Genomic DNA, 72,089 nt, shown 5'->3' with positions numbered 1-72,089 from the left:
ATTCAATGTTTTCTTTGTCGTCACATGTCTGAATTCAATCCTGGTCGTTTGTTTTGTAATGTCTTCAATGATTGCTCTGAATTTTTTTTTTAATTTGGTCTTATTGATTTTCTGCTTCGCTCCTTCACTCAAAGTACTCTGGAAGCGTTTACTCATGTTCTATTCCGCGAGATGACGCTAAAGAAACATTGGCGTGCTGTTTTCTACGTATTCCAGCCAACATATGAAAATTTTTAATTTTTTTTTGAAGTTTTGTTAATCCATGTCTAGTAGAGGATTGAATGCTGTTTTTATCTTTGGCCCTAACGATGTCTTGTCCAATTTCCCAACAAAACCGCAATCATAAAACCGTTGTCGAAGAATTAAAATTGTTTTTTCCGAGATCGTGATTTAGAGCTACGATTGATGACTTATCCGCTTAATATTCATCAAAATGCAATGAGTGTGGGTATTTACGATGATACTCAATACTTGCTATGGTTAGAAACTATTGAAGCCAAAATATTGAAACTCTCGCAATTACTGTCTGACTGACAATCCAAGAGTTGAGGCCAGCTGATCTAAAATTAATTAAATTTGCATTTAAATTGTCGATTTATTGGATCGTGTTTTATTAAGAAATTTCATTTTCATTAAGATTAATGATAAAAATCAGAAAATATATTATATTTTGAAGGGTATATTCAGAGGCGTAGTCAGGGGGGTGGCGTTGGGGGTCAGAACCTCTTTTGAAATGTAAAAAAATAAAAGCATCTTTCTGTATCATAGATAGCAATTATTCGTAGCTTGAAATGCTTTTTAGACTCCAAGAATCATGAAAACACGCGTATTCCAGCGTTCGATCGGAGCTGCTAGCAGTTTCGATCTAACTCTGCAAATAGAAATACCAGAACCCCCCGCCCCCACCCTTCAAAAATTTCTCGCTACGCCCCTGGTTATATTTACTGCGTTGGCATCGCATCATAAAAATATTATTCAAATTTCCATGTCCTCCTCACCCAGGTTGTTATACATCGTGTAGGCAATGCCGAACCGGGAAGATTCCGGCCCTTCTATCTTCTTGCGTATCGTTAGATATCAGTAAATGTTTGGATGCTCCCGTAGTATGTGAACCAAGATGACGGACACCGGAACGTAGTATGTGTACCAGGTTAGATTTAGGCCATAATTTCAGGTACACATACTATGGGAGTCACTTGGCTAATCACCGAACTTGTAATACGACTTAAATAAGTAAAATTGGAATAAAATTATGGGCTAACCCTAACCTGGTACACATACTACGTTCCGCTGTCCGCCGTCTTGGTTCATACATACTTCGGGAGTACCAATATTTGAACATAATCATCCCGCGCTACCTAAATTCAATCAAAACGATTAAAATATGTTTTAATCAGTTGTATGAGTTGTTGACGGGCAAGAGACCATTCAAAACTATTCGCGGTTTTAATTTACCCTTGCGAGAGATAAAATATTGAATTGTTTTTACGTCACACTCACATGGCTCGCCAGTCTAGATGGGCAAAGCTTTTGGCCCCCGATACAAAAATCTTGCCCACCACTGCTCTAGAGCAAACTCGTCCACTTACAACAATTGAATTAATATCGATACACTCAATATAGACTTATTAATAATTGCTTTATTTGGAGGAATTCGCACCTATTATCTTTGTGTACAGTTGGCATTTGACAATATAACCTTCTAACGCAGCGTTTCCCAATGAGATAGGAATTCCTTCCCTGGAGGAAATTTTTTGGTTTTGGCGAAAATACAGAATTGTTACTTTATATTAGATGTAGTTACTCGTATCCCTTGGTTATTTGGTGTTATCGGTATACATGTAAATATTATTTAACAGTTGAAATTTTACAAAAGCCAGAGTGCGTATTACCAGCTAATCATCGATTGAAGATTGAAAAGCGAAAGGAAACAAACCGAGTTTTATGTATATGAAATAAGTTGGTAACCACTGGTCTAAGGTTGTCTTCATATTGACTGTAGCAAGCATCAGTAGGTCAAAGGCTGAGTATTGCACACTCAATGTACATATGGGTCGTTTCGCTAAATTCTTGTTGTTGTTGAGAAGAAGCCTATGGGATCAAATTTTCAGTAATTAAACATTGTAGAATTTGTTTGATGACCAATAATTCAAAAAATCTTACTGAGTTTTTTTAGGTCTACGGAAACCCCGAAATAATGCTTTTCATTTTAACAATACACCGGAATATTTTAGCATTTTAGACGTTTTGTACTGAAGGGGAGGTCACGTTGCAGTCTTGGAACTTTAACAACGCTGTCAACTCAGCTATTCCACCGCGCTGTTTATATTTTGTGTAATCTATAGTAAAAAATATATAATTACGGTCAAACGCACTTAAAATGATTGCAAGGTTCGCATTCCATTAAACGTTTCTTCTCGACAACTTGAAATTACTTGAGATCTTTTCATCAAATTAAGTCCGCAAATGCATTTCTGTAACGTTTCGTCTTACCAAAGCCAAATGCTGATGAAACCTCGATCAGAAGAAACGTCACAGAAATTCATTTGTGTTTGTGTCCATGAATTACATAGAATAACTATGTTTATTTCCATTTATTCATTGAACAAGTTCGAGTATATCAGGGCAGGAAAGTTAAGCATTTAGTCTTACGCAACTCGTAATCATCTATTCTAACATGTTCCGGTATTTAAACGACGCGCTAGTTCAGCGTTTCTCAAAGTGTGTTTCGCGAGCTTCCTCGATGTGTTCCGCGGGACAGAATTCAAAATTGAGAATAAACTGGTCGTCATGGCGATCTCGGTCGTACTTCGGCGCCTCTGCGTCGTAAATTCGTCTCCCAACTGGCGACAAACATCCGGACGGGCCTTATGCCAGTTTAAACAGCATGTTTTTTTTTCAACCGTTCGATATTGTTAACCGTCAGTCTAAGCTTTCAATTTTCAAGTTTACAGCACACTTTTTATGTTACCATAGGCTGATTTTTTTGTAAACCACCCTTCTCAGCGGATTGTTGGCTTGAAACCGGAAGTCTCAAAAACTGAAAGATGCCGTGATAAGCCGGCTGTTCGAGTTGATACAAAAAGTCCCCTTTTTATGATTAATTTTATCTTCTAATTTGTCGGTGTTCCCCGAGGCGAGATAAAAACGTAGGTGTTGCGGAGCAAAAACATGAGAAACGCTGCCGAGTTCAATAGTTTTCAACATCACTTGTCCTTGGACTCGAAGTTGCGTCGTTTTGCAAAATTGTTTTTGTTGGGAAAAATCACTTTTCTTTTCAACTAATTACCCAATCGATTTGAAGTCGGAGATAAATTGAGCACAACTAATACAATGCAACGATGTAATTTGCCAACCTTTCAATTTTCTATTCAGAAAAACTTCCTCGGCGCATGATTATTCTATGAATATATTATTCATTCTGAATAGAAATTGGAAACGTGGTCAAATTACATCGTTGCATTGCATTGGTTGTGCTTCATTTATCTTCGACATGAATATACCTAGTTGTAATCATGCGCAATTGATTTGAAGTTTGAAAAGTCGATAGGAGGATAATATGAATTTCAGTAAATGTTATACGATGATTTCCATACAACGGTTTTTACACTATCAATCACAAACATTGTGCTGTCCAATGACATGTAGGAAACTACTATTTTTTTAGTAACCGTTGTGTTTCGGCATTGTCCACCCTGTGTTTTGAAGTTGTCAGTTTCGGAAGTGCAAATGCAAAAGTCTGCATTTCTTTCAATTGATTGTTTTGGCAAAATATATGACGTGTGTCTGGTTTTCAGTTTCTATCATTTGATATGTCTGACGTCTGTCAATCTCAGACTGCAATAATATTTTACAAAATTGTTGTTGTTTGGAAACATCGTTATTCTCCGCAAATAAATGAAAATCAATTTGAAATTTGGAAGAAATTGCAAGAAGGCTCGTCGGAATTTTAGCAAATGACATACGATGATTTTTACACAACGATTTTTGATCTGCTAAGCACGAACAAGCATTTACTGTGGAAAACTACTATTTTTGAGTAACCGTTGTTCTATAGAATTGCCTACCTTGTGTTTTGAAGTTGTCAGTTTCGGAAGTAAAAATGCAAAATTCTGAATTTCCCTCTTAGAATGTTTTGGCAAAATATATGACGTGTGGCTGGTTTTCAGTCTCTATCATTTGTCTGACGTCTGTCAATCTCCGACTGCAATTATTTTTAAAATCAATCAGCAGGCAGAATCACTCGTGTTACAATAGCCATCAAAATGCAACGAGCGTGTCATTATTTTAAATTTATATTGTTCTGTCTAATTCAAATGCGACTTAAGCCGTAATTCTGTTGAAATTACGCTTACACATTATGAATTTAAATTCCGGGTCTTGTAGGGTCTTGATCGGAGCGAAATGTACAAATAAGCGTCATACAAAAATTTTAGAAAAAAAGAAAAAAGGTATTAGGTACTGAACAGGTGAATTATCTCGAGCATGCCTGTCATAGTCCGTTTTTCTTTTTTCGCTCACGTTGTTTTAGTCTGGGCCCGCGTCAATTTCTCTGAATTGTTTTGTCACAATGTCACATTCACGTATTTGTATTTTCATAACGATTAAAAAACGGGTTTTTTAGAAAAATTTCAGCCAAATTCTATGAAAATAAATATATGCAGACAAAATCACTACGCTGTGATTGAATTTACATTATTCTTCCAATTTCAAATTTGCCGATGTCCTAGTAATTAAAACTCAAATCCCATCATCGACAATCTCAACCAAGAGTAATAAATTGGGTCTGCAAAGTCAAATCAAAAAGTATTTTAAAAAATATTAGCTGATTTAATAGCGTTGACTATGAGTGGATTCTTGTAGAAGGCTTTATTCGGAAAGAAAGCTGTTACAGCGCTGGAATTAACCTTGTAGGTATCCCAAGAAAAAAATCCTATTTTCAATTAAAAAATCGCACCACGTTGCGTTTTGGTATCGGCTAGCCATTTTCTCTGAATTATTTTGTCACAATCACGTATTTGTATTTTCATAACGGATATAAAACGATTTTTTCGAATTTTTTTTGTCAAATTCTATGAAAATAAATATACGCAGACAAAATCACCACGCTGTGATTTGATTTAAATATTTATTTTCAATTTCAAATTTGTCGCTGTTCTAGTAATTGAGGACGCCAACAAGGCTGTATTGTGTAATCATTCGGAAAGTTTGTGCATTGCATTTTCACCAGTATATTTCAGTACTTGGGCTGACTGTTAGACTGAACTGCATCACAGGTTAAAAACTCGGGTTTGAATCCCATCCCCGCCACCTCAGTCATGATGTGATACATTGTGTCTGCAAGCCGAACCACAAAAATTCTTGTCCTTTCAAAAATAATCGTCTCCACATAACGTTAACTATGAGTGAATGCTAGTGAGTCATATTTGGAGCGGAACCGGTTACAAACCTGGAATCAACTTTGTTGGTATTTCCAGTAAATAATGAATTTCGTTTTTAAAAATGAAAAATCGCACCATGTTGCATTATTGATCATCAGATAAATCCTCCCGCTACAACGCGTTTTGATCTCGACAATTTCTCTGAATTATTTTGTCACAATGTCATATTCATGTATTTTCGTAACGAATAGAAAATGGAATTTCAGAAAATTTTTCGTCAAATTCTATGAAAACAAATGTACGCAGATTGATTGACGTAAATGACCTTTGTAATATTTAGATTTATTTTCGAGTGTACATAACATAACATTACAAAACATAAGTTTCTATTCCCTTGATTTTATTCTTTATTGAACACATACGCTCCAAACAAGTCACTTTACAAGCAGCAATTGATACCTAACTATATGTGAGCGTGGGGGTGATGGTCATGTGGTTAGCGCTCTGGATTTGTGTTGTTAACGATAAATAAATCAACCACAATTGGGCGCTCTAGGAGTATGTGCACAGAAATGAAGGTAACTAATTTTGTTTGCCTTCTTTACATCAAGTTGTGTAAAGGGACTGAAAGCTTGGCTAACACATACAGACCCCTAATTCGTAATATAACTAAATAAGGAAAATTGGAATATAATTATGGCCCAACCCTAACCTGGTACACATACTACGGGAGTAGATCTTAGCATTTCACTGGTTGCCCGTAACCTTCCTTCAAAAGTAATATTTATTTATTTCTGAGTGATAGCGCATAACTTTGCGATGTAAAAATTTTATTTAAAAATCTCATATAACAGCCAAAATCCGTTGTTCCCAATCATTACGGCTTTCGTTCTTCTTGTGAGTCGGCAGGTTTGAATAACGCTGATGTAAATGTGCAGATAGTGTTACACTGTGTGCGGGTAATTTACATATTTTAATCTGATATTGACCAATTATGTGCAATTTCGATCGGAAAAATCTCGTCAAATCTCTCAAATTATGACACCTTGATATAATCTATAAATAAATTGGGATGGCTTGGCATAATGTAAGGTTTGAAGGTCAAAAACTAATCTGATATTCATGTGCAGAGTTTTCTCCTTTTGGTAAAACCTGCAATTATCCTTACAGTATCATTCGGAAACCTTTAGAAACAGTAACAACAACAGAACAATGTTCGGAGTCAAAGAAATTATCAAGGGGTTGGCAACCTAATAATCCGGCCCGCGACGCTTAACTGAATTATAGTAACAAAACAGCTGTTTTGACGAATATGTTCTTTACGTAACATAATTTGTTCTGAAACACGTGTAGAATAAATTACACGGTGTCCAAAAAGTTCCGCTCGATTTCACAGCATTTGAATTTGAAACAAATTTGAATGAATTTAGTTGTATAATAAAAGAGAACTACAACATTCAACGTCTATAACATTCAATTAGAAACAGGTTGACTATGAATCTTTAAAAAAAAAAATGACATTTGATTATAAAGACTTTAAAGGCTTCTAAAGGGCGAAACTTTTTAGACACCCTGTATATTATAACCTAACAAGCACAAAATTCACAATTACTTGTTTAATGAGCCTATAATTTAATTATAATTAGACAAATGGCAACAAAACGCGAAAAAGTTGATGCTAAGTGCAAAGGGTTCAATGGCGCCCAAAATATTTGCATGAAATTTTTTTGAAATGCAAAGCAATGAAGGAATAAATCTATATTCTATTTGAGAGATTTATCACTGCTTGATTTTTATTATAAAAATTATCATCCGTTCGGTTTCCAACTTTGTAAAAATATGTGCGGCCGCCAATGACTTGCAACTCTTTAATTTTGGCCCGCGAGTGACAAAAGGTTGCCGACCCCTGATATATATTATCTGGTTTGTAGGCTTTCTCCACAATGCATCTGGCAGGTTCAAATTAAATACTTAGTTTCATATGTTTATTACGATCTTTTATACTTTTACTCTGAATATGGCACTAGACAAGCAGCAACTTTGACATGAGCATTCAGTCAAAAACTCGAAGTGATCTTTACTCGAGGAAGTCTTGACTCAGTGGTTCACTTTAGATCAGAGGTTCTCAATCTTTTTTCTTCCGTGGCCCATTTTTGTTGCATAAAGTTCGATGGATCATTAACTTTTTCATGCCATGGAAAACTACAAGAAACTTTCCCCCCAAAAAAGACATTCTCACTTTTATATTTAGAATTAAAATTACCACTCAGTAGCGAAAAAACTGCATAATTATTCATTGCTAGTACAATTAAAATTAGTGACACAAATGAACTTAATTAATCAATAACTCCAGCAATTTTAATGTTTGTGGCCCGCCTGAAAATGTTTTTGTGGCCCGGTAGTGGGCCATGTCCCAGAGGTTGAGAACCCATGCTCTAGACCAGGGGTTCCCAAACCAGGGGTCGCGATTCCAAATTGGGTCGGAGTGATAAGTAGGAAGGGTCGCAAACAGGTCATGAGGTCGGTGGGGTCGCTGAGGTATGGTAGAGGATGGATGTACAAAACATCTAAGATTTGACAAATCATTTTAAATTTAGCAGTTTGTACCATGGCCTACTGTAAAACAGGCCTAGGCATCGCTCTATGATTATGCTATAGAACAGGGATGGCGAACCACTGAACCGCGGGTCACAAAGTGACGCACCGCGTTTTTTCGGTGACCCGCCAAGGCACGAATGAAATAAAAACATACTAACTTGTAAGTGATAAAAATTGATAAAACCGGCTTCAAACAAAGTTAACAGTAAGTAAACTACATAATGTAACGTCAGTTGGGCAGCCAGACCTGCGAACGCTCAAATTCAAATTTCCGGATCGGTATGGTAATTTTCGGAACTCCCAATCTTGGACGCATGTGTTCACACCTGTATACCTTTAAGCAGCTATTGGCTGTGATATGGTTTATGACAAAACAATCACTTTGATTTGTTCATTTCTCGCAACTTCTTGTTGCAGCGTTCATTCACATGAACCAAAAAGGCACTGCAGACTGTTTAGGCCTTTGGGGTATACGAAAACTAGATGCTACTTTGCATTCATTAGTTTCTCGCCTACAATGTCATGGAGAAAACAAAATTTGTTAGTCCCAAAACGAGGACCTAGAAATCTGAAACAACAATGGGGCAGTGTGAAAGTATACCTTAATGTGGAAAGCCAATCGAAAAATATACCTCTATTAGAGTGGAATTCCCTCCAAACTCTTTGGCGAGCAAAATAATTTGCCGCATCATTCTGAACGTTTTTGGGTAATTCATAATATGCGTGTTTTTGTACACGAATTTCATAAAATCGAGTGTCATAAACAGTCCAGTAGTCTCTGGTAGAAGTGCTGCATAAATAAAGCCCAAAACTACACAACACCAACCGAAGTTTATAAGATTTGAAAGATAGGATGCAGCAGCAAGTTTCTTATAGATACTAACATTGATTAAATATTTGTGACCCACACTCTTCTGTTCCGTGAATAAAATATAATTTTTGACCCATTCGTCGAAAAAGGTTCGCCATCCTTGCTATAGAAATGTTTTATTGTGACATCAATGTTTGGTTTCAGCTTATTTTACTTAATACCATCACATGACCAAACTCAAAAGTCCAGTAAAAGAAGCTCTAAAGTTCCATGAAAAATATATATATTGAATTGGGGTCGCACTGGACACTTGAAAGTCCTGAAAAAAGCTTGGGAACCCCTGCTCCAGACTCTGATCAGCCGTGATTTGGGTTCACACGCGGTTCGTGGTCTGTGGACTTCTGCCATACAGTGTTACTTAGTAGGGTTATCTTTTCATATTTATAATTTCGTTGTTGTAAATGCATCAATCACTCTCTCAAGCATTTTTAATTAAGTTTCCGCCTGTTTTGACCTCCGCTTCGTACAACATGATATGGTTTATCTATCATAACGTTTAGATCATGTTTCATTAAAAGTTTAGAATTTATTGTAAAGCGCATCATACTCGGTTGTCAATTCCGCTGGTCTTTGCTAGATCAGGTATCAAGGTGTTTGATCGCAATCTACACCGATTACGACATTTATTTACACAGCGAGAAGCCTGTTTGCGTTCATTTTGTTTTCTAACTTCAACTCCATTGATTGTGATGGCAGAGTGGTTCGAGCTTTGGGTACAACTATAATGTATTTTTTATTATCCCGAATACAAATGGTCTTCAAATATGATAAGTAAGGCTGGGAATGGTTAACCGGTTAATCGTTAGCTGATCTTGGATGGTTACCGGTTACGATATTTTACCGCTAACTGACACATCAGGTAATAATCACCTTTATACTCTACAATTTCTTCAAAAATGATCAATTCAATAACTTTATCCACGCAAATTTATTTCCCGTTGCCATTTATTCATAAAGATATCACTCTATCAATTGGTAAGCACCAGAAAAATGTAAAGGAATAGTTGAAATATTAATCAATGCCGCAACCAAAAGATTTTTTTTTTAAAATAGTAGCATACACATGTCAGAAAATTCTTGTACGGCGTCTTGTTCAGAATGGAAACTGTCAAATAAGCACGGTAAACCGTTAAATAAGCGTGGTAAACTGTCAAATAAGCGTGGTGAACCGTCAAATGAGCGTGATAAACCGTTAAATAAGCGCGGTGTGAAAGTAATCATTTCAACTGTTGAGCAAACTTGATACTTGGGAGAATTGATATTTATTCAGTTATTAGTTTAAATTGCGGAGTTGATCCACCATCCGCCGTCCTGTTTGATAATACAGAACAATCTTCTTATAATCCCGTCTTCCTATAGATATATCCTGATAGTCACGCTTGTCAGGAATGATTTCCTGCTCTAGATATATTCTTTAGGGTCTTCGATTTCTCAAATTGCATTTCAAGCCTCTTTGAAGGTTGATCATTGAAACTCTGCCATAAAGCTTCTGAACGTTAACTGTAATTTTGTAGTAGGGCAATTAAAGAATGGTGATTGGTTCACCTTAAAAAACAATATTCTCCCTAAAATATAGATTTTAAATTCCCACCATTACCAACATTTTGTTTAGTAGACAAATATTTGGTACTCCTGAAGTATGCGCACCAAGATGTCGCATAACCTGAACCCTAACCTGGTACATAACCTGATTTCAAGTTCAGGTTGGGCACCATCTTGGTGCGCATACTTCAGGAGGTCCAAATATTTTTTATCTAGTATGTTTTGTAAGGGCCGGAATTTGTTCGACTGTGCATTGCCTGAATAGAATTATTGGTATTGGTTAAGGATATGTACCACGAGCATCGGCCTTCAATTTCATTCAATTTAAAGTTAATCAACAGTTATTCGTTGAATTCCCCGTACTAGTGCATATATTCTTAACTTGTTAGCGCGCAATGACTCACTATTAATTCATATAGTTTTAGATGCTGTTGATGTTTCAGTGATTCCACGTAACGTCCCTCAGAGACGAGTCTATCTTACCACTGAGTGAGTGTGCTCAAAGCATCACTGTTATTTAGAGCTGGGAATTTCAGGGAAAACACTTTAACCGTTAACCGGGTAAAATTACCCGGTTAACCGCCGCGTGACGTTTGATGTAATAATTTATAATTTCAGCTTGTTACGTCCCAATGCTTATAAAGCAATTTCGCGTGTTCTTACCCCGGTATCGCTTATTAAAATTATTCACGAATCGAGATAGTTTCATAATTGCTCTGCTGCAAGAGATAGGCAGCGTGGTTCGGGCGTGTGGAAGTATTTTAGAAAACCTGATTCCGTTGTTATACGTCATTTATGTGACAAACTATCAGTGTTCGATGTGCAAATTTAATTCGAGATATATATCATATAAAGAAAAACGGCATCAACTGCGCACTTGTTGTATGACATTGAATATCCGATTTTTCAATGAAATCGTGAACAATATATTTCGAAATCGACCGTAAACTGATTCTGAATTCATCATTGTCAAATTTCCATAATCGACAATCTTGCTACTTCCATTATTTTTCACATTTATTGAGTCCTTACCCACACAGTTAGTAATATTCTTTTAAATTAAATGCCACAAGAGATAAATTTGCGATGACGTAATCATATTTGAAGAAATTGTACGGTATAAAGATGATTTGTACCTGAGATGTCAGGTAACGTTTAAAATAAATCGTAACCGTTAACCATCTAAAATCGGTTAACCGGTTAACCATTCCCAGCCCGTCATTGTATATGTTTCCAGTATTTCGAGGCCACCGATTCTCCATGACCCATTGCTTGGCAACAGGAACATTTTCAGGTAACCCACAATTCTATTAAAATTGTTAGACTCCTTGATAAATTAGTTAAATTCGATTGCATTAGAAATAAATCATTATGTTTGTTTTTTTGCTACTAAATGGTAATTTTAATATCAATTACTGAAGCGGAAGTGTCTATGTTTGCAAAACGAAAAATTTCTTGTTGTTTTTCCTTGCACGAGAAAGCTGGTGTCTTTTTTGCGCAACGAAATAAAATAAAAAACGCCGAGAATCCCTGTTTTAGGCATATCACTGGTAACTTTACTCAGAGAGCACTTGGGACTGAGTGCGCGTGACTTCGCTTCGAGCCAATTCTTTTGAAAACATGATATCAACATGTATTAGAATAGATGGAATCTCCGTTAACGTCAAAGTATTGAACGTTACACCATTTGGCACATCATATGAGAGATCTCAGGCTGAAACTCGAAGCCTATATGATGTGAGAATCGATATCCACTGTCTGTTCTATTTTGTTTTCGCACTCATGTTTCTTGTACGACATTTTTCGTGCGAGAAGTCACTGATATTTTAACATTGTTGGGTCACGACCGGTGATACAGGGCCCACACCGTATTTGGCCGGCAATGTTGAATTGACATATTTCACCCACATCACGTCAATGCCTGCTCGCCTAGACAAGTGGTTCCCAATCGAAGGCCCGTGTCTCTCCAAGGGACAGAGCAGTTAAAGGGGGGCGTAGTGCTAAGCGCAAAAAAATTTTCTCCCGTTTTAACAAGTTTCATTCTTTGATAAAATTATTTGATCATGGTTTGTTTGAACATAACGGAATTTGGAATCTGGCCGTGACTGCGAAGGGCCTCCGGAAGAAGGCCACGAGACCTAAACAGTTTGGAACCAATATTCTAGGCATTTGTACGGACTGAATGAGAACCATTTTATTAGTTGGGTTACACATGTTATATAGTTATCGCAAAAGGAACGCGCGCCATATTTTTACAATAATTCAGGATATCCTTGACTTGGCACCGATAAACACGGGTAGCGTCACTTCGTGAGTCGCAGGTCATGCTCTGTCATCCTCGGAATAAAGTACACGGATACACCTATGAATAGATCCCAACTTTATGCCAAATGGTTCTCACGTTTCTCTCTGGTAAGATATCACGTTGCATAAGCAGAGATGATATCGCATGTATATTGGTTATTCAATCAGCTTATAACCTATTTGCGATCATATTAGTTGAAAACTTATTACTTAACACTTTCGATGCCAAGGACGTATATATACGTCATTTGGCGCCAACCGTTCCGTGCCATCAATGCAAAATGACGTATATATACGTCATTCGAAAAGGAAAAAGTTTAATAGATAGAAGAAGGTCGAGTTCAGGTATTTGCCGTCTTTTTTCTTCTCTCTCTCTCTCTCTTGTTGTCAAGTTGGGGGGAAAGAATGACGTCGTCAGCCAATCGCGTCATTCAAGAAATACCAAGATGGAAGGAGGGTCTGCCATGAAGTAAATTATCAACTTATTTAGCATGGCCGAGGTACATATTAGCCGCAAATTATCATCAAAAATTTGTACGAGACCGACTGACGCCAACACACGGTTTCAACTTTATACGGTGAAATGATTGAAAGGTGTGAGGAGAGATGATAATATTATCAATCATGTTACGAAGATGTAGAAAAACATTACTAAACCGGGAAATAATTCGAATATTTTTATATGCATGATCGTCGTCTTATTGGCAGGACGATGAAATGATTCAAAATGTTGGTATTTTTGAACGTTTTTTTAATTTTTTATCATTTTTGGGTAACGGATTGACGGACATCTGCAACGAAAGCAAATTTTATCGTCCTGAGAGGTGAAATGTTACATTTTGAAATAATAAAGTGAGAAATTGATATTATTCGGAACATATATTTTTCTACTTGTCAGTGAGATATGATCCATGATATAGTAATTTAGTGGGAAATATATTACCAATAACACAGAGCCCCTCGTATGCTTTCAGCTCATATTGAATTGCTTCCGTAGCTATTGTATAACCATATTTATAGCAAAATATGCAATCCTACGACTTTGTGTCGGATGAACAAGTTCAATAAGTAGCCATGGCGTACTGATTACGTAGCTACGCAATAGCGATCACGTGTCTGGCGCCACGAAGACGGGATTACGTGCAGTCGAGAAGACTTGCGTAGCAAATTGCGTGAGATGACAATTTCGGAAAATCGTGTTCTTGACAGATCAACTGACGAATTTCGATGAAGCTTTAAACCTTTTTATTATGTCAACTTAGAGACACCGGATGCGTATAATGAATATTGAAATTGCATTTGGAAATACTTCATTTGCACGCCAATATTAGTTCAAATATCCACACAAATAAGTATTTGCTCGCTATAAATACCAGATTGAATGAAATGTTTGCCGAGGCAAGTAAAGACTTCGAATTTCATCGTTTACTGACTGAACCCACCAAATCTGGAAGCGCCCGACGAAAACTCAGGAGCAATACTAAGATACAAACGCACCTGAAATGTATTACGCATGTTTCGGTATTATCCGACACATCAGTCGTAGGTGAAAGAACTCACCTACACATGCGTATCTTGTCGGAATTGCTCTCTCATGCTATTATAACATAAGTTGGAGATAACTTGTCTTGATCTCTCATTGCGATAAAGATTCAATTCGAACATTTTATTCAGCAATCAGAATCATTTTATTATACGAAAATATCAAATTCGAACAAAGAAAACAAAATCGTTTACTAGCATAAAAATATATCCTTCATTCGCTATATATTCCAATAACATTAATAATGGCCAATTATTGTCACTCACAAGGATAACATATTGCAAAATAAACAAAGTAGTCACATTGCATATTCATACAACTGTAACACATATGTACTTGAAACATACGAACATAGTAAATTTATTATCGAGCTTCCATATCGGAATTCATTATAAAAAATTAATGTGCAGTATGGTGGTGCATAAAATAATACATCAATCGAGGAATTTGTCAAAAACGCTATGGAATCACAGACGTAGTCAATATGTTGCCTCATTCGAATTATGGTTTGGTGAAGTTAGCGTCTACCATGCACTAAACTATCAACATATCTAGCTTGGCCGATGAATCGCAAATAGAAATATAAAAAATATGTGCGGAGTCCGATTGGCGCCAACGCACCTGGATTTTAACTTTGCTACAGTTACAGTTGTATGAATATGCAATGTGACTACTTTGTTTATTTTGCAATATGTTATCCTTGTGAGTGACAATAATTGGCCATTATTATTGTTATTGGAATATATAGCGAATGAAGGATATATTTTTATGCTAGTAAACGATTTTGTTTTCTTTGTTCAAATTTGATATTTTCGTATAATAAAATGATTCTGATTGCTGAATAAAATGTTCGAATTGAATCTTTATCGCAATGAGAGATCAAGACAAGTTATCATCAACTTATGTTATAATAGCATGAGAGAGCAATTCCGACAAGATACGCGTGTGTAGGTGAGTTCTTTCACCTACGACTGAAGTGTCGGAATGAACGATAACTGATGACACCGCTGGGTTCGCCCCTTTCCCGATGAATCAAAAACTAAATACGAGAGAGAATGAATAGGAGAGAACTCTCTCGTTTTCACCTTGGCACGGAACGGTAAAATTGAAAAAACTGATCTTGGCATCGAAAGTGTTAATGAACCCCTATTACACGATAAAATCAGCGGGCAACACATAGGGTATGAGTTTATACAAGACGCGAGATTTTACTGCCTTACATTTTGCTTCGTCGAATTTCAGAATGTGCAACAAAGAGATTCTCAAACTTGTTAAATCTCACGGTATACAATACAAATCACGACGCATTGGGGGGACAATTGGACTTTATCAATTTTAGGTCACGACGAGAAAATTTTTACAATGAACGAACATTTAATCGATTCTGCATGTCGGATATCCATGAGTCGTATACTTGAGATTAGTTGAGTATTTTTCAACGTTGATTTTGAAAGATTCGATCATTATCCGAGTTCTAAACGTGAGAAATAATTTTATAGAAAATGCATTGACATTTCGCAATCCACGCAAAATTATTTTATCCAGTTTGGGAACCGATTGTGTAACAAATTTTTTTTCTAATTTTTAAAAATAGAAAAAATAGCTCAAATTGAAATCATGACGCACACTTACTAGAAAGTAAATGAGATTAAAAAGTGAATAAGAGCAAATTTACGGGCGAAGAAAGTCATTTTCCTCTCTTCAAAGGTGTTCCTTGCCACCATCGACGCTCTAGTGAAACTGCCGTTAAAACGTAATAACCTTTGGTCAATTTTAAGTAAAACGTGCTCTAGAACCAACAGCGGTTAACCGGTAATTAGGTTTGTTCATCGTCAAATACTCTAGGCATGGTTTCTTAAACTGGGCCTCGACTTCAATATCGGTCAATGAACGGTTCACCGGGGCCACGAACATCGGTCTTCCCTTCGGCCTTGAAGTAAATTGAATGTGATTTGTTGAATTAATTGATTGTATTGCATTTATTTATTCCTCACTTTCGCAAAATATCTGATGAAAACACGTTAAAGTTGGAACTAGGTATTCTTATATAAGATCAGAAGCCAACAGTGTTGAGAGTTTTTGAAGCGGTCACATATCATAAGAACCGCTGGATAGTGTGGAATTGCCAGATCTATCAAACAACCAGGCCGACGCGGCAACTAAAACGCCTCTATTTTTGCATCGGCGTGAAATATCACTAGTGTTTCAGTTTCAAGTGGTCGCACTAATTCGAGTATTACAACTATCAGAGACAAGTTTCACATGTTGCAATTAATTTAAAATTTGTATACTATTTTAATTTTGTAACTTTCTACTTAGGGACAGGGAAAAAAACGCAGTATGTCTGATTTTATTGCAAGGTTGTGCGTCATTTAAATCAATGCAGTGTCGAACAAGTATGGAACTGTAATAAGATACACAAGTATGGAAAAGAACAAAAATGTTCCTTTTTTATTAAAAGATTAAAATGGTGTGGTGCAGTCTTTCAGCCAAATTTGTGATATGGAACCGCTTACTTTATTTATGTGAGTGGTATCTATTTCATCTCGCGATCCACTTGAAATTATTTTATTCCGTTCAGCAACAACTACTGTAAAAATATTTCTTCCTATTTTGAAAAAAAAGTCAGTTTGAAGTAAAATCTAAACTATATGCTATAAATTATGAGCAAATTGACCTCTCGCCAAAGGTTTTCGTTGTATTTATGAGAGATCTTGTTTCACTGCTAATAATATGGGATAATCTCACGGCACACTCTGCTTCAAAACCGTTCAACCGGTGATTACGCTTGTTTATAGTCAAATACTCTGGACAGGGTTTCCAAACAGTTTTGTCTCTATTTTGCACCGACGTGAAATATCACTGATGTTTCGGTTTCAAAGTGCCAGACTAATTGAGCATTGTTGTTTGAAATGAGTTTCACATTTCACAATCAAATTATGAATAATTCAAATTGTTTCATTCTCTTTTTTTTTAAATATTTATTAACATTGATAAGATAATATCGGGTTGTATTTAGAGGTTGTGCGTCATTTAAATCAATTCAAATTTTAAACAAGTATGAAACTGTGATACACATACACAAGTATGGAAACAAACAAAAACGTTATTTATTGAAGGAATAAAATGGTGCAATGCAGTCCTTTGACCAAATTTCTAAAAGTGTGATCACTCACTATAATATGTGAGTAGTACATATTCATTTACCCAATTGGCATTTCGCGACCCACTCCAAATTATTTTATCCAGTTTGGGAACAACTGCAGTAACAAATATTTTTAGAGAAAAAAGTCAGTTTAAAGTAATATCACGCACAATTACTAAAACTAAAAAGTAAACAAGATTAAACTCTGAGCAAATCTTCGGGCAAACAAACCATTTTTCCTGTCGTCATAGGCGTTCCTTGTCTCTATCAAGACTCTTGTAAAACTGCTAATAATATGTGATAATCTATCGGCAATTTAATGCAACACTGTGCATCAGAACCAACAGCGGTTAACCGTTCAATCGGTAATTAGGTCTGTTTATCGCCAAATGCTCTCTAGGCAGAATTTCTCAAACTGTTTTGTTTCTATTTTGCATCGCGTTACATATCACTGATGTTTCAGTTTCAAAGTGCCAGACTAATTGAGCATTGTTGTTTGAAATGAGTTTCACATTTCACAATCAAATTATGAATAATTCAAATTGTTTCATTCCTTTTTTTTAAAATATTTAATAACATTGATAAGATAATATCGGGTTGTATTTAGAGGTTGTGCGTCATTTAAATCAATTTCAATTTCAAACAAGCATGAAACTGTGATACACATACACAAGTATGGGAACAAAAAAATCTTTATTGAAGGAATAAAATGGTGCAATGCAGTCCTTTGACCAAATTTGTAAAAGTGTGATTGCTCACTATATTTATGTGAATTTTTTCATCATATTTTGAGAGAAAAAAGTCAGTTTAAAGTAAAAGCACGCACACTTACTCAAGAGCAAATATGATTAAACTCTGAGCAAATCAACAAATCAATTTTTTGTTAACTGTCAAACTGTTTTGTTTCTAATTTGCGTGAAATATCACTGATGTTTCGGTTTCAAGTTGCCAGACTGTTTGAACATTGTTGTTTGAGCTAAGTTTCATATTTTATTTAATTAAATTATAAATAATTCAAATTCTTTCATTCATTTTTAAAAATTTAATAACATTGAAAGACAATTAATATACCTGGTTGTATTTAGAGGTGTGCGTCATTTAAATCAATTCAATTTTGAACAAGAATGAGACTGTAATGAGAAATTCGAGTATGGGAAAGAATAAAATGATGCAATGCAGTTCTTTGACCAAATTTGTAATATTGTGATGTGTAACCGTTCTGAATATGTATGCGAGTAGTATCTATTCACCTACCCAAGGTCAATTATAAGGACAGTCTTATCTATTGTCCAACATGAACAGAGTTTTTATTGTTATTTAGTGACTAGATCCGGTACCATGATCCAGTGTATTGAACGCCATGTACCTACCTTCCACCTTGTTTACTCTTCCTACTCAAAATCCGTACGTATCAGTCGTCAAGAGGATGTATGTATGAACGAGATGTTAAAGTCATGAATAAGGTTTACATACACTCTTAAGGGACCTCCTGAAGTATGCGTACCAAGATGGCGCACAACCTGAACTCAGGTTGTGTACCACGTTAGGGTTCAGGTTGTGCGACATCTTGGTGCGCATACTTCAGGAGTATCCTCTTAAGTATATTTCTAAAGTTCTCTTTGATCAAAGTTTATCTTTATCGGAGATAAAAATTAGACTTGATCAAACAGTAAATGAAAATGGCTTGGTTGTGTATAATATAGTATCATGATTGTTTATTCCCATTCATTACTTCATTGAAGTGTTGGCTCAACTTTAGGCCCGACTCCATGCTCACCATCGCAAATATGACGTAATAAATAATGTATGCAGAATCTGAAATATTCTTCCGAAAATAATAGCTGACAATGCACAGTGTTTTTTTCATTCTATTTTTTTTCTATCCCCAGTTAGATCAGCCGTCATTTCATTTTGTATTGACGTGCATATACTTCATTACATGTTCGATTAATTATTTAATCTCCATGGTATTTCTTTCATTAAATACCGATAGTGGTCCCTGCACAGGGGAGGCCAGGGTATTGACAAGGGTGACATTTTTAAATAAAAGTGCCTAAAAGTTTAATAACACGCGCAGAGTATTCGTAGGTGATTTTCTCTTTATGTTCGGTGCCTTGTTTAGAGTGAAAGGTTAATTGAAAAATAACGTGACAAACACTGACCGATATTGCAATATATGACTATATACGTTCATGTGTTTGGCAATAATAAACTATTACGCGGCTATATTTGGATGCATCGGTCATTATTCATGGCTGCTATTGGTCGCGGAACAGGAAATATTTGATCAATGACTTTCTGACCCAGTATCGATGCAAATGTGAATGTCGCGGTAATTAATCTAAATACATCCATTTATGTTGAAACTATGGCTGACTTTTGTGCACTCCCGTAGTATGTGAACCAAGATGACGGATACCAAAACGTAGTATGTGTACCAGGTTAGGGTTAGGCCATAATTTCATTCCTATTATCCTCATTTAAGTTATATTACATGTTCGGGGACAGCCAAGTGACTCCTGTAGTATTTGCACCTGAAATTAGGGCCTAACCTGGTGCCCATACTTCGTTAAGGTGTCCTACTACGAAAGTACCGACTTTCGTTATACAGATATTTTGACAAATTTTAATAAAATCACTATTTATTGATATCCTACCTACAACTAATCTATAGTAAGTTATATTGAGTTAGCAATTCGCACCCTTAACTCTTGACATTTTGGCATAATTTGAAGCATTTTTTGTATAATGTCAATAAATCTGGTTTTTATACATCATGTCAATTAAACCAAAATGGCAACAAACGGAAGTAAAAATAATCATGTATATTGTCAATAAATCTGGTTTAACCCTCTACTGTACACAGAATATCTCAAGGTCAAATTTTTTTTAGAAATCTTTGAAATTATTTCGCATAAAATTTTTTTTTTTGGGTGGGGGTGTTTTAAAGATATATTGCTGAATAGAACTCTAGCAAACGCTTTTAAAAAGTCATGAGTGAAGCTTTAGGGCTTAATGTTTGACAAAAAAAATAATTTTAAAAATACCCATAAAATGGGCAGGGTTTGAGCGGCGAGAAGGTTAAGTGTGTGGTTCCTAAACGGAGCTCTCCTATAACAAATAGCTTTGTTTCTACGGAATTCACCCTGTTTTTATACTAAAAAGCCAACAAACGATAGTAAATGAAGGCATGCATTACGATCAAATATTCAACATGAAAAATTCCCGTCTTTTCAAACTATAGAAGTCTATTACATAGCACAGGATGTGTGTGCAGAGTCGTGTTCAGAGAGAAAAGCGTGTTAAAATGCTGTATGAAAAAGTTGTGTCGACTCTATTCGATGTTAAAAAATTCGCCTCAATAATATGCGCTAATCTTTAGTCTGCCCCATATTTCAAGTTGGAATAATTCCAAATTGCATGAATTTCAACTAAAAGCGAATTTTGATAATTTTAAGCAGGAAAACGGAAATTTGATCGAAGAATGACGTCATGACCAATCTCAGGTTTTCGGGTCAAACGTCAGATCAAACTATGATGTAATATTCACATGTTTTACTATAACGTGACAAATGAAATAGACGTGAATTTTCAAATGAACGTTTTTTTTTGGAACTGGCTTGTTCAGAGCTAACTTGAGCTAACATCAAGAAGTTGGCGTTTTATTGCTTTCCACGGATATTTAATTACTTGGATTCACTGAAAAATGGAAAATCGAATTCGTGAAATATGCAAAATAGGTCAAGTCGAAAATCAGAACAAACAATGAAATAATCTCTTATTGTTCTGGGATGTGAATGAGTGAATTAAACAGAATTTTAACAATGTTAGGGAATTTCCTGGTTTCTTGGGATTCATTAAAATATGAGAATTCAAAAAATTAAAAAATGAATTAAAAAAAAATGAGTTTGTCAGATATGCAATAGTAGCACAATATTACCTTCTGAAATTGAAAATTTGGAACTTTTTGATAGGATAGTGGAATAGTTGATTATTTGCAATAACAACAGTTTATCAAATATCCATGAGTCAACTTTGTGTTGATAAACCAAGTTAGATTATGCATTGGTCAAAATTGCTGTTATAATTAATGACTAAGCATATTTAATCGTGTCACTTGTCGGAGCAATTTATTGACTTCCCTAGACTTCGAACCAAGCCTGCAGAACATGATTGACGATTCAAATAGCAATAAAATTTTAATACAACTAATTTTTACGCATTTTAGTCCGACCGAGTCTCTGTTATCGTTTCGGTACCCAAGATGGCGGACGCCGGAACGTGGTATGTGTATCAGGTTAGGGTTTGGCCATAATTTCAGGTACAAATACTACAGAAGTCAGTTGGCTAGTCCCCGAACTCGTAATAGAACTAATATAAGAAAGAATGGAATAAAATTATAGCCAGACTCTAACCTGGTACACATACCACGTTCAGATGGTAAACACATACCAGGTTCCGGTGTCCGCCATCTTGGTTCACATACTTCAGGGGTACCATCGTTTCAATTTAGCATTTCCTTCCATATTCTTTACACCTTGGGTAAGGTGTAGGTCATGAGATTTGGAATCGTACTTGACTGTAGATTAATTAATCGACTTCATGTGAATTCACGACAGATTGATTTCATGGAAAAGCCTTACTGTAAATATCCAAACATGCAAAGAGTTATGATGATCAATACATCGGATTTCCGCCATAAATCAAACGTGGAATGATATTCCATGAATGACGAAGCATTCTTTTTAAAGGTCGGAGTAATTCAGGGCATTCAGGATGGCTCGGGGTTTCTTTGTAACTTGGAATCAGAGCCGAAGTGCGGGCAATGCTTTTTATATGACGTATTCAAACGCTTTTCCTTTTCGAACAAGGCTGTTTACAAGTAATTACTGACTATATTAGTGATTCACAAACTTTTTAAGCCACGCCTCCATTTTAGAATTTGTCAAGTCTCACGGCCCACCTCAAAATTAACTGGCTAACAATAGGCTACAAATAACAGATAGTAAGGCGAAAGTGTTTTTAATTAAAAAAATACGCGGATGGAACGTAAATAATGAAATAAATGAAAAGTTTTTAAATGTAACATCCAAAATAAGACGGGCAAGATCAAAACAAATATTTTTATTTTAAATTAGCTTCACATCCCTCAAGAAAGTGTCTACGCCCCCCTTGTTGGGCCGCGCCTCACCGTTTGGGAATCGTTTGGTACTATATAGCACCGTTTGGTACTATATAGCAGGGCTACTCAACTGGCGGACCGCGGTCCGAATCCGGACCTTTCGGGTATTCGATTCGGACCGCGCCTAATTCTTTATTTTGAATCGTTTGCCCCACTTTTGGAGTTTCCTTTTTTAAAATCACTTTTATAAATTTAAATATATATGAAAAGATCTATAACGCCATAATAAACAATCTTAATTAGCTAATAATCATTAGCCGGTCGAGGAGGTCCGTGTTTAAAAATGCCGAAATATAATTTCTGGAAAGACCGAACCCAAATATTTTTGAAGTTTTGTGTGTGGATCTTTGGTGAAAATAATTGAGTAGTCCTGCATATAGTTCGGAATCTTCCCGATTCAGTATTGCCTGCTCAATACATTACACAACACATTATCGGTTAGTATATGGTCTGCATTGGCGGGATAGCAAGCATGCCTGTGATTAGTATATCATGCATACAGATTTAATGCATAACAAACTAGAAGAAATATTTATTTTCTCACATATTAACAAAACTTATATTTGAGTTAGGTAACGACACAACAGCATGTCCCATAGCGCAATGACAGTGTTTGAATTGTTCACTCTGCTAATCAATACAAAACCGTCGGATTTCCGAAATAATTTAATTGTCGAATCATATTTCATCTGCAGATTGCCCTGATAGTTTTGACAGGTCTTGGAGTGCAAAACAAATAACTTCGCTTCATTTCAAAGTTGAATCAACAAAATGGCCCATAACCTAAACGTGGAGTAATATGTCATGGATGACGAAGTATGGGGTTCCTTGAGGTGCCGCCGATCGATAATTAGTATCGATTTTGGGCGTTACCCTTTCTCCCAAAATTCGATTTCTTTTTTCAATTTTTTTTAAACTTGTAGTATGTATTTTCAGCATAAGGAAGAAATAATTTTCTAATTACTTATCCTCAGTCATTCAGCATGGCAACATGGTTATTTCAACGAATGAACCAACAACATGTCCATGATCGCTTCCCATACATTTTGACAATGATTGATGTGAAATATGTTGTTTCCACAATATTGCTAGTATTTCAAAGTACTCGTTCTCTAAATAGCTTCAAATTTTTTTTATTTTTTTTCATAATTTGGTTGAAGTTGACACAAATTTAGAATTACGTGATTTACGTAAATTATTTTTTGCTTGTGATCGATGATTCGTGAATAGAAAAATTTTGATGAACTGTTTTCTGGCGTTGGCTCTGAAAAAGTTTGTTTGTCACTGGATTGAATAAATTGAGATGTTAGTTCTGTTCCCCTCCGACTGTAACGTTACCGCAATTGGGGACAGGCTTCGTCAGAACCAATGTCGTATCCACGTAAAATGGCGCTCTTGGCAAAATTTTAAAATGCGCCCCTTAATTAAAATCACGAGTTTCAATTATTTCCAATTTGGAATTATTTTATTAAAACATTATAGGATTTAAACTTTTCGCACTCTCTGTGCCCCTGTCCAAACGGCGCCCTTGGCAGGAGGCATGTCCGAATAAACCCCCAGAAACTATTTTTACTGCCTGCATGGCCAGTCCGCGAAAAAAAAGGAGAAACGCGCGTCAACCAACGTAAGATTGATTCCCTGCAGCTAAATATAGTCCGTATTACGTTATTCGCACACCTGTACGTCATGTTCAGCGTCTGTGCGTCAGATTATGCGTCTGTACGTCGGATTTTGCTGCAAAGATTTATCGGGAAATTTGGATTTTAAATCGAGTTTCATTCACTGTCGATATTTTCGATGTCGCACATTTAAACGGAAAATGATATATTTATCTTGGTACTTTTGAACACTTACATTGGTTTGCACCGGTTTTTATATAAAAATTGAAAATTTTATCGGCTCTTCATCACTATTTGCTATATTTCTAAAATTCCAAGTTTATTTTGAGCAGACAAATTGAATAAATCCAATTATTTTGTTGAATTAATTTTCGATGATGCCGAATCCGAAAAATACTATTCAGCTTTCGATTTCAATTCATTCAAAAATTTTACAACTTTCAACAAGTTGAAGCTTCTTCTGATTCTCAATTTTATAATTTCTCTTGTAATCATTAACTTTTGACATTTTAATGATCGCCTGTAACTTTTCTTATAGTCTCACTTCTGAAAAAGTGTAAATAACTTTGTACTGAGCGGACTTTTTTAAATATTGCTCCATAACATCTACTGTATTTGCTTTACATTGTAATTATTGAAATGAAAGTATTTATTTTTACAAAAACTTTCTTTGTATAAATAAGGTAACGGACCACAGAATTTTGCAAGGAAAATAGGCCACTGAAAAGCTGAGAACGACTGCTCTATCACCAAATTTCCGCCATCTCAGTCCAATCTAGTGGAATAAGCAACAAATTTTGTGAACGCAATGGCCTTGGGGTTAGAGATTCATCGGATAAAACCGTTGACTTCTCAGGTTAAATAAATTGTGTTTGAATCTCACAAGCTCAACCAGACTGTGATAAACAAGAAAATATCCAGTCGTCCCATATTATGGCAGCTCTTTAAGAACTTTGTTCGAAATGATAGCTTGAAATAACGTTCGATGAAAGCCTATGTTGGAGTGGCGCTCCCGTAGTATGCGCAACAAGATGGCGGACACCGGAATGTAGTATGTGTACCAGGTTAGGGTTAGGCCATATTTTTTTCCAATTTCCTTCATTTTAGTTCTATTACAAGTTACGGGGACTAGCCAAGTGACTCCCGTACTATTTGTACCTGAAATTATGGCCTAACCCAAACTACGTTCCGGTGTCCGCCATCTTGTTGCACATACTACGGAAGTACCGTCGGATTTGAATGAATAGCGGAAACACAATTTAATTAAGCAATTCAATTAACATTCTGTCTGACAATTAAATTCAACAAATACATTCTCAAGATGTTAATAACACCGAATGCTATCCCGTACTATCTCAATATCCTGTAACTCAAAATAGAAATAATAATATGCTAACAATCTAGAAGTCAAATGAAGCCTTGGTGATAATTTTTGTGCCACGCAGAAACATATTAAGTTCGAGAAGTTCACTCAAAGCAATGTCAATCGCACTCAATCATAAATAAAGAAGATTAATCACTGAGCGAAACCAATCGCGAAAACCCAATGAGAGCATGAAGAATCAAAACGCAGTGAATTTCACATTTCATAATCCAACATTTTTGCGTCTGGTAGGTGAACTGACAAGAAACGGGTTGTGCGTTATCCGCCAAAAATCCCAGATTAGAAAATCTGTGATTTATCTTAGAAACCATAAGAAATAATTAATGATTTTTTTTTTAAACCGGAGCGACATTTAAGTCAAAAATTTCAAAACCCGTTTTATTATTCATCGTTTCTTACTCCTTAGCAGAAGTATCGGATGGAGATACAAGCTGAAGGTCAAATATTGGGATTTGAAGGTCAAACACTGAGATTTCAAGGTCAAATATTAAAATTTCGATATTTCAGGTTTAACCTGAGCTGAAATTCAAATATTGGGATTTGAAGGTCTTCGAGGTCAAATATAGGGGTTTGAAATTTTGATATTTCAGATTTAACCTAAACTGAAAGTCAAATATTATGATTTGAAGGTCAAACACTGAAATTTCGAGATCAAATATATGGGTTTGAAAATCTGATATTTTAGATTTGACCTGTTTTCAATTATTTCAATATATTCATGAATAAATAGGCTGAAGGTCAAAAATTAGGATTTGAAGGTTAAACAACGAAAATTCAATGTCACATATTGCGGTTTGAAAATTTGATATTTCAGAGTTAACCTGTTTTAACTCTTTCAATTTATTCGATTGTAATTAGTAATTTCATCTTCAAGTCTAGACAAATTCCTGTACCGAGCTCAGAAATTCAATTACTTGGAAATGCAAGTTAATTTTTTTTGAATGCGCAACGTTAGCACTGATTGCACAGAGATGGCGCTGCCTCAAACGCGGATAAAAATCAATGGCTTCCGGCGTTATATATAACAGCGTGAAAGAAATAAAATTCGCATTGTTCTTGCGGAATTAGTTAGAAAAGGTGCGAAAGGTAGATAGGGGATGGCTGCACAGGTAGGAATAGAGGTTGGTAAATGGTTCCAATTGCCGGGGTGCAATATAGACAGTATGTTTGACTTTTCGATGATAACGTAAATCATGAAAAAGTAATGTTTAGATCATTACTATGCTATCTTTAATTAATAATCCCAAAATAAAAAATAGCGTGACTGTGCGGCGATGCTATTATATTATTTTAGATTATTAGAAGAGATAAATACTATCTTTTGTTCTAATTCTGCGATCAAATATTTTCTATATTAAACTTATTTATTTCAAAAACCTATGCCGACTAACACCGGGCGTTGTTTCTTAAGTGTTTAGAATTGTATTGTATAACATTATAATCAGAAATTATTTTGCTGTTTCTAATTCTTCGCATTCTTATATTTCATACTTCACCAAATGTTTTTCGTTATGTACGATATCATACTTCACCAAATATCATTAAAAATTAAGATCATAATACTTTACATCCAATTATGTGAAGTATCGTGAGCATATCACATTTTAGGATTTTTGTATTCGCATTTGTCTACGCACATAATCGCACAGCAGAGACAAAATATTCGCTATCCACGTTTGTTCACCATTATCAGTGCTGCTAAAGTGTAAAACGTTTTACTAATTTTAAAAATTGTCTTCTGAGCTGTATAGGTTCATTTCTAGAGCTGTTTCGCAGGTCGTGTATAAATAAGTACTTTGTTTGGGCGTTTATTTACTATGGAACATACTTTTTTTTCATTCTACGCACAGCGGATATTTTATATATTAACTTTCATTAATATTAAAGATTCTAAAATGAACGTTAATTTTCTAAAAGGGATTATTTATGAATGGAATCCAACAACGCATGTTCATAGCCAATTTTATGATTTTCCGTATTTCGTTTTTCATTGTATAAAATCTGGGCATCGCGTTAGACGATCCGCGTTGGTCGCAAACTGGAAATATCTCAATCGTTTTAAACCGGATGGACGACAATATTTATGCAAGCGTATTTTTGTAACAAGATTTTCAGTGTGTTTTCTTTCCATTTTGTATTGATAATATTATATAAGTTCAAAGCTTTATCGACCAGGCTATCGTTTCCCACGCGGAAAAAATCCTCGCCAGTAATAAAGAGTTCTGATATAGGCGAGAAGATTGGGACCACTGCAGCAGCCTATCGCGCCCATGAAATTCGACATTCCGCACCAAATTTAAATATATTAAAAGGTTTATTGGTATGTGTCAATTGTACCAAAGTGCAATGTTGTTTGTTTCAACTTATTTCACTGCTGTTTTGACGTTTTGATTCGGTTCGATCTGGTCATCATGGTCGGCACCCATGGTTTCAATACGCAATCAGGGTTTATAGAATCGGGAAAAAGTGAGAATATAGTTTTATTGAAGAAGAAAAATATAATTCGGTCGAGAAAATAATTCGTGGGTGTGAGCCAGTGTATTTCGTTCATACCGTATTGTAAAAATAATATTCCAGTGTTAACCATTAGTTGCCCGACTTGTTTTAACTTACTTCTTTACTGAAGAGGGAAAATATAATTTGGTCAAAAAAATAAATTTGTGAGTCAGTGCATTTTTGCCCGTAGTGTAAAAATTATAAAATAATCATCCGGTGTTAACCATTAGTTGTCGGACTTGTTTTAACTTACATCATCACCTTCTGACCTTTCTAAACCGTGCGAGTCTTTTCCATTTCCTATTTGTTTTAGCCCTTACCATGATTATTTTTGTCTCATTTGATCTGGAGATGCGATAATTTGAAGACCTTTCGATGGAATAATTATCGGTCTGATGCTACAACCGCTTAATCACTGGTTGGGTTGATTACTTATTATGTAATTGCTGGATTCATATAAGTAGTAAGAATCAGATATATAACCTTGCATTTCTGTATGAATTCGACGCTAAAGCCCCGAGGGTTGCAACTTACATCAATCTCCGGCATTAGGATGCTAAGGAAACTCCATCAAACGGGATTTAAGATTGACTGCAGTTTTATGGGTACTTCCGTAGTATGTGTACCGGATTAGGGTTAGACCATAATTTTATTCCGATTTTCCTCATTTTAGTTCTATTACGAGTTCGGAGACTGTCTGTGTTAATTAACTAAGTGAATATCCCCCTGTCCAAAGGTTTCAGTCTCTTTACACAACTTGATGTAAAGTAGGCGAACAAAATTAGTTACCTCCATTGGTACACATAATTCTGAAGCGCCATCTTATGTGATACAATTAGGCATCCAAGCTTTCGCGTTGGTTATTACTTATTTCATTTCTTACTGATAACCGAAAAATAAATCATACAATTTCGGACCCCGTTCGGAGAGAGACGCGTGGACAATTAAAACCATTCGCAACAACTGTTTTATCACAAATAATCACAATTAATCTTCTCTCGCAGTTATTATTAGCTTTGTAATTTCCTCCGCGATTATCACGGAAAGCAAATTAATCACTTCAAGTGCATAATTGGATCGGTTTCAGTCTTCTAGCATGATGTCATTCGCTGTTAACAGAAAGCGTAAAATTTATAGCATATAGCTGTAATTCGAGATTTATATGACCATTAATTAAATAGTGGACGTGGTGGTCTGATTTTTGCGCTCGGAACATAATGGAACATAATTAATTATGTTGACATCGTAAGTCGTGTCACGAACTTCATTGGCATTTAAAGAGAAAATAACGTAAATTTGAAATGACAATTTCGTGTTCACATTGAATGCCCTCATCCAGAGGGTAATAAATTGAGTGAGAATAGGAAATATTACCAAGCTTCCTAAAATATAGTAACTGCTAACATATCTCTGGTCGCTTGTGTGTACCGTAAATCCGGGACATCTGATAAAAATATAAACCGTGATACAATTTGTAGAGACGCGCAAAGCAACGACTCGAAATATCGTGTCTGTCATACAAAATCTTAATGCATTCAGAACATCGCCGTTATCATGGAGATGAGATCTAATGCTGACCCGTCGCTATGTGATTCATCGGCTAAGTGCAACAAATGGGGTCGTCGAGCACGTTTTTGATCACATGATATTTTCTATCCCAAGTTGAGTAGCCAGTTGCCCGGTACTGTGCAAGCGTCCCTCCCCGTGTGATATTCACGGCCTCCTCGTTAATCGCTCGTGAAGATAAAATCTAATGTTAATGAGCCAATCACGATACAAGATATGATTCATCTTCTAGATGCGCCAATTCTTGGACGGCGTTGTCTGACAAAATGATGCTCCTGGCTCCAAGCAGAGCAAGTTAGGTCGATTGAATTTGAATAACATGAGCGTTTTTTTCACTCCGGGGAACAACAACTTATTTATTGTTATTTCGAAATAGTGTGTGTATCGGTGTAGCATTGTTGTAATATAATTGAAGTGTCTCGATTGCAGCTTCGTTGAAACTAATAAACGATGATCGATGTGATTCCGCTCTCACGAACGTTTGTTTTGATGTTTAGATTAATGTAGCCACTCGGAATTATAACAATGCGCTTCAACGTGCGTCAAACAAAACATGTCAGTTGTGAGTGAAATGCCAGATTCAAACAGATGGAGAGACAAGTCTATAAGACGTACACTATATTTCATCGGTGGTGAAATATAATAAAAAATGAGAATTTAGACTTGTGTGTTGGTACAAGAAATCACTATGGTCTGAATTATTTTTGTAAAGCAAAGTGAAAACGTAGAAATTGAAACCTGTCACCAAACTGCGGTTCGACATTGCATACCCAATCTATCGCACTATGGGTGAAGTGGTGGACATGACCAGAGATATTCAACACGCGGTACTGACATGGTCAACTTTTACGTTTTAAAGGCTCGTTCACAAATGATTTTATGCCAAGGTTTGTGTACCAATCGAATACAAATCTCCCGACATATCAATTGCTTATCAAAACCCTTGTTTCGAGAAAAGTCGTGAAACAATTCGTGAATATAAACTTGTAAGGAAATATTACCGTGGTTTTATCAAGGGCGCGATCTCCAAAGTAATTACGGAGCATTTCTGTTAACCACACCAGCGCACCTGCGGTTAAGTATCTTTTATTTATCGAACGCGACACATTTCCTTGGTACTTTATACGGTTAAAGTTTCAAACTTACTTATATGAATTAGTAAGTATAATTTGACAAATTTTGTTAACAAAACGAATAATATTATTTTAAAACTTAGTTATTTTCATATTTACTTTTACCGAAATTGAAAATATTTTTGACATTAGTCTTTAGTATTTGTTTTTACAGATATTTCGTGCAAAGCAGAGATGTCTGTTTGGTTTAAAAAGTCATGTTTTCATGTCAGATATTTAGTAAAAGGAAGGTCAGGGTCACACGCAAGTTTCGCTGTAAAAGAGGCGTTCACTTTATAAGTAATATTACATAAGATTACGTTCATAAAACTCGAAATTGATACATCGAAGAACATTTTGCGAATAGTCTTCTGTGATATCATAGAGAGGTACCAAAAACAGACGAATAAATTTCTGAATTACTTCGACGAAACTGAAGACTATTCATTTCGAAAAAAAGCCGTTTCGAAGTAAGCGCTGATGTGTCCTATTCGTTTGCTATGGATACTCTAAAAAATCAATAACGAGTAAACAGAAAATCAGAAGATTATAGCGTAATGTGAATTTTAACGACGAAGTTGTCATGTTTGGTCAGTTCAAGTTACGAATCGGGTGCAGTACCCTGTAGGTTGGAGCAAAACAGATTCCAGGAAAAACGGACAAAGGGTTAACATGCCAAGTCCATTAGCTACGTTTATTTTAAGGCGGAATATTTCACTTATGATAATTGCAGTCTCAGATTGAAATCACCCGATAAGAATTCCTTGACGAGTTAATAGATTTGTCTCGAGTCTAGACGTTATTTGTCAAAATCCAAGACAGACGAATGATAACAGCGCTAGAAATATATCAGGTCACCAAGGGTGTAATAAATAGCGTAGGTAGACAGTGTGCCTGACGCAAATTATAATATTATTGTGAACTGGGACGCAAATCAGGGTTTTAATAAACCGCTTACGACACGCAATAATGGGTTGAAATAGCGACAAATAAATATACAAAGAAACCTGCAAACCTTACAAAAATAAATAAGAGAAATACCGGTCGATGGGAAATATAAAAAAATCTCTATAGCGTATACAAGCACTTTTAATTCTCAAATCGTTCACAAAGAAAGTTCGATATTTCCCCAACAACGAAAATTGGCAAAATATTCCGTAAATCTGCTTCATGTATAATGAAAAAACAAAACCCCGAGCAGTGCTAAAATTCAACTTATTGTATCGCATACTTTCATAGTCGTTTTTGATTACAAACAGAAGCAGTCACGAACTTCGTCGTAATCCTTATATTTAATTTTTAGTTGTTTCATTTTTCGGCATTTTCGGTCTAGACGTGACGCGTCATGCAGTTACGTATTAAATGCAAATGTGTTTTTTCTATTGTTTGGTGATTTCCACAGAATGTCACGCGTGTCGGCCTCACTTTGCCATATATGACTGTTAAAGTGCAAATTCACGCTTAGAAAAAGAATAGATATTGGTTTATGAAACGCATTTGAATTGGATAATGCAAGTGCTTTAGGGTTGTGATGTACGCGGAAGGATGTTGAAGGAAGAGATATACAAGTCATGCACTGTCATATGTTTTACAATACATACAAGACGTTTTATTATTAGAATTCATGTTTTGTCAAATCAAAATGTGCATAATCTGAGTGAAATCCAAATTCTTACAGCAGACAGAAGGCCTCGGCGCACAAATAAGGTTTTTTCTCAGATTTTCTTTCCCCGAGATAAATAAAATTATTCAAATGTGAGGGCTTGACTATGCCGGGATCGCAAGTTAAACTCCCCTGCTTATTACCTCACCCAGATGTGCAATAAGTTGAGTCGGGAATGCCGATACGAATCGGTGGACAATGAATCATTGTACGGAGTTGGAGGCGTGTAAACACGTTCTATAGAATATTATAAACAAAACGAGGTTTAATTATGATCGTTGCGTGCGACATTCCACTCAGACGAATAACAATAATCATGGAATGCTTTACGCTTCGTCACGAATGCAGCTTAAATTAACATTGCGTCATTTTTGCGCCGTTCGGACTTCCGATTACTAATAATGCAGTAATAAAGTTTAATTTCAATTTTGTTTTGTCGATTATTTGCGTAAAGTTATTAATAGAAACATATTTAATAGGCGTCGCATAACTAAAGACTTTCCAAATGATCTGGCATTCATGACCATAAGAAATATAAATAACGTTGTTTTTTCATACTTGGAATACTTGGGTTGCTGTGTCAGCCGTGAGGTATTGAACAACGTGCGTTCGTCTGAACTCAAACAGTTAGTTTGAATAATTGGAGTTTATTCAAGTGATTAGGTATTTCAGTATAGACCAGTGTATAATTACGATGAGAGTTCAGATCGCCCTGCGGTTTAAATGTTAGACTTAACTATATATACATCGATGTTAAGAAATCTTGATCCCGCCATCTTGACTTTTCAGTGGCGGCCCGTGACTTTACTCAGCGATGAGTCTCCTTCATTTTTGAGCTAGTGCAGTAGCTTTACTTTTAGCAAATCTCCCTAAAATTACATATATTTTCTATTTTTGCAGAAATTAAAATTAGATTCATAAAACATAAATAAAATCTTGACCAAAATGAACATCTTACAATCTACAATACTTGCAACATTACTGGCTTCGGTGCTCGCCATCAACCCAGGTAGGTTTCACTTTTATTTGGACATTTGCATGGCGCGTTGATCGAACGAAAAAGTAAGGAAGTTTCGGAATATGATAGGATGGAATATGGGAGTGAAAGCCGATAAAATGGCTTAAACATAATGCTAACCATGATCTCTCGGGTTTCTAGTCGGTTATGAGCATAGTTAGCTAGTTTTTAAATAATGAAGTACAAATATTTGTCGAGAGTGACAGACAAAATATGAGTCAAAATTTAGTAAAACCTAGGTCTAAAGCTGGGGTAGGAGTCAAGTTTTATGTTAAACCGGAGTCAAAAGTTTGATTAAAAGTCGAAATTTCTTTAACTCGGACCCGGGTTATTTTGTATGACTCAAAATCAAGACTAGTTTGTAACTAATTTCCCTCCTTTGTCAGTAAACGCATATTTTCTATTCCAGACAAGTTTGAGCCGTGCACCCACATATCTCCATGCAGACAGCTTCGGGGGTCGATTGATTTCAACTACAATTACTTGGACTACTACAATCTTTACCGGTTCAGTGGTCGATCATGGACGATCAAACCTGCTGGATACGCCAAAACGACGGTCACGATCGCCTTCAAGGTGGACCTTCATTTTTCCATACATTCATTCAAAACAAGCTACTCCGGTAGTATGTGAACTAAGATAGCGGACACCGGAACGTAGTATGTGTACTGGGTTAGGGTTAGGCCATAATTTTATTCCTATTTTCCTTATTGTAGTTATATTACGGGGACTAGCTAGGTGACTTCTGTAGTATTTGTACCTGAAATTATGGCCCAACCCTAACCTGGTACATATACTACGTTCCGGTGTCCGCCATCTTGGTTCGCATACTACGGGAGCCGAAAAAACAAGACAGTACAAGCACCCATTAATGTTAATATACACTATATTATGGAGGGAATCATTTTTTTGTCCGCATTGCCAACATAATTTCTTGCACCCTCGGTGAAATGGATGGAATAAAAATGTCAACGTATGACACATGCTTTGTTCGTTATAGTTTATACCGCGTATCTTATAGTATCTTGATTCTTACACCAAGAACCAAATTCTCTAAATTTCATGCCAGTTGTAACTTTGACTTTTAAATGTCGTTCGTCTGCTGACATTCAAGTTGAGACAAATACGTAAAGTTTAAAATAACTCGGGATATTTTTGAATATTTATTTTGACTGAATCAAACTATGTTTCTCGTCTGACATTTATTCAACCTCTATCAATAGGACAAACCTATATATAACGCTTATCGCGACAGTGCCTGCTTTTAACCCTCCATTTGGCAATATATTTGATTTCACTTAAGATATTGGGAACGTGCTTTGAGCAAATATGCATTGAAAAATTCTTCAATAAACAAATTTTATTGTAATTTTAATAATAAAAGTTCTAGATTCCGCTTCATTAGCATTGCAGCTATAAACAAGAAATGCTTTGGAAGCGAAATATCATCGACGTGTACCCCGTATTGCTTATTTGATTTTACAATTTAGTTATTTATTAGTTATTTCCTTATACAATGGGTAAAATGACGGACAAGGGGTTGAAAACAAGATTTCCAACCTGTGATGTTAACATAGTCAAATTCCACGATGTTTCTGCTGTGCCATAGCATGTTAAAGTTGGACAGCATCGTTACATCGCGAGGTTTACCGTATGTCGACCAAACAGGTGCAGTCCGAGGTTTACGCGTTATGGTCAGTGTCATATCCACGCCACGAGTACTGTAGTCTCCACGGTGCTCCCGTATAGTATGTGAACCAAGATGGCGGACACCGGAACGTAGTATGTGTACCAGAGTAGGATTGGGCCATAATTTTATTCCATTTTTTCTTATTTTAGTTCTATTACGGGTTCAGGGACTAGCCAAGTGACTCTCGTAGTATTTGTACCTGAAATTATGGCCTAACCTGGTCCACATACTACGTTCCGGTGTCCGCCATCTTGGTTCACATACTTCAGGAGTACCGTAGAGACTACATGACTAGCTTCAAGTAGATTTCACGCTATAGCATCATAATCCTCACGCTACAGTACCACCAGCGAGAATTGTTAAAAGGTCAAGTAAATATCGACCTATCTTATGTAATACCATATGTAGATCCTACATTGTAACTGGCAGCAAAGCATGTCTCAATTAGATTAATGAAGTTATTACCCGTAATTAACGCCAATATATTTTATTTAAGCCCAATTAAAGAATTGTTGACATGACGTATTTATGACCCCGGCGTCAGCGGACTTCTTATTTTTATTTAATTTTTCACTCAAGCATTGCTTGAAGCTTCGATATGATACATAATATCACAACAAGTGCCATTGCAAAAATTTATGGTTTGAGTAAAAGGGTTCGATAGAATTTGTCAGTCACATTTTAATTTTTCATTCATGTCCTGAATTCAGCTTATGCTTTTCAAGCTGCGAGGACAATTGGATTGAAATCGAGTATTTTCAAACAACCTCAAAATCCCAATCTTAACCGAGGGATTTCGCTAATTACACGAAAGTCCTCTAACCTTATCGTGGTGTATTAAATCGGGGAGGTGATGCCATTCTTTTCAAAACTTGTAGCTTTTCAAATATCACTAAATAACCTTGTTCGAGCAAGCGGTCGTTTATTGGCATAACATCAATATCGGAAACGGCGAACTGCAAATTTTTAACAATCCAGGCATCAGAATTGTGCTGGCTCAGCTTTTGCAATGTTGCCAGTATTTCAAAACGTGACTCGACCTTGTTTCTACTTCCGGTAACCTTCTAAATAGTGACGTCACTAGTACGCACGTTTTAGACCGATTGTCAAACAATTCTGCATAAAAATGGCGGCGAGACGAGCAAATTAATTGAGGGAGTTTTGATATTAAATGTTTTATTACCTGAGATTTTCATTGAATAAGTTTATACGCCATGATACAGGTCGATTAACGTCAGACAAAAAACACACGATTTTCTGTGTTTTTAAATTATCACGCAGCAAAACTGTTCTTGGAAGAGACTCGCTCATGACTGGCTTACAATAAAAATTATTCGCGAATGAACTCAGAACACAGAAGTTTTATTTCGTCGAGCATGAAATATTGTACATGATTAAACAATTATAATGATAATACAAAAATCAATTGAAGACTGGAGTATACATGCATACAATATATCGCAATTGACGCGAAGCCACGAAAGACATCGTGTCAATGACAGCGTGTTGATTTTTTGATGAACAGATGACGTTAAATAAATGTTGAAATGAACATAACCGGTTTTTGTAGAGTTCATGTTCCGAGTACAAAGTATACTGGCACCCGAAGGAAAACTATCACAGCATTTCCAAAAAGATTTTGTGATAGGAAGTGTTGCAAATAGATAATTGCCCGGTAATGATTTAGTGTATTTTCTTATATTTTATCTATTTTTTTTAAATATTTTTCAGGATTTCAAACTAAAGAAAACTATTTTTGTCGCGACGAGATCAGGAGAGAAGACTTATTGGAGAGAGATCGGATCCGACGTTGGGAATAAATTTGAAATGATTGTTTCGGACGTCAGCTCAGTTACCATCCATATTCCTAGAGATGAGACTGGAAGCTTTAAAGCTTTCTTTTATGGTGAGTAATTAATCTTTGATCTCGATTGCTGATTAGCCATCGTTACGGAAATAAACACGGAAGTCAATGTGCTTTTGTTATTTGTGAGTCAAAGTGCTTCTATAGCGCAGTAATGTTTACTTCACCTTTGATCTCGATTGCTGATTATTTATCGTTACGGAAATAAACACGGAAGCCAATGTGTTTCTTCGGTGAGTCACAATAATGTTTACTTCACCTTTGATCTTTATTGCTGATTAGCCGTGATGACGGAAATATATACGTCAATGCTTTCAAGATTTGTGGTTTAATTTTAAATTCACGGAAACGCTGTCACGTGACATCTGGTACAACAGGTACCGTTGCGTTTGTATCCACAATTTGCTGAACATTGCTCTTACGTAGAGTAGATAGATTGTGATCTTTCAAAATTCACGTTTTCAAAATATTTCATCATTAGGTAAATATTCGCCCAATCATGAGTTAATTCAGCTTATTCCACATAACAGACCGTGACTAACACAGCGAGTCTTTCGGTGAAGCCTCTCAAAATGTCACCGTTCCGACAGCCGAGTTAGAAACAATGTTTGATGGACACATAATCAGTGGTGCTATTTCGGTATCTTTTGCATTCTTGGCATACTTTAACGTTCATTATCTTAAAAATAATTCGCGAGGATTTCCTAATAATAGTTTTTCTCATTTTGTAAAACTAAATCGCGGATTAATTTGACGATTTCAAATATCGACGAACTTGGTTGATGTAATTAATATGCGCTCAAAATCGTGACATATTACCTTCCATTTTCTGTGATGGTTTGTTTCGCATGTGTGGCTTCAATCGTTATTGAAGTTTTATTAATTAGGTTACATTAAGGGCAAACGGGGATTTTTCGGTTATTCGCTGCACATTTAATACTCGGTAATTTCTAGTAATAACCTCTAACAATTGATATTGGTTGGCTGATTGGCAAAATTCATACAGTAAATATCATCTGAAAGCCTCCTCCCCAATCGGTAAAATTAGATGTTAAATTCTTGGGCATCTCTGCTTTGGTTCCCCGCGACTTCCCTTCCCGAGTAATGTAAATATCATTTTTCCTTATAAATTTTTTGTCCTTTACTGGTTGGAAAAAATAAACTTGACTTGACGTTTAAAGACATATTGCATCTTGAACAATGCACTGTACAAGAAGTAACTGATACGTCAGAAACGACCGGAATCTTTCCGGTTCAGCATGTGGCGGTTTGAACCTGATGCGTTCAATCTGCGGTGCCAAGATTGTTAATTTAATGAGCTGGCCACCGCGCCCGCATTACATTGATGATGATTTCTTTATATCATACATATAGAGATCTACCAAAACAAAAGCATAGATAAAGAATTAGTATTGAGAATATATATTTTTGTGAGTGTGCGACAAGACACTTCAATCTTTTAGAATAGTGAACTGCACTCTTGCTGCAGCATCATTCATTACGTGCACTCACTAGCACAAGAGATAAATAAAAAATAAGATCGAGAACGATATTGAACTGCAAATCTCTAGCTATTCTGACATCAGAATTGTGTTGGCTCAGCTTTTGCAATGTTGCCAGTATTTCAAAACGTGACTCGAACCTGTTTCGATTTCCGGTAACCTTTTAAATATCATTGAATTATTCATCAAATCTAAAAGCCTTTAAATCCTTCCCAGTTGGTTGCAGTATCTTGACATCTGGCATGGATGAGATTGAATTCCCCAAAGTTGGACACGTTGTCGGGATGACAAGCACCTGCTGGATCGTTCGACCGATGGGAATAAAAGAAATGAGCAGAATCTACCTCACATTGAGAGACGTCTATCTCGTCAGAGGAGCGAGCATTTCGGTAATTTATGTGTTTTATTGTTTCAATATATCTCAAAGCATGATCATACAAATTCGCTCAGAGTTAAATAACAACCATCTCTGAACAAAGTTACATTTGCCCCATGAAAGGTCAGAGTCACTAAACTTTGGGGGTTAGGAAGAAAGGTAAGGTAAACAGCACTAAGACATCATTTATCAAACACTCGAGTTATCTGAATGAAATAACCAGGACTCGTTACTATGGTTACCTCACGGTGCTCAGAGTATTTTTGTATGTTGTTTTTTCATTTGGCTGAAATTTTTTTTTAATGATACAATCTTTGACTTTTTCCTTCTCGTAATTACTGTTAACTTAATAGACTGGTGTCGCTGCTCGTGAACCAGTATTGGTTTTGGTAGCCTCCTTCATCCTGAAATTTTTACGCCATCCTGTCATTTTTACGTTTTTTTGTTGTTCGTACAAAAGTATTTTCATGATGGTACAAAAATAAAATACTGAATACTGATTACGTGACTTCGAGACTCGGGTTTTAAGGAGCCAACACTGAAATATAGTAGCAAAGTATTTAATACTCAATAGGTCGAAGAACTTCACACTGAGACGAAGATTGCTAAAGTTGGGGAAACGATGTCGTATGACATTTACGGTACAGACACTGTAGGTCATGAAATGCTTCTGGTAGACTTGGAATGTGATGCGGACGAGCTCGGAACTTGCGAGAAATTCGGCAACTTGTTCTCAATGTCCTATTACAGTGAGTATTGTCTGAAACCTATTCTTCTCACTTTTAGAACTTAATATCTTACTTTGAGCAAATTTGTATCAATTATTACAATGCTAATTGTAAAGTTAAATATATTGTTCGTTTCGTAGGCGACATACGCAGTTTTAAAGTGTTTAAAAAATAATTTGCCCGCAGCTCATGAGAAGCATTTCCATTAACAACACCAACAGACTTCAGCTGGTCGCACTTCATTTACTTTCGGTTCTTGTTATTAAAAAGTATTTTGCCAAATATTTCAATCTTTGTAAACATTGAAATCATTAAATGTTTATTTATTTATTCCCAAACCTTTTTACTTGACGATTCCAAGAATCACACACGTATATTGTGTTGTAATAATAATAAGTTTTCCACTTATTTGCATGCTTGAACCCAGCCGTGTTTAGCAAATAAATTATAGAGATCGTGTTTTTCTTAGCGCGACATAAAACCGCCCAAATCATCGTCAATGAAGCCGTAAATATGGTTTTCGGAATGCGATTATTTATCAATCTACGGATTTATCTATCAATTTATTTTAAATCCTCACTAACCATGATCTGCCCTGAGGTCGTTAAAGCGAGAAAAACAACTTGTTCCCTCGGTAAAGTATGCGACACTAACTCGACAAAATATGTTTCGCGTTTATAAAACTTTACAAAGCGCGTATTATAACCGCGCAGAGACCAATGCGTAGCACTACTGCTAAATTTTTCTGAAGATTTTTTTTCGGCATGTTTTATGTTAATCTGAAAATAAATCTTTGAAACAGTCACTTCCAGGTAAAAATCGTCTATGGTTTGAAATGACCATTGCATATACGATTATAACTCCTACCACAAGTGCCACAAATGTTGACAGTTTTTATATACGACGGCGCATATCATGAACCATTGCGCTCGACTTTTACAAACATATGGGCGTTAAATGGGAATTAAAACTATTATTATTAGCAACTCATCACAAACCAAATAATAAGATTAAACTCATTGCCGAACTGATTATCCCGATTTATCTCATTCTAATCCAATCCAAAGACTTTCCTAATATGACTCGTGTTTTGTTTAGTTATCAGCGGGTTAAACATAGTTTTCTTTTTTGGTTTCAAATGATAATCTTCTTGCACTGCTTGGCACAGATTTCCCCTGCTAAACAAATTCTGAAATTTTACCAGAGTCAGGTTATAACCTGAATTGTTAGTTTCGCTTCAGTATCATTTTATTATATTCGACTTCCCACCTCATGTCATGTGTTATTCGACATGCAGTAGAGTGAACCAGATATAATACAAACAATTTTGAGCAAAAATACGACCAAATAACGCAGTCCAGCAGTTAAACCTTTTCGATAATTTCTTCCCTTTGTGTATTTAGGAACTCTTCACTTCTTTCGGAGCGCAAAAAATCTCTATTTCTGTTACTTGTTCAATTTTTGAATAATACTCATCTCAGGCGTTTTTAAGTTTGGATAGTTCATATTGTCTGCATCAATATGTATTTCAGTAATTTAAAAGAAATAAAAGAATATTTGTTATGCTACACGAAAGCTCAGAGCTAGATTCCCCCGTGAAAATAGTAAAATTCCTTCTCTTGGGGACATTTCTCTCCGCACTGGGACAACACACCACATATTTCTATACCTCATATAAATATACATTTCCATTTTTTGCAGCCGTGAACACGAAAGACGTCAACTGCATTGAAGTGAGTTCAAATGTTTTTATTGTAAATATTTTCACCTATTTGTAATGACCATATAAGTAGTAGAGGCTTTCAACTATTTCGCTTTACTAAATAGTAGTGTTGTTTACAGTTGCTAGTCAAGTCACGAGTAGGGCTGTGCATTTTGAATCGAATATTTAAATTGAATGATAAATTATTCGAATCGGTTTAGACGAGAATTTCGAATCGCCGTCATTTTGCTTTTTTTTGTCCGCAAGAGGTCGAGGTGAACCCCTGAATTATTTTTATTGAAGCCATATTTAGATTCAGTTCTGACTCTTTTTATCCCAGGTTCTTTCTTATTTCGTGTGAACTGTCTGAGTGATGGATTCTATGTTTTCAATAAGTCATGTGTCACATACACCTACAATTACATATCTGCCAAGTATTCGAGATCATGAAATCATCGAAAAATTAGCTAAAATTAAACACGCACACATAAAAACATTTTTTCATTATATCTCGTGTTTTGTGATGATATTGAAAGTTTTATCAAAATATTATTCAAGAACTCAAATTGTCAAAACCAAACAATCAAATACTAAAATAATTCGGCAACAAGTTGTAATTTTACTTTTATGTTGATATTGAAAGATTTAACGGTAAAGCTCATTTGTTTACTAAATTTCGCGACACGACTCGTTGTAGTGAGAGCAATAAAACAAAACGAAAGTTACGTTTAAAACTAGGCGTCAGCTGTGTCTGGATTATTGCATTCCACGGGTGTTTTGAGGTGTAGGCTTCGTGAGAACTTGGAAGCCTGTGAGCGTGCAGCCAATCAAACTATTTTTATTTTATTCAATCGGTATTTACTAACGCGTCGCACGTAACTTTGCTCAGAGATGAGTTTTCTTCACTTCTGAGTGAGTGCCCATAACTTTGCTCATAGAAGAGTCTGTTTTATTTCTGAGTGGTTGACATTAACTTTGCTCAGAGATGAGTCTGCTTTACTTCTGGGTGGCAGAACGTTATGATCACAATAATTTTGTACAGTTTCATAAGCGCTTGGCATTCCAATGGTTGCCAAACTTTACTGTTGATGAGTTTCCTTTACCTCTGAGTGAGTGCGCGCGAACTTGCTTTCAGCAAATTTTCCTAATGAAAACTGGTACAATATGAATAAATTGCTAAATTGTTGTCCATGTTGTTGTTGTTAACGAAAAAATTGTTTCTCAATTCCAATACAGGACCAATCACTTTGTAATGCGTTCTTATATTTTCTCTGGTCTTCCTACAAATTGTGACAGTTTAAAAAACGCCGCTGACCGATTAATGAGATCAGGTAATCAATACGCTCGATATGTTCATGGTGCCGGTAACGCAATCCCAGTATCATCTGTACATGACATGTAAAACAAGAAATATTCTCTCAACAACCGATCGTCTGTTCTCAAAAATAATCATATTTGCACACGTACAACAACATGCAGGTGACATTTCTTATCAGCCGACCATCGCTAACCTACACGGATTTTAATATCAAAGGAATGTATTTAATGCTGCGGTCATCACTATTTATCGGCTAATTTATTTGTCACTCAAATGAATGAATAATTTAGTTAAACTCCACCGTGATACAAAAATAACACGCAGAACAAATCACGAAAATTTTCAGAAAACTTCCTCGTTTCCTTCCGCAGTTATAGCAAATCAGCAATTATCCAACAGTGACGCATCATTATTAATAATTTATCAGATCCGTTGCTACAGCCAAATGGTGTTTTGAAAAGATCAACCAGTTCACAACCTAAAAATGGTTAGTTAGAAAATTGAAGTTATCTATGTTAGCATAGGGGGTTAGAAATTCCGAATTCAAATCCCAGTTTTAGAGTGTAATACACCGGGCACAATGCCGGACCACCTAACTGTCCTTCCAAAAATAGAAGCTTCTGACGTGTACGTGACCGCATGCATAGAAACGCATTCAAAGTGGAGCCAAGTAAAAAATTGCACAATCACACTAAAGTAGACATCTGAGGTTAAAGGTCGGAGTAGCATTTTTGTTTATTGCAGTTATTCAAACAATTACATCCGTTGAAAATACAAATCAAATCGCATAAACGGCTGAAGTGTGACAAATCTAATCAAAGTATGTATCCGGAATCTACATTTTTTTAGAACAGAAGTTGTAAGTTGAAACGCAAGATTGAAGGTGTTTCTATTCTCGGTAATTCCAACCAATGAAAATCAACGGCACTGTAGCAAGTATTTTACCGCATCTCTGCTACTTTTTGTTGTGTACGTGCGTTGCACAGGCCGCGCAATGGCGTCACGCAGCAAATTGTACATGGTATTTGATTTATTCAACGGCAGCCATGTTGTAATTTACAACAAGTTTATTAAACAAAACGTATCGCGGTATCTCGTATCAAACTATGCGCATTGCTGGTTTTTGCCTTAACCACATCTCGTTGTGAAAATCCGATCCCGAGATTAAACAAGATGGCAATGCTCAAATACACCCACGAAGGTCAAATGAGTACTGCAATGCCAGCAAAACAGTGAAAAGGAAAATTTGAGGTGAAATAACGGGCTCCGTAGGACTCGGAAAATAATAAAAATTAGCCTTTTAGATCACTAAGTCAACGTTATTGTACAAAAATCGGATTGAGTTATTTGCTGAAGAGAAGGGCGATCTTCCAAATACCGACAAGAACAACAATTTAGCATTTGGAGATCCATTTCGTATACGATTATTCAATCTATATAAGTTGCCATGCATTGCTGCTATGTCTGTTTAGATTTAACCTGATTTCACTATTCTATGTATGCGGTGCGATCGCTAAGTACCAAGCTATTACTTAAGGTCCTTACGTGGCTGAAAATATCCAGGAAGTTGATTATTATCAAATCCAAGCTAATCTGCTTAAGAATCTCGATCTTCAACATGCGATGTTGTTTAAATAAATCCGATGAATGAGTCATTATTTCAAACTCACCAAAGCGACAAATAAATATCAAAATAAATGAAGCAGAATTGGAAAATGTCAAGTTATTAATAAAGTCTGCAGAGATTATTAAAATATCTTTTAATGCAAAAACCAGATGTTTCATGAATACACGATGAAAGTTGACATTATGCAATACATGGACTGTAGACTCCTACTACGGATTCAAACGAAAAAAAACGACTCCAAATTAAAAAAAAAATTTGACTTCGTCTCCGAAATCCGGATTTTTAAAAAATTTGTTTCCGAGTGCAACTCCTGATTGCAAACAATTGCAATGCTGGCACGAATTCCGGATTTTAAATAATTGACTCCGAATGAAACTTCAGATTGTAAACAATTTCGATCCAGTTCCAAAATCCGGATGAAATTTTTTTAACAAAAACTGTTTAAAAACGGTTTATGCGAACTTTCTTTAATAGACTGTGATGAATGTATACTAAACTTTGTTTGTAGAAATATTTGTCTTCTTTTATCGTCATTCTGAAAGCGTTTTAAGCTGGCAACGTGTTCAACAACCAGAACTACCATCGCCACCATATTTATTTCATATTACATTTAAAATACAGCTTATGTCAAGACCAGAATGATGATTCATCGCCGCATTTTAATTTATCTTTTATGTATTACGCCTCTGGCATTAAAACATGCGAAACTCGTTTTAGGGAAAGTTGTTTGAACTATTGAACCCAATAACAATTTTGATGATGGGTTTCACGAATTTTCTACAAACGAGGCAGAAACAGTCACTTATATAAAGAAACATATCATGATTACATGTAAACGTGAAATGACCGACTTCATTAGACATAGTTGAATTATGAAATTGTCAGGAGATTTGACCTTGGTCATACGAAGCGTTACAGTATATATTCGCGCGCGCCAAGCAAACTCTTGACTCACCCAAAATAATCAATTTTAATCTTGCTACAGTATCCTAACATTATACACATACGGATCCACTAGAACGATACCATAAAAGGATACGTAGAATTAGTACCGCAGAAGCCCAACTAATAACACAAAACCCTCAAATAATCGGAGTAGAAAACTCAAAATTGATCATGATCTTTTTTTTCCAGACTCAACGTCATTGTGCTCTCTCACCTCGAGGGTTGCCAGAAAAAGTTTGCTCCCAGTCATGTCCAATCCTTGAAGAAATGATCGAAGAAGAAATTTCAAAAGAGGTTTGTGGTGTTTATGGTGGAAAATATGCTCGTAAACCTTTTCTATTCGGTTACTAGGCGTAGTATTTTGCACAAAATTCTCTGGAATTCAATTTCAATCAACTTTTTCCGGATATAACATGAACTGAATATAAAACAAAAAATTTCTTTAACATTGTCGTAAGAATTGTGTCAAGTCCATTCTTAGTGGATATACCTGTCGCACGGATGAACATATATATAAACACACCTGAGACCCTATTTTGTGTGCGTAATCGTGAAACTAAAACTTTGGCAGCAGCTTATTCTGTCCGCACGTCAATTAAATTTCTAAGCAAAGTTTTTTTTATAGGGGTAAAAAGTTTTTTGAATATGATTCGCATTGCGTAGTGTGAACCGTTATATGTCTTTGTGTTCATGTAGTTGAGAAACTGGTATTTAACCCATTTGCAAATTTCCAAATACAATACAGGATTTAAACTAATTACATTATTTTGGGCTGTAATTGCATGTGCTATATCACCTTAAACCTTTAACAACCCACGCTTTGCATCGACTAATGGGATCTTATATGTAATTCATATAAAGGGACCAGCATTCCCGTGGCAGGCACCAATACTGAAGTCAGCAACGATAGACGACGAGGAGGAAGGCGAGAGCGAGAATCGGACTGAAAACTCACAAGAAAAACCAAAAGCTTCGACAGAAGAAGAATCTGAGGTTGGTAGAATTGTGTAAACGTAAAACAAGGATTTGGGCAAAAGCCAATTATATGAGGAAATTCAGAAAAACCGTAATCTATACGAATTTGTATTGCCAATGCAAGGTGGCGAGCATAGGATTTGGACAAGATTTTACCTGCGATGCAAACACATTTAGTTCCAACGCTCATACCACTGCAAATGCTAATAAATCTTCAATGGTCTGTCTTCCTCAACGCTTGTGGCCCCAGATGTTCTATAAAATACCTCGAATTTTCATCAGTGCGCCACGCCTAATAATATAAAGCCAACAAACTAAAGTATGAGAATAAATGTATTCCAGACGAATAATTGACCAAGTTAAACTCAATTCACTTCAAATTAATTGCGAATGGTCTATAGAGGAGACCACTGCTCGTGGTCCAAGATGGCGGACACCGGAACGTAGTATGTGTACCAGGTTAGGGTGAGGCCATATTGGTTCACATACTACGGGAGTACTTCGCGCCCACAATGATTATAATACTCTTGCTATGGATTCTTCGAGATTATCACGTTCTAAATAATTTAGGATGAAGAAGAAGACATTGTTGATAAGAGAATAAAAAACCAACCAGCAAAGCCGAAACCGAAGCTGATTCGATGTCAAATCAAAAACAAATATTGCAAATGTCTGCGCACACAGAACGATGCAAAGAAATATTGTTTTTCGAAGAGAAAATGCAAAACTTGTAAGTAATGCATGCGTGGTGTGTTTTGTTACAGAATAAGCAAACATGCTGATTTTAAATGATATGCTGATATTTAAAGTCTAAAACAACTATAAAATGTCTAAAAGCACTTCCAAACTCCTTTTTAAAATAGCACTAGTTATGATTAAAAATAGTTCCCAAAGGCATAACGACAATAATTAGTCATTACAATTTTGGATTTCCATTTTCTTATAATCTTGAACGAAGGCCAGTTTTACCTAGAAAATAGTTTGGAAATGCACAAATGGTAAAAGACGAACAATATAAGTGTTGCTAGCTTATTGAATATTCCAGGGGCAAAGAGAAATGGTTTTCAAACCAGGCTTTCAAAACTTATATCGTTTTCTTCTTACCATTTGCGCATATTCGAGTCTGATCGCATTATCTGGGAAATTTATTAGTGTAAATGTGAATTCTCGGTGTTTGTAAAGAATTAAGCTTCGCACTCTTAGTGCAACTATAACCAGCAGTTTCTTTATATGAACCATATAAACACATACAGACCGCAAAAACTGCTGGAAGGCGTGTGCGTTTGTACATATAGTGATATGCACCAATCTACGATCGAGTCATTACATCGACCTGCTAAGTGGTTAGGTGAGAACGAAAAACATCTCGGTGAATACTGTGATATTTACCTGTTGCTCTGACCCCTCATGCATGCATAAAACGACATAACGGAAACACATTAAGTTCCCCATATTTCTATCGGGATTAGTTATTTGCCTAAAATCGTTTAAAATAGTCGCGCAATTTTCATATCTTAATCTCGGTTGGCTGTGACCATTCACACGTTTACAGTTAATTGAAAGAGTCCAATTTTTTACAAGAACGCCGGTAATATGGAGATCACTACATCATAGCTGTAACAAAAACCCATTTTTAAATGCCCCATATTTCAATCGGGATTAAGTATTTCGCCTAAAAACGTTTGAAATAGCCGCGCAATTTTCACATCTCAAACTCGGTTGACTGATTACAGTCAATTAAGAGAATTCATGAACAAAGTTTTCGCCAATAACTCCATTTATGTGGTATTCACTATCTCATAAAGGTTTTCCGGTCAATAGGGCGGGATTCACTAACCAACGCGCGATTCTACGCTGTAAAGATTCATAGTATCAGTAGATTTTGGCAATTCATCGGTCATAACTTTGCTCAGAAATTAGTCTACTTAATTTTTGAGTGATTGCGCATGACCCTGCCTTGAGCAAATTTCCCTTATAACATAAATCTGGGAAATACCTGACTTCCTTGCCCATTTCTTGCCATTGTTGTCTGCATGTCATTAAGACGTGATATGGTAGAGGAAGCGAAATCGAAAATAGTTTTCGGGAATGAAAACAAAACTATAGTTGTCATGTTCCCTGTCACATTGGCCAAATTCACGGAAATGCATTGGAATTGAATTGATAAATCTGAAAGTATCGTTTAAATGGAAACAAACATGGTGGATAAATTCAATCAAATTTATCAATATTATATGAAGTGCCGTTCAATGCATTCGTCTCACAATCGCATCGAAGTATTCCATTACTGTCCAAAAAGAAGCCGTTTGACGAGGCATCGAGAAATTGTTCGCATTAAATAGGGAATTCGGTCTATTTGGATATTTCAAAAAGTATTTCCATTCTATGCCTGTTATCTCACCCAAGGTGTAATTAATAGGGTGGACAATGACGAACCGGTAAGAATCTAGTTCTTAATATCATGGCTACTTACATTATCAGTCTTTGCTTGTGCGGAGCCGTACTCGGAGCGAACAGCGTGAATGAGCATCGTAAAAAACACATTGGCATAGTCAGAGCAACATTATCAGGGTAAAATATCGGTCGAATAAAGTAATTTTTATGCGAGTTTTAAAAATTACGGGTGTCATAACGCATGAATACACTAAGGTTCATAAATTCTAACGTTTATGAAAACAACGACACATCAATATAATTGTATGATGCGTCGGAAAGTATTTCAATAAGTTTTGTGTCATAGTCAATAACAGTGGTTTTTAACAAGGGTTCTGCCATTGCAGCGCAGATAACCAATGTGCGCTCCAGAAGTGTGTGTAACAATATGGAGGTAACTAATTTTGTTCGTCTACTTTACATCATGTTGGTTAAAAGGGTATGGAACCTATGGGCAGAAGGTATATTCACTTGGCTAGCACAGACAGTCCCCGAACTCGTAATAAAACTAAAATAAGGAAAAATCGGACTAAAATTATGTCCTAACCCTACATTGTTACACGCACTACGAGAGTACCCAATTTTCCATACAAACCCGAGTGTCAATATTGATATTCTTCAAAAAAATTTAAATTAGGTTTGATATTTTGCTGTTTCCCGATCCTCTTGGGTGTTTCATTGGGGTTCCATTGCGCTATAAAGGTTGAAAACCACTGTTCGATTATATGTGCCATATCATTGCTCATAGCCAAGGTCATAGGGATGTCGCAACCTGATTAAATCGGTTCTGAGTAATACTATATATACTTTATACTTCGGCATCTAAGATATTAAATTTCGCGTATATGATTTCATATGATTAGTACCGTTAGGGTAGAAGTTTAAGTAATTTATCAGGTAAGTTAATATATCAGTATATAATTTCTGTTCTTAAAATTATTTCTTCTAAACTTCGAGAAGAATGCGGAAATTTATTGCATTCCGATTTTTATATAAATGAATATTTTTATTTTTTTTTAAGATATCATTTTTCAAAATATACAGGGTGTCATAAAGTATTGTCCCAATTTTAATTTTGGTCATAAAATCAATTATTTGTTTTATTTTAATCTGTTATACACGATATGAACAAAGTTATGACTTTTGACCTCTTAAACACCATTTTCTTCTAATTGATCAAATGTAATCTGAGCAAATCTGAAGCCTTTATATTCTGGTGAATTAGTCTAGGGTTGCCATACCGTCCGGAAAATTCCGGACATGTCCGGAATTTAGGGTTAAATTTTGCGTCCGGGAAGAATTTAAAAAATGCTCAAATGTCCGGAATCCGGAATTTGCATCTGCAATCGTACTGTGCACACTGCTAATACAGAACATTGTTATTTCGTACCGTGCACATATTTTATACTACGAGGCCATGAAAATGTTCATGCACTGTCCGGAATTTTGCTTTTTCAAATATGGTGACCCTAAATTAGTCGCATTTTCAAACTTCTTCAACCAGCAGTTTTCTTTGCCATTCAGACCGTAGAAACTGCTGGAGAGCCTGTATATTTGTGCGCTTTACAATGTGCAAGGACATGATCGCAAAACAGTCGATTGCCCTGTTTAGTTTGCCAGGGTAAAGGTGAGAAAACACGAGGTGAAATGCTTTTGGTGGCTGATCGCATACTCAGAACAAAACCTCAACATAACGAAAAAGAAATTTCTAATTGAACAAAATGTCTGCAAAATGGACATGCTAGTTAAAATCAAGTTCGTAAAGTCCACTTCGAGCAAATGCTTAAGAAAATCAAACCCTTAAAAAAGTAAGGCAAAGGGAATAGCAGTTTGTGTTACCAGCGATCTTGCTACATTTATAAATGCAACGACTTAGTGGATAAAGCATTGGAATTAACTATGCTGGAATCACATGCTAAAAATCGTATAAAAAATCTTGCTTTATAGGGTTTCTTTCACGTCCTATAGTTATATAAAGATGCTCAAAAGTTCTCTAGTAAGCTGCATGTGTCTCGCTTTAAAAACAATGCAGAAAACTGCTAAACAAACTTTTCTTATACTTTTGCAAAATTGCCAATGGTGATGTGTACAAGCAATAGCAAAACCTGAAATCAAATCAACAGTGAAGAATTCATTTGAAAGGAACAATGAATACGTCGAGATAATGACGTCAAGATAGTACATTTATGTCAAAACAATGCAAAAACCGCTTATATGCTTGAAGAGGAATGAAATATGAAATTCAACAATTTTTGTATTCGCACCAAAAACCGCAAAATATAAATTGAGGCAAACAGCCAATAGGCATTAGCTACATTAGCGCAATAGCGTGAACACAAGTTGTAGTCGAAGTAGATTGTACTAAGTCCAAGACATCAGAAGGTGACTTCGATTTGAAATCTTTCATTCGCCCCTTTTAGTCAGCGTTGGGACGGAGGGCTGGAGTCACTGATTCGACTCGAGTTGGACTTTGATCAAAATTTGTCAAGAACTTGAAGTAATTCGAGTCATCTAGATAAAATGACTCGTCATCAAATAGAGAGATCCAAATGATCCATGATCGCGATCGCTTAACTCGCGACTCGAGGTTTCTAGACGTCTGCTCAACGATATCGTTCTTTGGGTGATGCTCACTTCTCTGCACTCATTACTAACACACTAACAAATGCATGTTGTTCTTCATAAATACTGAAATTTATGAAAATTTCCATCAGTAATAAAACTAGATGGTCTAGTTATTTAACTTTTACTGTTTGGACTGCTTTAATGCTTTTACTGCCATCGTGGCGTGAGATCTACCACCATATGGTGCCTGCTTTGGTGCAGTGTGAGGTCCATTGAATACGTACAATTCGAATGTTTATTGCCAAATTAAATGTATAGAAACAAGTCATATTCCTCATGAATGGACGATGCGTGCTGTGGTGTTAAGTTGGGGCAGATCTCGCGCTATAGACTCAAAGCAAAATTCAAACAGTTCTTGAAACCTTTCATTCCACACTTGATCTAATTAACATATTTATTTTTCCTCTAGTTGGATTCTGTGCAATCGGCTGCATCTGGACAAGAATTATTCTCTGTGCAAAAATGACGTCGGCAAGAAGCATTAAACTATTGTGAGTACGTGCCTACTAAATTTCTCTAGTTAGTAATTCATTCTACTAATAATTTTTTGTTCGACACTCTCCACGCCTTTAATTGCAAAGAAAGAGCCACTTATACGTAAGAAGATACCATTTTTGGAATTGCTTCTATTATTTGTTAGACATATTTTACCGCCGACAACGGGTTCAATTTGTGATGAAATTTTTTTTAACCCCGACTCTGGCTCCGAGAAAACAAAATTTCGTTTACAAAAACTTTGGCATGTTCAACCTTTTTTTTTAATTGCCAGTGAGAATGCTAGTTAAATAAATGATTTTAAGTTTCTGTTGTAAATTTTGATTTCGCTTTTCGCCAATTCTGCCTTCAGAAAATCAAAAATCTGATTCATGGTCAAATAGTTTAATAACCGAACTGTGATTTAGGCTCTAACATCAATAAAAAGACGCCGAACTTCCCCGCATAGCACTGCTTTTTATAACCTCGCGCATGAAAAACAGTCTTACATTGTTGATCGACTCATTTGAATATTCTATGCGGTTTTCACATTTTCGCTCTCGATGAATCGACCTTATCAGAAAAACAAATCTTTTGGAAGTCTTAAAATCATCGTCTGCTACTTCGACTATCAATACAAGCATGTCGAACTCGAACCCTCGCAAAACATGAATTAATGGCGTAAATTTGACTTCATTAACATCATTCCTTTGATTATCTTTTACAGGAGCGGTTGAAAAGCAGAAGAAATGTAACTTTAATAAACACTGTTTAACGTTGATGACGCCGGGTCAGGACTGAAAACGTTGCAACATCAACCATCGCCAAACAACATTCAAGTTGAACAAACCAGCAAAGTTCACAACGCAAAAGAAAGTCCTGAACTGATTTCGATAATGCTATAGCGTGAGGTCTACTACCATATGTCTCCCATCAGTCAGAGTGCCCGCCATGCACGATCTACTGCGCCCCGGGAATAGAATGTTCAAATATCTATATAGATCATTCTTAGAAAATGTACAGTGTTTATGTCTTAATTAAATATATAGTAAGAAGTGGTATCCACTTGGGATGGCGAATGCAGCGGTAGACCTGACGCCATAGTATTAGCATGAAGTAGATTTTGCCCCACCCCATAGTAACCCGCTATATTGTGGTAGATCTTAGGCTGTTGTAGAACCCAAATTTCTATATGTGAACTACCGGTATACCAAATAAAGAGCTGATTTAAAATTAAACCACACATCGAGATATTTATTTTTGCATTTTCTTCGCCTCTTTGTACATATCGTGCTTTTCAACAGCTTTATAGTTTTTTGCTTTTTGCTTTATTTTTCTTTGCTTTTCATATTTAATTTTGTTATGTTAGCAGCAACTATTCAAACCCATTACGTTGCTCAATTTTTTTCATATTGAGAATACTCGTCCGCTTATTCTTACAATATTTCTCTAAATATCTTTAAACTCTCTCTCAGCACAACAACGTTGTATTTAGATTTGTCTTATGACTCAAGGACGTTAATTATAATCTGGAAAAAAACGATATACAGCAATATATATGCTTGTAGTATCGGAACTCTTCTATTAGCGCTCTTTCCATTATTATCCCGGAGGAGCCTGTCCGTTTTTATACTTGTCTACTTGACTAATAGAAGGAATATTAGCATAAAGTTCAAATACAAATGATGGAAAAACTTCAATCAAGGACTTATAACAAGCCATTTTAGATGCTACGGAAACGCGTTTTCAACACGTTTTCACCAATATTCGAGGGACAATGTATCTCGCTTTGAGTGTACTTGAATAATTTAAAAAATATATGAACTAAAAAATAATATTAGTAATGAAGTATAAATTCTAGAATAACTGTAAAATGCATTGTAATCGAAGACTTGTAATGTATGTAAACAGATGCAGTACTTTTACATCTTCACGTATCCTTAAATACTTATAAATTCCTTAACTATTCGATGTTTGAGATTGAAATATTGTTGCCAAATAAACCTGCATTTTACTCTTTATTTCATTTTTAATTTATTGTTGACATATTTTGTTCCTAAATATTGTCTATATTCAGTTTCGTGTAAATATAACCTAAACCTTTACTCGACGTGACTGACTGTATGAACAGAAATATGGATTGTGGTGCAATTTCAGTTGAGAAGCGTAACTTGCCATATGAGTTTTAACAAGGGAGAGAACAGGGGTTCTCCCCTGGAGTTAAAGTTTGACCTGCACAAAAGTACTGGCCAGATTTGGATTTTGATCACAAAAAAAATTGCAAACACATGTACAGCCTACACATTTACTCGCTCGACTTGACTGTAGAAACAGAAAGTAGAATGTGTTGTAAGTTGATTTTGAATTGCAGCGGGAACCCGCCCACATAAATTTTGTCACACTTTATCTGGGTTCACAACCGAAAGTGAATTCGGCCTGTTTGTAAATGTTGAAAGCAAGAACGCACTGGACAAAAAAGGCTACAACTGCCCAATGCGATAAACTAAACGCCACTTGCCAATGAAAATCTGATCCCCACAACTAAACAAAACAGAACGTCAATCAGATTATTTACATTGTTGTGTAACAGGTAATACTACCCAGACGCAACAATTAGCAATTAGAATGTAGTGAAGCGTGCAGTGGACTGGGACAGTCGGTGTATTCGACTTGCTGACCTCAATTTTAAATAGACAAAGATCTCATTAGTAAGATATGAGGCAGTACTAGTGATGTGATCTGTACAGAGGAAGTAAAGTCTATATATACTTTATAGGATGATTGAAGTATTAGGGAAATGACGTGTTATTGTATCCACAGAGTACGGTATAGTCCGTGTGATTTTAGCCGATGACTGCACCGAAGCAAATGGAATTGCAGTTATGTATTAATTTGTCTTATCTCGACCGAAGATTTGAATATTTTACGTGCTTGAGCTACTTTCCCCGTTTTCATTGTGGCGCAAAATACCCTACTAATGCTTCCAGTCTACATTTCGCTGTTCTAGGAGCAACACGCTAACTTAGTGCTGTGTGAATGTGGATACTTGCATATACGCTATGAGTCGATGCTGGTTTGAAAGTAAGGTGCCTGGTTAATGATATTTATGATTGCCAGCAATACGGATCACTACTTACAGCAACTTGCCAATTCATTCGGGAAAATTAAGTGAAATGTGAGTAAGAATTTGTTTTATCAACATCGGTTGTCTATTACACCTTTGCAGTGATACACAGAATCGGGCGCTCCAGAAGTGTGTGTACCATTATGGAGGTAACTAATTTTGTTCGCCTACTTTACATCAAGTTGTGTGAAGGGACTGAAACCCATGGTTAGGGGAATATTAACTTGGCCAACACAGTCCCCGAACTGACTAAAATAAAGAAAAATCGGAATAAAATTATGGCCGAACCTTATCCTTGTACACACATTACGGGAGTACCCAGAATTGTTGCATTCGAAAAGGAACATTGGCTGGAATTCTAAGACGCCTTCCCCTACACGTTTTGTCCACGTTTTTATCTAATCATAGTTGTACTTGTAGAGACATAATTGCATCTCCGCGTGATATCATTCAAATGTAGACTGGTTTAATATTTTCGTAATCGAACGATGAATACATTTATTAACCTTGCCCGCTACGAGGCAGAATAAAATGTTAAAACATGTACATTGAAGCGCGACTAAGCATATTCATATTAACCATACGAGCGCAGAGCTTTACTATGCAGTAAGAAATTTCCGAACACTAAAGCGACAAGTCTTCATAATCATGTGACCAAAATCAATAGTATCTCACAGGCTTATCCTTACAAGGTATTATTATATTAGCCAGGCCGATTCGCTTCAAAAAAGAAAAGTTAAAATTTCATGAAATGCACATTTTTGAGGGCTTTTCTAGACTTCTCGCATTCATAAGAAAATTCACGTTACGTTAAAAATGTGTGTGGTTTTAAATCAGGCACAACGCTACCTATAGAGTTTGGTTAGAGTAAAAAAATTCTGTTGTTACCGTCGATTGCCAATGGATAAACAATGGAATGAACTGGTTTAAAAGTTCGATTTCTGTGCTTGATCCACTTGCTTTTCCCTAGATGCCACTAAAGAGCAAAAATTCACCTATTGATGAAAAATATACGGTAATTAACATCAAACTAGCATGTATAGAATCGTCTTATCATTTTTCAATATTCTAATAGAATAGCCTGGTATAGGTACGCAAGGATTCTCAAAATTGGATAAAAGTCTCTAAACCTAGTCGCTAGTCACAGCAAATTTGAAATAGAATGGAAAAGCGTTTCTCAACCGGGGCATAATATATCCTTTTTTTGAAGGGAAGACAGAAACATTACTTTGTATTCGGTGTAGTTATTGGACACGGAGTGGACGTATGGATTGTTTCGTTATAATGTTGTTGTTGGACACGAAGTGGACATAACGATCGTTTCAATATTATGTTGTTGTTGTTCTTTGACACGTTTTTAAAAAGTCGCTTTTCTCTTCGAATACTGGACCAATTGCTTTGAAATTTTCAGTGGTTAAAGATTAATTTTTTCGCTAGAAGGCTATTACTTTTATTTATTTCAAAATTTTGCGTGAATTCTATGAAATTTGATATTTCGTCTAAAATTTTGCTGTATTATTTTTTATTCATGGGAACACGGATTTTAGTCAGTGTCATGACTGGCTGTACGTTTTGATTCTGCAAAATTCTTGCTCCTGGAAATTCAGAACTTTGTTGAGGGTACCGGTAGCGTCAAAGGTACCGGTAAGGACTGATTCGCTCTGGTCTAACGTGTCCATATATTTGTGCGTAGCTCTCTTGTTCATGTTAAATTTGGTATTTTCCCTTTTTTATTGTTATGAAAAAAAATCGCTTTTCTCTATAACTACTGGACCAATTTATCAGAGGTTACAATTGTATTTTTCGCTAGATCCGATTTATTCCAAAAATATCTGTGGCCAATATGGGATTCGTTTTGTGCGCGATGACGTCATCAAACTTAAAAATTGCGCTCCTTGTGGCGGCTCCGCTTTTGCGTGAATTGATATCTCGTGGTCAGGCAAAGTCGTGGTGAATGCTAGGTCGTGAAGACTGCAGTAGTCTACTGTGACAATTTTCATACCCACACTACATAGTTTTGGGCTTTCGACCACATATTTAAGGATCGCTCTCTTGTTTAGTGTTGATGTAATAATATTTATGTACACATTATAAACTATTCAAATAGAGGACGATTTACACGTAACTAGTGATTCATTAAAAATTGAACTAATAACGGAAGCAGACATTTTATTCATATTGAGGAAGGAATCAAGATATCCAAAATAGGCGAAGGAAGGAACAAATCGAAAAGGTTGGAAACCATTTGAATAAAGGTTCGGTCGCATCCATCTGATACTCTGGCGCTTCCATCAATCGCATTAATTGAGTTTTGGCTGATTGGATGAATTCAATGCGTATTCATAGAGATATTATAATTTGAAATTTTTTACATGGTGTGGGTTGATTACGGACAGGGTTGTCACATTAGAACGAACGGGAGATGTCGCAACAGGGGCAAACAAGATTCTCGCATAGATCGACTAATTAAAGCTGCAATTGCGGCCAAGGCTTCGAGTTCGGGAAACATTATAACCGATTTCTCACTCCGAGTTGAAGAACTTTGACTCCAACTCCGGGTTCACATACTACGCCACGGCTCCACAACCCCGTTTGCGATAAAAAGTTCGTTTCATTTCATTACTAAAATAAATTACACCTTTTCCGTTGGGTTTTTCAATCATTATAAAATTCGGGTAATATAATTTTGATGTTATACAGTTAATATTATTAGAATTAGGTAGTGCAATTTTTCACGCCACATATTCGCATAAAATGCAGATTTAATTTTTAACTTGAAAGGCAGGATTCGCCGGTAGGACTGAGCATTTCCGAATACCTGATAATTCAAGTATCAAATCGAATACTTTTTTCGAATAGTTTCTAGAATCCTGGGAAGATATGTAGTTGTGTACAATTCTTTTATTGCAATAAATCCTCCAGACACATAAATTACTGAGAACATAGAAAAATAGTTGTTTCTCGAATATGAGTGAATGCTTCAACGAAATATAAAAGCGTACAGATACTTGTTTGCAAGGAATGTTGAAACACAAATTCCTGCTGACCTGCATTTTACTTTGTAAACAACACTTTCGGTCAAGATATCTCAGGTTTCTCTCAATAACAACTATTGAGACATAACAATAACAAAATGGATGTCGCTGAAAAGGTCTAACGTGACATTCCTGTTATAATAACATAAACAGGAAACAAAATTTTTCGATTGTTACTCATTTCTAACAATCTCGTGTGTTTGAAAGAATTGGTTAGATAGATATGCATAACCCAGGGAAAGTTATACCTAATGTTCAAATCAGGGGTCGGCGACATTTATAATTCGTGTCCAATATGTTTACTTTGTGGCAATCACTCACTATCGCCGAAGAATACCAATTGGAAACGTAGCAACAGAAAATTTTCTCATCGATAATATTAAGCAGTCGGGTTAGTTTCCGCATATGCGCCTGGCAAGACTCGAGTCACATTGAGTGAGTCATCTAAATTCACTTTATTGAATAATTTAAAAGTGAGACTAGAAGATATCGGCGTAAGATAAAAAATTGAAAACGATTAGATAAGTAAGATATGCTATTTCGCATAAAGTTGATTAAAAACTTCAATGTTGGACCTCCTTTTCCATGGGATGAAAAAATTCGGCACTCCCGAAGTATGTGAACCAAGATGGCGGACACCGGAACGTAGTGTGTGTACCAGATTACTATTAGGCTATTCTATTCATTTTATTTCAAGTCCTATAACGACTTTGGAGATTAGCCAAGTTACTCCCGTAGTATTTGTATCTGAAATTATAGTCCAACCTGGTACACGTGTTACGTTCCGGTGCCCGCCATCTTGGTTCACATACTTCGCAAGTACAAAAAAGTCTACCCCATACTAGGAATCCGAGTCATCTACAAAAGTAAAGAAGGATCTTAATTTTCAGATTGTTAGAGTCATATTTGGCTCAATATTTCGGCTTCAATATTCGCGGGAAATCTTTTATCTGACATTTGTATTTTATATTCATATATTTGAGCATTGCTTTATTGTTAACAAACCTTCATTGCATTTTTTGTTTTCAAACACTAAGTGTCTTTTCCCGTCATAGTAATTTTTATCACTACAGTATTTATTTTATACTAGAAGAACTTGGATATTGTGTATTGAACTGCAGGTCCTTTCTCCTTGTTTACTTTCTACTCACGATATTTATTTTATCATGATTTTTAAAGATTTAGATATTTTATTTAAAGTTTACCAAATAAATCCTCTTTATCAGAGTGGCATGCAAATTATTTATCGAAGCAGTTTCTTGAATGAACGTTTGTAACGTCAAGATCTGATATAACAGATTGGAGTACACTGCAAAATATTTCTCCGAACAAGCATTGAAAAAATATCCACAGATTTCTGAATAATGTTCATTTTATGCGAGTCTCATTAAAATTCCAGTTATGTTGCGCGCAGCAAAAGTAAACAAACAGAATTATTATCATGTCATAATGTATTAGATAATGTCAATAATGACAATAGCTTAACAGCGTTGATTAAATCATAATTGTTGCATTGTTTCATCACAAGAATGGATGCCAAACGACCAATGTCAATCTTGCACTCACAGTTTCTCAGAATAACACCTGCCATCAAAATGAAAGTGAAATTGAACTTGGTGATATAAACATCGATTTTGGATTGGTTCTGCGCATTCTGTAGGACTCGACGAAAAATTAAATATATAAGACGATAATCTTCTTCCAGCTATAAATACCGAAACTTTGAAATCCATTGATACATTATTTGTGGGAACGCGATTTCCCGCGATATTTTTTTTTACCATAATTCCAATTAAACTTCAGTAATTCGAAAGAGACGAATTCTAGCGATCGGGATCATGCGAGACTAACAACCATTATATCCTTCAATTTTGCGCTTAGTGAATCCGAGGATGCTGTAGCAGAAATAAATATGACTATATAGGTGATCCGTGAATCTTTCATTTCTACAAATGCCTCCTATCGTATCATATATACTGAGATATATTTGTGTTAGTGTTTGTAAATTGCTGAGGCCATGTAGCATCCATATTTAATTTAGCTGTAACATTTTCTATTACACGCGGATAGGATGATAGACTAAGGGTAGATGGCAATGTTGGATTAAACCCCTAGTCGTGAGTTAAAACGAGTAACGGGTCATCCAAGTCTAGTCAGTCACCGATCTACGCCACTTGCGGTTTGTTGATGGGTACTCCCGAATTATGTGAACCAAGATGGCGGGCACCGGAACGTAGTATGTGTACCAGATTGGGGTTAGGCCATAATTTTAGGTACAATCACTACGGGAGTCACTTGGCTAGTCCCCGAACTCGTAATAGAACTGAAATAAGAAAAATTGGAATGAAATTACGGCCTAACCCTAACCTGGTACACTTACTACGTTCCGTTGTCCGCCATCTTGGTTCACATACTACGGGAGTACCTGTTGATGACCCATTTTATTCAGATGCATCTAGTTACATCTTGTCTTTTATAAATGGTAACTCGAGTCCAACTCGAATCTAGTCAATGGTTTGCCACAACACTGGTGGGCAGGACTCGAATCAAATCGATAGCATACATATGCAACAGTGACATACATGGGCCGCCTCATAATAAAGACATCTAGGTCATGACTTTATAAAGTTTGAATAACTGCAGACAACTTCAAATTAAAATACCTTAAAACGCGAAAATATCAAGGTGAAAGTTTACACACACAAATTATCAAAATCTTTAGAATAAAAAGTAACAATTCATCATCTATGACGCACGAGATTTATCTCCCATGCAAACTAATTGCTTCGTCAGTCGCATTGAAGTCTTTTGATTTGCGTTTCTCCAACGTTCCTTCGCACGACTCTCTTCGAGGAATCCCGTTATTGTTATGAAAAAAATTTTGAAAATTCGATTTTCAGCGCACCACAACGCCATAAGAATCCTAATAATTGGATTCAAGATTGTTTTTTTGGCGCTCCGGAAGTATTCGTACCAAGATGACGCACAACCTGAACAACCCTAACCTGGTACACATACTATGTTCAGTTAATAAACGGGAGCAGCGTTTTTTTATATACAAATTTTCTCAAAACAAAGCGGTTAACCTTCATGTACAAGAGGAAAGATAGCGTATTGGAGGCTGTGAACCGAAAGATTTGCAAGTTTCTCCACGCAACGTTTCATTCATACAACATTCATTTTGTTATCGCATTACCTGCGTCACGAAATTCCATTCGGATGAAGCTAGCAATGATATTCGTACGACTTTCATAATATATGGAAAATAGTTTACCTTAATGTGTGATTCTTGGGGTTATTTTACTTCATCATATTTTATTTTGATGTCAAGTCTCTAACCTGATTGTATTTCTAAAAGAACATCATTTACATCAATTTTTACCAAGCAACCAATTGTTGTATGTTAAGCAACTATACGACAAAATGATTTAATAAAAATGACGTCAAAATAAATAATATTATAGCGGTGAATTTTGTGTTGGTGAATACTGATTGACGTTAGCACTTCGATACGTCAATACGACCAGAAAAACAGTTATGATATAGAGAATTCGCAAAACTGAAATTCTTGAAATAACCTTTTACCTAAATTTTTTTTTCTGCAAAAATACTATTTAAAATTACTAGTGCATTACCCGTTAATAAAAACTGATTAGAGCAAGTTTTGACAGGTCAACTTAAATTATAAATCCGTAATTGAAGTAACATTTTATCAAAATGCCTGTCAAACTGACATACGACGAATGTTAATCATACAAGAAGACTTTGACAAGAATTTAATCAGATGAACAGATTGCAAAGATCAAACACTGATTTGCAATTTATAAAATGTCAATCTGTTTTATTCACTTCATAAATATTTCTTTGAACTTTTTCTCAGAAAATCACGCTGAAATTTATGCTTGGTAAATAAAAGATTTATGCGCCAATCGGATGTTTGTGTTACACCAACTGCTTATCGTTTATGTTTTGGGGCTGACGAAAGCGTGAATAATGACAATGGGCCCCGTGTTTAAATAGTCTTGGGGGTATTCAAGTATTTGAGTTATCAAAACTTTACAGAAAAATATTTGCGAAAAGACTTTTAAACATCTTGAATAAAATTTATGCGTAATAAGGTCGAGGATAGACGTTTCTTCCCCTTCTCCTACGCAAATAACGACGTTGAATCATTCCAAAAAATAGCATATAGGGTCAAAATTACAAAGACTTCTGTTTTAATCTATGTCCGACTTCTGAGAGCGTGTAATTGCCTATCCAGAATCGGCTTTGTTGCTAACGAAAATGCAAAACTTTGAATCTAACTCAATTGATGGGAAAGCTGGAGCTGGGCTTGAAGTGATTTTATTCATCTAAATGGAAGGGATCGGACTTCTCATCAACTAACGGCAAATGAGACTTAACACAGTGATTGCAACAATACTCAAATACTTCGCAAGGTCTAAATCAGGATGGTCCAAACCCAGACTCGCGGGCCACATGTGGCCCGCCCCACCTTTATCTGTGGCCCGCATAGCATTCGAAGAGAAATCAAAAAATCGCATTTCGTGTTGTTTCGTCATAAAATTAACCAAAAAATCTTTTGACATATTGTTGCATCACTAATGTTACTGAATTGACTAGTGTTATGGCTTGCTGAGGCAACTAGCGAAGTTAAACAAGCAAAGTTTTTGGCACTATTGTGGCCCGCGAACAATGCAAAAGTAATTTTGTGGCCCGCGGAGTTGCCAATCTTGGACCACCCTGGTTTAGATTGTCCAACTTAGACTGAGCCTTGTACAAAACTTCTAAATACAATGATACCAGCTATTGATTTTTCACCCAGCAGCCGTTAAGTTTCATTATAGGACAAGCGCAGAATAACTCATAAATGCCTAGAATACCTGCAAGTATTTTCGTTCAGATGTCAATCAGATTCAATAAATTATAATGTTACTGATTATCAGATTTTGAATCGGTTTCTGAACTTTTCTATTCTCCGAAATATCTGTTATCTGCTGCATATATACCAAATTGCACTCTAACTTTGCACGGAACCATACAATTAATTCTGGCAAATATCTTTGCTTTGCACGGAAAGTTTTTCATAGAAATCGAACCTAGTTTATCTGCTATATTTGGTGGAGAAAATATTAAAGAACTAGTTTCTCCTAAAATACAACAAAAATAATTCGTGAGGCGAATGCCAAGAAAAACTCGGAAAAGTGCCAATTTTGAATCGTGTGCAGCTCACAAAACAAATTTTTTAATTTGGTTTAATCTGGTACGTGCGAATGAATCCAATTCGTTTGCGTTGCGAAGCATGTACCTGAGTTCAATTATTATCCATGTCTATTATTATCTTTGAAGTTACAATGTCCTAAATGTTGTTCAGGCAACTACTAGAAAGCTTATGTTAAATAAAGGAGCGGCCCGCGGTTTTACCCAGGCATTTTTATTTGGCCTTTCTGTATTAAAGATTGCACACCCCTGGCTCAAAATATTCTTCATAGGGGTTGGGGAATCGTAATCCTTTGTGTAGAAAACCCTATATATAAATGAGAAGGCCCAACAGTAAGATAGCAATGCTCAGATATTTGGACAAAAAGTTCGAATGCCATATAAAAGTGTTTTCATGAGTTAAAATATAACAGAAAAATTTCAGGAGAAACAAAAAAGCACCGAGAAAGTTGAAGAAAAATTGAAAAAAATAACATAAAAAAGTAAATCTATCCGGCTGTTTTACTCATTTTTTAATGTGTAAAATTTGACATTAATCGGTCATTAGTTGGAGAGAAAAGTTTTGTTAACAACAACAGATTAGCAGTAAGATCCACGTGTATGTAATTATTTTATTGTTTCTTCAAGAGTAATATATTCATGGCACTTTAAACCATATTTTCAAGTTCTGAAATTTTAAAATAGATTGTCCATTAGTTGCGGCGAAATGCAAAAACAATAAAAGGATCCAAACGTATTTTGTGTCCAATGATATAAAATTCATTTCTTGATCTGTAAAGGCAACCCGAAAATTATTTATAGCCACAACACAGTAATGTCTAATAAGATAAATATCAATAAATGAGCGACACATTGGTAAAAGGGTTGACATTTTTAAACCTATAGTTTATATTTGCGCTCGAAGTTTTCTAAGAAACACTTTTGAGTGGTTTTGTAATATCAAAGCGATGATTATACTAAAAAATTATCTGATGGTTTTTAGTGATTTATTCATTTTAATTATAACTACAAAATGTATGCTTTCGAAATAATGTTATCTTTATTCGTTATCTTATAATTCCGTCTACAAACATAAAAGTAGTTGCGTCAGACATTAATTCGGACATTTCAAATTTGTACTGAGTTACGTTTCAACAATTTAACTCGATTTACAAGAATATGTGTCAAAATTAAAGAAAAAAATGAAGTTATTTTAAAAATGGACGCTCAATAATCCATTTGTGAAGAAAAAACTCCGATTCAATAAAATATAAGCTAGCTTGACATTAATCCAAAGATTTTATATTCATATCGAATAATTTTTAAATTCATCAATTTAACCTGATTCACAAAAGCACGTATCAAAACTAAGTAAACAGAAGATTTGAATAAAAAAATTGAACGCTCCGTAATAAAATTCATATGCTGTATATTTATACTGCTTAAAAGTAGGTTAGACATTAATTCAGACATTTTGTATAAAGTAATCTTTTTGAATTTTAACAATGATTTGATTTGCAAGATTATGTATCAAAATTATTTAAAATAAAATGAAAAGTATTTGAATGGAATTATAAAAACTTATGTTGTCAATTACCAGTCCGATTTACAAAAACATGTGTTAAAAAAGAGGAGTTTGAAAGGAATTAAAATATTATTCAGACATGCATCAAAATTGAAGTCAAAAACAGTTTGAATAAAATTATTTGAAAATTATCAAACAGAGATCGATATTTATAAAAAAAAACTCAACCAAAGATCGATCGGTCACATGAACCTTCAGTTTCAGTTCATTTGATATCTGTGAGGTGTGGGTGATCCGCGAGTATTTGAATCTTCAAACCACCAGCATTCATAATACATCTTTCACTGCGAACAAAGCTTTGTAAGAATAGCCACTGTTGTGAAGGTATTATAGTTTCTTAGGCAGGGGTCGACAAACTACGGCGATCCGGCCCGCGGAGCAATATAATCAGGCCCGCGACGCTTCACTGGATTATATTAACAAAACAGCTGTGAAGGCGATTATATTCTCCACGTAACAGAATTTATTGTGAGTGAGACACGTGTCGACTAAATTATATTATAATCTAACAAGTATATAATTCTCAAGTACTCGTTTATTGAGCCTATAATTTAATTATAACTGGACAAATGGCAACAGAATGCAGAAAAGTTGATGCTAAGTGCAAATGATTTAATTGCACAGAAAATATTCAATTAGTCAGTTATCGTGGGCTGCTTAAAATCCAACTTCTGATCTGTGTGAAAAAATGTGATTCATCGTCCTTCCGTTTGGTTTTAAACTTTCTAAAAATATGTGCGGCCCGCCAATGACTTGCAACCTTTAATTTTGGCCCGCGAGCGACAAAAGTTCGCCGACCCCATGCACTAAGAGATGGGATTTTAGTGATTAGCGTTGTCTATTTATTACACCCTGGGTTAGGTGAGGGCATGGGAGTTGAATCCGAGATTTTTCACCCGCGATGTATAGCGCAACATAAATCTAACGCTTCAAACACCAAGCCATCGTGCCCACAGTTTTTTTTTTTAATTTGAACTTGTTTTGTTTGCTAACTTTGCTTCGATTCAATATTTATGACTTGGGTGGTCACGGGTGTTTGAAACGCTAATCCTTCATCAAAAAATCTTGTGACATTTGTTAAAATTCGTTGAAGTTTATTTTGAAGGGACAAAGAGCCTCTTGGTAAGTGATATTGATCTTTATGCCTATTCACATAGGAGTGTCCGATTTGGTTCAATTTGTGTCACCAACTGCTATTTATCTCTTCCCTTGATTTAGTTCTGCTTAACGCAAACCCTTCCTTAATTATAAACAAAGATGTTGTCTAAGTTACTCCCAGGTCAAGACCTTATTTTCTCAAGTTCAAAGTAAATTCTTTTTTCAAACTACAAAAATTAAATTTTGATGTAAATGTATATTTTTAAAATTGATTGCGTTGATAGCACATAACTATATATTTGCGGCACGTAACAATGCCAAAATTTCAACGCATAGCTAACAAGCAGACAGACTCCTTTGCAGTAAGAACGAAATAACATTTATGAAGAAACCCCTGTAATGTTGCAATATGATCAACGCCAATATTTGATCGTGTAATGATATGAAGCTGAAAGCCCATTTGTGTTAAATACATATATTTTTTCACCTGTAAAATTTACGTCGACAAAGATGAATTTGGCACATTCGAATGAGATCTTTGCTCGAGTTAAACTAAACAATGGCTGTTTTGAAATGATTTAGAATAATCACAAATATAAATTCGAACAAATATATTGAGCCAAGATTGCCAACTAACGCACTAACAATTAATTAAACGTCCACGAAACTCAATGACGGGAAACGAATTGTACATGTGGTTTGTTTTGATAATTTTTGTTCAAGCGATTGTTGTTCTTGAAAAAAAAATCGATTTTCGCCGCTACCAATAGGGTAATCGATTGCAAATTATCAGTACGTAATGATTCCAATCGCTCTGCTTATATATTTTTTTGAATATCCCATGCCTCAACATTTGAACCTTGAAGCAGCCAGGTCAATGCAATCCTGAAATCAGCTTTGGGGTTGTGAGTTACATAAACTTTCCTAAAGTTCCTAAAAAATATTATTTATGTTGGTGTCGACTTTTTTGCCACCGTAGTTTTGGTCTTTTTAGTTGGCTAGGTTTGAGACGCATTTTTCTTCGACTCCATCGCTGTGAGTGGCGGGTACAAAGGACACGACCTGAAATTCGTCATAAATAACAGTGTGGGAACAGTTTCACCCGCCCAAACACCGCAATATCTTCTACCTGTCGAACCATGTTAATAAGCATCAATTCCGGCACGCGTGTGTGGCGAATGAGTCAAGGAACATAATCCGGGAGTGCCGTGATGTAATCGGATGAGGCAATAGATCCTTCCGATATAAAGTATAAACAAACAAGGTCAACTGTACACAAATCGCGTCATCGACTGCGGTCTATGAATAGAACATATGATTGATATTGCAAATTAGTTTGTAACTTTGAAAAGTTGACCAGTCAACTTAAGTTTATATTTTTCAACAAATCCGGTCATGAATTGCGGCGTATGGTTAGATGTAGGGCAACTGCTTGATATTGCAAATCGAACAGGTCAATAAAAAAATTATTTCGACCCAAACTACGAGAAAAATGAAATCAAATAGTTTTACTGTTGAATGACAGTGCACAGGAAATTTGGTTTTTCAGATAATTTTCGTCGTTTATAACATCCTTGCTGCAAGCCAATCAATTTTTGGCAACACAAAACAGTTATCCACGTTCGTATACACTCACTGAACTTGTTAGGATAAATCTCAAGAAGAACCCGATGTTTCTGTTCATGATTGATATTGCAAATCGGATTGCGAGCTTTGAGAAAGCTGACAAGTTTATTTTTCAAACCAGCAAAAATCAATCATACACAAATCTCGAGAAACAAAGGTTTTGCTAGGGAAAGGAAGTTGGTTATCAAACAGTCAAAATTTTGAGCAATTGTAACTCCTAACTACAGGGTTACAAATAGATGTGTTATGAAGCGTACACGTCTCATACATTCAAACGACCCCCGTGACGCATGCTTTTTTATTTTATTTATTAAATAACAAATTTATTTCGATTTTATTCTATTACTCACGTTTCTGTTAGACTTCACCAAGTATTGATTTTCGGCGTCTCTTTTCACCCTGGAATTCGATTTTTTCTTATATTTTCTTCCATTTGTGTATGTATAGTTCGTACTTTCAGCCTAGTGAAGAAATACATTACTGATTACGCACAGAGTAACACATAACAATCAGAGTAATTTTACACCATAGTTCCGTTTCTGTATTTTCCTAATATCGTTGCATTGAAGTCAGTAATGACATACGTTCCGCGAGCAACCGCAGATCGGCAACACAAAATAGTTTTCAACGACGCTTTCACTCGCTTAACTTTTTTATAAATTTCTATATATACATGATTGTTGATGTGAATCGATTTGAAAATTTTAGGAAGTTGACTAGTCAAGTTTATTTATTCCAGCCAGTAAAAATAAATCATGAGTAAAGGGTAATAAAGTTTGTTTTATCGCCTTAGACTAGGCAAACGCCAATCAACTTAACGACCTCAGACATGAAATCATTTGTATATTTTTACTAAAAATACAACCATTCACCCCTCCCTGATAGCGGTGTCGTTAGCTCATTATTATCTCATAATCGTATGTTTAGGTGAGATATTTATAATTTGTTCCGACACTATATTTGGTTTATTTTCCCGCCCGCGGGAATTAGGAACATTTTGATGACATTATGCGGTAACAAATGGATGACTCTATGACGAAACTATGCGATCTTGTCACACTTCTATAAATATGAAAAATAGGTCTTGCTTGAAAAAAGATTTATTTGTGATTATTTATTATTGCAAATTTGCTCGACCGCACCCCAAATCAACCAAAAGTGGAAAATGGACCTGTAAAAGCGACTATTAAAGAGAATTTACACCTGCTTGGGTGCAATATCAAAATTTTGGCAATCTTGGCGTTCAGGACCGTTCAGAAATCATTTTCGATAATTAATACTTCACTCTTACCCACTACGTCTCCTTCATTTTTCTCTCCTACACAATTGTTTATATTAATTCGGTATAATTTCTAAATTCATGCTCAATTGTCATCATACAATCTACTGCAAAATACAAATGAATTAATCAATTTTTTGAAAACATCACCACGCCCTAGCAATCGATTTAAACTTGGTTTCATGGATCTATTTCCTACAAGAGCACGAAACTGCAATCTTGGGTGATTCAATTCATTTCAATGAAAGCTATTTTTATGATCTGACATTTGTTTGAACTGACAACGCCTTTGCCTACGCAATTCCTTCCTTTGAATAATTGCGACGGTACGTGGTGACATAGAAGGTTATGAATAGCACAAAGAAGGTTTGCGTAAAACCCTTTGATAAAAACGGCGGCGGCCTATATCTGTCAGGGCATCGAGGCTAATTATCCATCGCAGTTTAAAGTCCCAGGATTCTTATCCCATGGCCATAACATCAACCTCGATAAAATAAACATATAAAGCGCGTAAGCAATACATAATACAATACAGCCGAATAATACAATTTCAGGTGTTTTTTTGTTTATAAGAATGTATCACCCAACGCCAGTGATAGGTAAGGAGCTAGCGCTTTCCGAAAGAATGGAATATTCCCGATTTGGCGTAGCCTGTCCAATTCATTGCACCTTGAGTTAGGTGTCTTATCAGTCGCGGAGAAAAGCGAAACATTTTTTTGAAACGATTAATATTTAAAATTCTTTTTCAATAAAAACATTCAACTTTCGAAATGTTGGAAAAACTCCACTCCTTAAGAGTTGTGAAAGGAGAATAAAATTGCTGTCTAATCATAATGACCTGACGCCAGGCTGATGACGTTTAAAAGGAGAAATAAATTCGGATTCAAATTTTCCGGATATTTTGAAATTATGATTCAGCTCACACCCAACATTCGGAAAGTTTAGGTTTCAATAAACGTGTAGGATTAGGCAATTAGAAACCTTTTCTCGCCTTGTATGATTTACGTCACTCATATATGGCTTGCGGAAGTATTCATGAATTCCAAAATAACATTGCGAGTGCTGTGGCCTAGTAGTTTTCAGGTTGGACCAGTAAACGCTCCGTCAGGTCCTTGTTCTGAGCGGAACATTACAAATGTAATTTAGCTTTGAAAACGTGTTGCGTCTATTTGGATGTTTTCATAACTTCTTCAGTGACTTACGTTTATTGGCCGTCTTCTCTTTGTCATGTGATTGCTTCTCAACTCTGTTCACGTAATGAATCTTTCTCGCCCTATTGAGCCGCGCAATTTCGAAATTGGAACCTTTTTGCTACACTGTTTCATGGTGAACCACATTGAGTTTCCTTTCTCTCATACGCGTTGGTGATTGGTTTATTTTAAAAACTGCAGACGAACCATGTTTTGCTTCTAGAAGGTTTGTAAACGTGACGACGGCATATCGTCATAGAAAATTAAAAAGTGTATTTTTAAACATTTCGTGAACGATTTCAGGATTTCGAAATGATCCCAGAATTGGATGATTTGGATGTTTATACGCGTTTTTACGCGGATACATTCCGAACGAGACACTTTTAGTAAAGAGCTGCCTAATTTTGTAAAGACAGGAATGTTTGTCTGAAGTCTGATTTCAATCAGACAAAACGTGAAAGAAATATGGTTCCAATACATTTGAACCAACGTACATTTGAACCCACGACAATTGCACCTGCATACTATTACACTACTACTATTTTTTTTGTTGTTTTAAGGATATTTGAACCCAAACTAACTCTAACTCATGGATTTTAGCACCCGCATATAGATTGAACCCGCAGATATACACATGGGTTCAAATGTGCTGTCATCTCTAGAAATATATTTGTGTCAATATATGTAAAAAATACCTTGAGCTACGTAGAATATTCATTTTCACGCTTGCCACAGCATCTTTGCGTTGTATGATACGGATCCACCAACGCAAGAACCATAGAAGAAGTAAAAGTAGTTATTTTCTGGGAAAACCAATTGATAACAAAATGTTATGTTCCCATTTCAGACAATTCTCAGTAAAACATGCGATCTTTATCACGTTGTTTACGTTCGAGGACATTTGCGTTTCTGTTGATGTTTGAAGCATCGGAGATATAAACAAGATGTCATAGCTCGTGACATTTCAACCCATAAACATCTTGTTATCTTATTAACAAAACTTACAAAATCAAGGAATTTTTATTGAGCTAATGTAAATAGTTATAAATACCACAAGGGAAACGCCTTACATTCAATTTGTTGAAAACCACATCAGATTAGTAAACTTTAAAGTGGTGTTATGAATTGGATTTCCACTTATCCTTTATATATTCCCTTGCGCTTGTGTAGCGGCAAAGTAAATAATGCAAGGTTGTTAAAATAAGAGTGAATATAACTAGTGATGTCATTCAAGAGTCTTTCTGCACGCTAACATAAATGCAAAATGAAACCGCTGCAATGCCAGCGTAGCCCGATGCTTATACTACTAGCCATCGTCAATGGCGTAGCCAGGGGGGTAGTTTTGCGGGTCGAACCCCCCCCCCCCCCTTTTGAAATGTAAGAAAAATAAAATCATTTTTCTGTATCATAGATAGCAATTTTCCGTAGCTTAAAATGCTTTTTAGACCCCAAGACTAATAAAAACACTCGTATTCCAGCGTTCGATCGGACCCGCTAGCTGTTTCAATCTAACTTAGCAAAAAAAATTCAGACCCCCCCTCAACCCCCCCCCCCCCCATTCAAAAATTTCTGGCTACGCCTCTGGCCATCGTATTAAATGGCTGCACAATCTAAGTAGTTTTCCTCAGAACGTATCTGTGATCAAAATTAATAAAATATAAGAATTTAGTTTGAAACGATAATGTCGCACAACCTAATATTTACGGAGAACGGAATGGTTTGATCTTTTAAGCCTTGACAATTCGTAAATTTGAGTTGCATTTTCACGTCAATCGAATAATCATTACGCATCGCTTTCCAGAACAAAATTCGACGTTTTGCTGATAAACCAGCAAATTCGTGGATCTATATTATATGTATACTAGATAACTGAGCAAATCTGTATTTACCATGTTTTAGTAAAATTCCGATGATTTCTCGTGTATCAGAGTTTTCTAAACATTTCTATACATAATAATCGAACTTCGTTACACGGTTTCAACTTTCGGGTTTCAAGGATTAACAGTGTTTTGCAGCAGGTTCACGAGGGTTTGCATTTGAAGCAAGTTTATAGGAAACCTTGCCATATTTTTAAAAAAACTTAAGTTTTTTTTCAAAGCAAAGTCCCAGGTCCTTAACTGATTGCGGAAAGAATATGGTGTAATGCATTTCAATTTCAAATTCTCCGCAATGACATGCTTCGTTTTGCAAAGTTGTTGTTGTTATTGAGTCAAGATAATCTATAATCGTATTATAAGCTTGTGAGCATTGTGATACATGTGAGTGATTTA

At 35.8% G+C, this 72,089-nt stretch overlaps 1 protein-coding gene across 6 annotated transcripts; it reads left to right on the top strand.

The window, feature by feature from the left end:
* The first annotated feature begins 33,306 nt into the window (after window positions 1-33,306).
* LOC120335758 (uncharacterized) lies at window positions 33,307-53,788 on the top strand. Of its 6 annotated transcripts, none has more exons than XR_005568694.2 (12): window positions 33,307-33,415; window positions 33,834-34,000; window positions 36,846-37,020; window positions 38,697-38,869; window positions 39,431-39,605; window positions 41,286-41,317; window positions 45,366-45,470; window positions 46,038-46,169; window positions 46,722-46,881; window positions 50,109-50,211; window positions 51,619-51,700; window positions 52,411-53,788. XR_005568694.2 is itself a non-coding variant. In XM_039403376.2 (11 exons), exons 1-11 carry the CDS (start codon window positions 33,352-33,354, stop codon window positions 52,418-52,420), a joined length of 1,275 nt encoding a protein of 424 aa, XP_039259310.2. In that variant the 5' UTR covers window positions 33,307-33,351; the 3' UTR covers window positions 52,421-53,788. The 6 variants fall into 6 exon arrangements, 2 of the variants coding, with proteins under 2 accessions (XP_039259310.2, XP_039259311.2); XR_005568695.2 differs by having other exon boundaries at window positions 51,619-51,704; XR_005568696.2 differs by lacking the exon at window positions 50,109-50,211 and adding an exon at window positions 47,405-47,499.
* Window positions 53,789-72,089: the final 18,301 nt, after the last annotated feature.

This window comes from Styela clava, chromosome 2 (assembly GCF_964204865.1).
Source record: "Styela clava chromosome 2, kaStyClav1.hap1.2, whole genome shotgun sequence".
NCBI lineage: Eukaryota > Metazoa > Chordata > Ascidiacea > Stolidobranchia > Styelidae > Styela > Styela clava.
Note: the sequence above shows the minus strand (reverse complement) of the source record. Positions and strands in the feature narration are given on the sequence as shown.

Coding starts and splice junctions, on each gene's coding strand:
- LOC120335758 (XM_039403376.2), top strand. CDS start 33,352: ATGAACATCTTACAATCTACAATACTTGCAACATTACTGGCTTCGGTG. Junction 33,416..33,833: donor GGTGCTCGCCATCAACCCAG/GTAGGTTTCACT, acceptor TTTCTATTCCAG/ACAAGTTTGAGCCGTGCACC. Junction 45,471..46,037: donor AAGAAGAAATTTCAAAAGAG/GTTTGTGGTGTT, acceptor ATTCATATAAAG/GGACCAGCATTCCCGTGGCA.